This window comes from Strigops habroptila, chromosome 4, assembly GCF_004027225.2.
Source record: "Strigops habroptila isolate Jane chromosome 4, bStrHab1.2.pri, whole genome shotgun sequence".
NCBI lineage: Eukaryota > Metazoa > Chordata > Aves > Psittaciformes > Psittacidae > Strigops > Strigops habroptila.
The window spans coordinates 81,672,733-81,744,821 of record NC_046358.1 but is presented as its reverse complement, the minus strand read 5'-3'; the positions used below and the strand labels follow the sequence as shown (position 1 = coordinate 81,744,821).

General features: G+C 40.2%; 1 protein-coding gene across 3 annotated transcripts; it reads left to right on the top strand.

The window, feature by feature from the left end:
- Window positions 1-22,695: 22,695 nt before the first annotated feature.
- Window positions 22,696-68,743, top strand: CARD11 (caspase recruitment domain family member 11). Of its 3 annotated transcripts, none has more exons than XM_030484555.1 (25): window positions 22,696-22,924; window positions 23,816-23,937; window positions 43,735-43,947; window positions 44,537-44,674; window positions 45,297-45,622; window positions 46,620-46,799; window positions 48,793-48,945; window positions 49,039-49,164; window positions 49,643-49,840; window positions 50,330-50,509; window positions 51,524-51,578; window positions 52,780-52,889; window positions 54,081-54,184; window positions 56,988-57,037; window positions 57,339-57,471; window positions 58,095-58,296; window positions 58,845-58,971; window positions 60,086-60,326; window positions 60,723-60,819; window positions 61,827-61,922; window positions 63,580-63,712; window positions 64,257-64,436; window positions 65,581-65,705; window positions 66,543-66,658; window positions 67,204-68,743. In XM_030484555.1, the coding sequence occupies exons 2-25, from the start codon at window positions 23,925-23,927 to the stop codon at window positions 67,406-67,408; spliced, it is 3,501 nt and encodes a 1,166-aa protein (XP_030340415.1). In that variant the 5' UTR covers window positions 22,696-22,924; window positions 23,816-23,924; the 3' UTR covers window positions 67,409-68,743. The 3 variants fall into 3 exon arrangements, with proteins under 3 accessions (XP_030340415.1, XP_030340416.1, XP_030340414.1); XM_030484556.1 differs by lacking the exon at window positions 22,696-22,924 and adding an exon at window positions 23,425-23,479; XM_030484554.1 differs by lacking the exons at window positions 22,696-22,924; window positions 23,816-23,937 and adding an exon at window positions 31,590-31,800.
- The last annotated feature ends 3,346 nt before the right edge of the window (window positions 68,744-72,089 follow it).

Genomic DNA, 72,089 nt, shown 5'->3' with positions numbered 1-72,089 from the left:
ATCAGGTTACAGCTACTAATTTAAAACTCTTAAAACATTTAGAAAGGATTCTTTGAAATATTAAAATACTTGAAGAAATAAGCCTAGGAAGTGGTGGTTTTACTAATGCACCGTTCCTAGTCTCTCTGATGTTTCTGCCCTCATTAGACATAAGTAGTGTTATGTAGCCAAAGGGGTACTGGTTGAACTAAGACAAGGATCAATAAGGACAAGAACAGTGTCCAAATGATAACAGTTTCCATCTAGCTGCTTCCCTCTTCAATTTCCTTACTGCAAGTAGCCTCTCTAAGAGGGGTAACGGTCCAGCAGTGAAGTGCACTATAAACTTGAGAAAGATGAATGATTCTTGTAATTTCTATCATAAATCTGCCAGGCACAGAAACAGGGTGGAATTCAAACTCTGGTTTAATGATGACCAAAGAGGGAATCTGCAGGGGTGCCACATGTTTGGATTTTGGTGAGTTGACAAAGGGCCCATGGCTTGGATAAGAGGAAAGCTACAAATATCAGTCCCAAAATATATTGGAAAATGTAAGAGCTGAGCAGAAGCAGTTAAGGACTAAATAGGAGCAAGTGTTCCAGAGCCAGAAACACGCATTGCTGAGCATGCTGGTTTACTGGAAAGGTGAGTGATACTGCTTAAGATACGTTGATGAAGCTGAGAATTAGATGAGGTTCAAATCATGATTAGCAAGTTTTAGCAGAGCTCCTGAGGACTAAACACATTTTCTAAAAATACAACATGAGCCATTGTGTGAAAGACATTGGGAGCTTTTTATTCTGAAAGTAAGAAATGTCACCTTTTCCTCTGTTTGTATGAGAAAAGAAAGAACATTAACTAATTGGTATGCAAATAGTGATTGATCCTGACCCAGTTCTTAGCTGTCACTTGTCATCCTCTCAGACAATGGAGCCATTATTCCAGATCACATAGCTAATATTTACAGAACCTGGGATGACAGCAGGAGAGGAGTTCACGTAATGAGCTCTTGCCCTTCCCCACCCCTTGCATTTTAATTAAATGCCTCTTTACAGTTCTGCACCTTTGCTTCCCAAACTTTTCCTGTGGGCCTTTCTCCCTGCATGTGGCCCACAGGACACCTAGTTTAGTATGGACTCAACAGCCCTGTGCTAAAAACATGCTGAATGGTCTAGCCACAGAAAAGCAGCTTTCCAGTGAATAGTCATTGTCACAAAGTGCTGGCATCTGGTTTGTTACAGGACAGCACAGCTGAGAACGTGATGATCTTCCTATGAGAAGATAAGATCTCAGAGACTCAGGGAGAAGATGATTTATGCTATATGAGCTTCATTACTTAATAATGTGCTAATTATTTTGATCACCCCCCTGAGAAATTCTCTAGCAGCATGAAGGTACCTCAGTGGCAAAAGCGATGTGACAGCCTTTTCTTCTTTGAGGTCTGCTAAAGGATATTTTAGTGGATATTGTGATGAAGGAAGTTACATGGACAGAACCAACTCTATTTCTGATGTAAGTGTTCCGCAATCAGCGGACTGAGAGGAAGGATTAATTTTGCCTGCCCTTCCTAAGAGGTGAAATCCCTTCAGCAGTCTCTATCTGAGTGCAGGCACTAGGCAGCTGCACAGATGAATTGCGGCACGAACGCTGCAGCAGCTCTGCAACAGTGCAGGCAGAGCAGGAGCTGCCTGCGCAGAACTCGGGGTTAAGAACTGCCTGGTTTCAACATAGGCATCTCTAAATATGAAATATTGATGTCTCACTTAGGGTGTCTTTCAGCATGGAAGGAAGGAGGATTTACTTCAGTGATACATTTCTGTGGCATATGCCATGGCATTGTTTCGCAGATGCTATCACCACCAACATGTTACAAATATACTCATTTTCAAAGCTCTGTGACTGCTCACAAGAAGCCTGAACCTCTCATAACTATTTAAAGAGATTTGTAGAGGAGAACCATACTCTTATGCTATATTTGGAAGAAATCAGCATTGTGCCACTCCTCCTCTGCATGCTCATTTCAACTTGCAGTACTTTGATGCAACAGTTCCTCCTGGTGGTATTGCTTCTGGACATAGCGTTGCTCGTAGAATCATAGAATAGTTTGGGTTGGAAGGAACCTTCAAATGTAATCTAGTCCAACCTCCCCTGCAATCAACAGGAACATCTTCAACTAGATAAGGTTGCTCAGAACCACATCCAGCCTGGCCTTGAATGTCTTGTGTGTAGCTGAGTTACTGAACCATTGTGCAGGTTTGTGTTGTACTGGTACAGCATCATCTTCTCCTGCATTGCAACACAGTCTTCCAACAGGACAAGTTATGAAAGTGCTTCCTTCTTTGCTATTTATTCCTGTGTGTATACACATGCATGTCTCTGCATGGTTTGTATTTTATATGCTGCAGCTGTACGTGTTGTGCATCTTCAGGCGTTTTTAACAACAGCTTATTAAAGAGTGGTACATAAAGATGACAGTTATATTTGTAACAACATGTGTGTGCAGTGATCGAGTATATAATATTCAAATAATGAGCAAAATGCCTGTAGCATCCAATAGTAGAATAGTTGTTTTTTCTGCACTGTGTTGAAGTGGCAGTGGGAAAATGGTGATGAAGATAAGGATAAAGAGTACTGGCTGTGTGGCATTCCTTGTGCACTGCTTTTGAGGGCTGATAGCAGGCTTGGGTTCAGAATTAGTAGAGACAGTCTATAAATCAGACAAGTGCTTGGAAATTCTGATCTTGTATGTTTGGCCTTTGGGATTTATTTTTGTTTGTTTGTATTTTATTGATTAACACATATTTAATGGCTTGCTGGAATTTACTCTTAGTCTGATGTGGGATGTGGGGACATAGTATAAGGGAGATACCTCCTCCTTTCAAATCCCAGAGTTGCTGGAGGTTAAAACCTTATAAAAAATGTGCCACAAAGGAGTGTTAGCAACAAAGTGACCTCTATTTTCTGATCCCGGTCATCTGACATAGGTCCAGGTTATAAAAGTTGAATGCCTCCTGTCACACAGGTAGGTTGTTATCTATGGACTGGAATGGTTGCTGTTGCTGTCTTACCTGTGATTTCCTTTTCCAAATTTCAAATGCTTTGCTTTAGCAAATGAAAAGTAATTGTTTACACTGAACGTAGGCACTTCTATTGTGTAATATACATGCTAATTTTGTGTATAACTAAGAGAAAATTTTACTCCCACATTTGGAAATCTGAATTCTTTTTGCTTTTGGTCATGATATGCATTCTTAAGAAACACAAGGTTTTGTCTTCCTCTTCTTTCCACTTCTGAGTCCTCTTGCTTGAGAACTCTTTCCTGAGATCAGGAAAGGAAAGTGCTAAGATGTGAGATGTTCTTCTCTTCTGCTTTCAGATATTATTTTACAGTAAACATCCCACCTCATCAGATCAGAGACTCATTACATTCCTACTAAAGGAAATGGGATTTAAGGATATACTCGAATTTAAGAACTTAATTACATTTGCTCAGACATTACTTTAGTAAGCACCATCTATTCTTGAATGAGACAGAAGGATTGTATAGTTAAATACAGTAAATGATACTTTTCAACAGTTTCTAAAGCAGCTACAGAGCTACATTTAGAACTTCAGTAAGACTGAAACATCTGATTCCCTTTGTTGCCTTTGAAATCTGTTCCACTGTGGATAAGGAGCAGTACACACCTTCAATGAATCAAGGATGTAAAGGCAACCTCAGCTGTGTCGTTCTTGCACTATGAGGTGATTAGTTTTACAACCCTTTCTTATGCTAGCTTGGGGAATGGAACATTATTCATTGAATGTTGTGCACATTACAGTTCCAGAAAAAGCCCTCTTAATTCCTGGTATGCCGTTATACACCATTCATCCTGGAGTTGTACTCATTGATTGTAAAATGTAATGTACAGGAATATCAAAAGTCTTCAGAAACACTTGAAGAGGAGCCAGGATCAGTGAAAGTCAAGACTTGAGTATGCTTAGGGTATGTTATCGAGGAGGCAAAGAGTTGCAGTAGATTTACTCGTAACTAGACAGCAATTGTACCAATTTTTTGTCTGAAATCCAATGCAGGTCGGGTTTGAATTAGAGCTGTGATTTATTCTTTGGGTTCTGTTGATTACACAGTTAACAAGAGAAAGGATCCAGTGTTTATTATATAATCAATACTGGATCCCTGTCATCAGAAGCCGCAATGGAATTAGGGCCCTGTATCTCACAGCACATTTCATTATCTGTATGTGTACATATACACACATTATTTTATACTCAGTGTAAAATTAGAAGTGAAATTAAGGCCCAACCTGAAACTGAATTAAATTCCTGTGAAAACAAAACAAAGAATACTTTATTAGAGTTGAATTGTTCGGTATCTGTAGATTCAAACATAGGCTTTGGGAACAACAGCAGCTATGAATGATTGTAATGGTTCCTTGCTTGTAATCTAAAGTGAAAAGAAACAAACACAAAATTACAGTCCTTGAACCAGGCATGGGAAAGTGGAACTTCAGGTAGGAAAGGGTGAGATGGAACCTTGTAGGTTTTGAGTACATCACCTTAGAGGGGGACCGCTCATCCAGTTGTGGACTAGAATAACTGCTGCTATCTAAATGTGTTAATGTGATGTTAATGTCCTGGGATCTAAGTAAGTGTGGTTCCAAGGAACAGTTTCAGCAGTTGCATAGATTGTGAGTAGGGGAACCCAATGTGAGTTTTGCAAGTCTTCCCATGTGCATGACAACCACTCACACTAACTTATGTTCAGTTTATACCATAGTATTCAAGTGAAGGTTTTGGAAATGTTGATTCACAGCTCCCTCTGAGGATGAAGTGCATACTTTGAGACCACATACATTGAGAAACAGATTTTGAATCTGTCAGTGGTTCAGCATTAGGATACCCACTACAGACATTGAAATAGTGTCATTTGATTAAGAAATTTAACTATACAATAGGGGAAAAAAAGGTTTTTCAGTGGGCATTTTTGATTATATAAAAAAGCAGCAGTATGGAACCACTTTGTGCCTTAGCAGATTAGGAATAGTACTATTGGTAATACCTCAGTAGTTGTGAGGATGAAGTATAAGAAGTAGTTTGCTTGGCAGTATGAAAATTTATGCATCAATCATCAGGTGTACAACCAAAACTGCCAATGATCAGCACTCTGATTTTCACAGCTTTTGTCAGTTTTCAGTTACATTTATAATGATGTTTTAACATAGTTTTCCAAAAGTAATAGAATCATAGAGAAGAAATGATACCATATGTCACATAAACCTGGATGTAAAGAGGTACAATACTGCAGTAATGGGACATCCAACCTGCTGGGATACCTCTGTAAATGGAAATTGATTTTTCTCAAGGATTCTTTACTGGGTGAAATAAATTAAATATACATTTAGTTTTACCAGTTTAAAAACCTCTTTGTTAAAATTAGAACAGGGATATAGAGACATGTTCTAATAAATTAAATCAAGATAAATTCTATCTGGCAGCTTGCTGAATACCTCAATTTATGAGGTTTTTTAAAACCTGAAGAATACAATAGGAGCCTCACAGGAAGATAGTCTGTGGATGTCACTGAAACACTTTGACTACTTATAGATTATTTTAGCTTTGATGATGTAACCATGTGTCTAGGCTCTTTATTCTTTCACTTGATGCTTTCAATTTGATAGGATTCTTCTGGTGAATATTTGAGTTGAAGTCTGTTTGGTTTAGGTTAATAGGCCCAAGTGTGACCTTAGAAATAAGACAGTCAACCTCAAACTGCTAGATGGTGTCTGCTCAGACTCTTAAAGTTAATAGATTTTTTAGGACACAGATGAAACTGTTGGACTCTTTTTCCTGATATAATTTACTACATTAATGATAAAAAAAGAGTGAAAAACAGAGTAAAAATGTTAATTTCAAGCACCATTACAGAAATACAATACAGTAAAAGAAAAAAATCAGATAAATGTTCTTCTGCTGTAAACTGATGGTTGTTAAGAGCCCATTGCCCTGAAGCAAGCTATTCTTGCAGCAGCAGCAGACCTAGGTCACTATCATTTGTGAAATGCAGATTACTTATTGGGGATTTCTGTTAATGTTTTACTAGAAAAAGGGGTGATTTAAATAGTGTTTCTTCAATAATGAAGAGTGGTCATCGTTAAGGTGATTGTGTTAATACACCGCTGCCTGTTGCTTTATAGTGGCTAAGGCATTCTTGAATAAATAGAACAGACTGAAGTCTCAATGCAGCTCAACAGTCAGTGTCTTCTCTATCCCACTCTGATGCTGGGCAGCCAGTCTTCCAGCTCCGTTTGCTCTTGTTCATGGTCCTGCTTATGGAGCTCTCGTCTTCAGCCCCTGCCTTTGCTAGCAAAGGGGCTTGAGCTTTGCTTAAAGGGCACTGGTAAGTCCTTGTGTCACATGCCCATGGACTGGCTCTGCCTGTCTGCTGGCGGGGCTGATTCTCTAGCTGAAGATGAAGAGTCGCATATTCTGCTTTATTTGTTACTAGTTCAAATGTTGTTGCATCATTTAACTATGACAATAACATAACTGTGTTTCCCCAAGATCAAAACTGAACTACAATCTCTGACAAAATTAACATGTATAAAAAATTTGCAGTATTCAGATGACCACATCAGATCCTTCTGTAGCTACTTCCCTCTGATAAAAGTAATGTATGAAGTAGAAAGTGGTACCAAATATAAAAGTATTCAAGGTTAAAACTGAGTAGCATTTGTTGAAACACTGGTCCTTTGGGAAGATTTCAGTCTCTGCAGCATAGACTCAGAACAGGTGTCAGAGCTGTTTCTCTGGTGAGAACTTGAAGGCACCTTAACTGATAAAATGTGTTTAAAATCTCAGGTATAACAAGCTTGCTCAGGTTGCGCATATTTCCATCTCAGCCTGGATGTGAGTCCTGTTAATCGTTTGGTTTGCATTACTTGTAAATATCTAAAAATCAGTCAGAAATGTTTTTAAAAACTAGCTGCTGAGTATTGAAGGTATAGTAGGAGAAATGTAATTTGGAGTCATTTTTTTACTTTAAATACAATAACTTCTCCAGTGCTTTTTTTGCATACCAAACAGCCATGGTGACACTTTGGATATATTTCATGCATTCTGACATTTTCACATTTTCAGCCAGATAAACATGCAGTACACAGCAGAAGTGATTGCATTAGCTTCTTAGTTTCTGCACTGCCTATTGTATTAAATAATGGCTTAGAAAAATAAAATAAATCCAGTTCATGCATAAAGATGATTGGAGTAGAATAATAATTATGCGCATAAGTTCAGACCTTGAGTGTAGTATCTTAAGGGAGAAGCCAGAATCCATGTTCAGTAAATGCATGCTCCTTATCCTATTGAACACAAGGGAAATTTATTTCTAGTATCCTGTCCTGCCTATGGAGGTGTGGGCACAGGCATTTCTTGCCGAGGGAGTCAAGTGAGCTCAGCTATTCTTCCATTAGGACTTTCATAGTGGAGGCTCTACAGAAGTTTCTCCCTATGAATTAAAGCAGATGATCTGCTTCCTCCAGTCTCCTTACATCTTCATGGAATCACAGAAGGGTTTGGGTTAGAAGGGACCTTAAAGCTCATCCAGTTCCAACCCCCTGCCATGGGCAGGAACTCCTTCCACTAGACCAGGTTGCTCCAAGCTCCTGTGTCCAGCCTGGCCTTGAACACTGCCAGGGATGGGGCAGCCACAGCTTCTCTGGGCAACCTGTACCAGCGCCTCAGCACCCTCATAGTGAAGACTTTCTTCCTAATGTCTAATCTAAATCTGCCTTCTTTCAGTCTAAGGCCATACCCCCTTGTTCTATCACTACATGCCCTTGTAAATCTTACTTATCTTAACTCGTCAAATACTCGGAGCTTCAGATCTTCTTGCAGAAAGCCACCCATTGCATATCAGAAAAACCCTGCTTACTCTAGAGTACATTTGTACTCATGTCTGCGAGGAATAAATTTTTCTCCAAGTCCTTTTTATGCAAGATTGAGTACACTTGGCAGATTGTAGGGCTCCATGTGCAAATATCCACTCTGGGGAGCAGTGCACTTGTAATTAGTAATTTGCCCAGGTATCAAGGAGCTATTTGTGCTGGGAAACATCATGCATGATAGTAAGTTGTTTTCAGAATTAAAGGGTATGGTACCTAATTTTGCATCCTGTTCATTTTTATAGGTGGTTTTGCTGTGATGAGGTAGGAAGATTAAATCCCCTCATTTCTGTGTAGGAATGCAGGTAAGGGTATACTACAGTTTCACGAGTAGGGAAACTACCAGAAAAGTGCAGGACTTGGGTCTACAAAACACTCCATTTTGTGTTGCAAAAAGCATAGGAATGGAACAGAACAGTGTAGAATAGTATAGAGCAGAACAGAAGCAAAACCTTTGCTTTCTTACCTGCTCCCATCCATTTTAACTTCTAAGAATATGGTTCCTCTTTAAATGGCCAGAAAAAATAGCCCAGAGAAGCCTATAGAAACCTCAGAAGAGATTTAAAACATTCCATCTGTGAAACTGTGATTAAAATATTGACACACAATCAATAAACCTGTAAAACTTTACGAAAGATAATGCTGCAGTAGTTGCAAAATGTTGTGGGATAATTAAGATCGGAATACTATGAATTAATTTAACCATAGTATTATACGTACATGCATAGAGTTTGGAATTTTTGGTAGAATAATAAGAAAAGGCATTTAAGAGAGATGAGCATTCTGCTTTCTCATGGTTCTCCCATAAATTTGTGCTTTCCAACTTTTTGGGCATTCTTCCAGTAAAGCAAGCCCAATGAGCTCTTTCTGCTACAAGAGTCATTGTTGTCAGGGACAGAGCTGTAAAGAGAAACCTGGGTTTATGATGAAATGAATGGAACTGGAAGGGTCCAAGATTGTTCCAGGATTTTATTTTGCCACAGAAGCAGCTATATTTATTCTAAAATAGTTTTAGAGTTTTTAAACTTATATTTATTTTATTAATTTTGAGGAAGTGTTTCAGTGTTTAATATAGGAATTTGGCTATAGGTTTGCATGAGTCCACCCAGAGACATCTCTTTAAAAATGAGGTGAAACAAAAAAGTAGCGGTTTTGACAGTATGGGTCTATATTTCTAACAGTAGTTCTGAGGTGATACGCTGCTTTATCCTTGCCTATATTTCTTGTGAAATGTATCAGTGATGCAATGACAATAGCACAGCAATAAGGGAAGAATGTCTGATCACCACTACCATAACCTAGGTCCCCCAAAAGAGATCTTCACCTCGTGAATCTAAAACTTCAAAAAGAAGTAATGTTAGTTATGTTGCTCACAAAGCAGCACACTGGAAGTCAGGGAGCAGCCAACATAATATTAGTCTCTCAAGGTGTAGGTATTAGCCATAGCTGTATTGAAAATGATTTCTAACTGAAGTGTGATTCTGCATATTTTGTACCCCTATGCAAATGCAAAATGCAGATAAGGTTCTTAGGGACGTTCAGAATAGCATACACTTGGAAAACACAGGATGTGCAATCCACCAACATGGTTGTTAATCTTCTGTATTCTCTATGTTTTTCATTGACCCAGTGATCCCTGCCTTTGTCACCCTAAAGAAAAGACACAACCTCACTAGCATTCACTACCATTTTGGAGACCCACTCTGTGTGGATTGCTGAGTTTTGTGAATTAACAAATGTTCAAAATGAACGCAATAAAAATCAGGGATGCTGCATTGCAAAATGGGCTTTGTTCATTTATTTCTGACATGAATGATTTCATTTTTCTTCTTTATAATCCTTCACAGTGCATTGGTAAATGTGCTGCAACATATTTTGTAAAAGTTATGAAGTCTTTGCAGTAGCAGACCACAGTGCATCCGTCACACCAGTTGGGGTACAGTGGGGAATGACCACTGCAGGGGGGGAAGAGGGAGAGGAAGGTAGGCTTGCTTTTATGTGCTTGTGGTATGGAAACAACTGATGCACAGACTTTGTCATCTGGACATTTTGTTTTTCATTCACACTGTCAAAGACAACTGGCACATCAGGTGCAAATAAGAGCTCATGCTGTGGATTATGCAAGTGTTTTGCTTATGAAAGGAGAGCTGCTGCTTGCCCTCCTAGCCCAAACTATAAAGCACACTCAGTGGCTGAATAAATCAGTGTCACACACGTAGGTAGTAGAAAGAAGCAAGTAATACTAAGGCAGCTGAGACAGTTGCGCTGCTGTTTTTTGGGAAGACTAAATAGAAATAGCAAGTGCCACAAGCGACTGGGCGTATACAGGAATAAGTAGTTTAAAATTGCAAAGCGTGTACGTTTTCTGGTTTCATACCTTCAGATCATTGCCTGCTTTCTGAAGTCGGCATTGGGAAACAAATAAGGACATTTTTGAGGCAAAGTTACCTTAAATAACCCCAAATCTCTTTCATAAGATTTTGCATGGGAACTAAGGAACGGAATATTCCTTTTTTTAAGCAGGAAGAAGACAAAGAATAGGGCACTTGGGAAGGAGAAGAATGTCTCAAAAAGAGGCAAGTGTAATAATTTACAAAAGAAATAAGCAGAAGTATAATATCCTACTCTGGATTGGATGAAATGATGGATTATACTGTTGTTTATAATCTGTGTTCTTTCTCCTTTCTCTCCTGCTTTTGCCTTGCTGTTTCACATTATTGATATACTCAACGTTGGAAACAATGCATAGAAATTAGTGTCTTCTTTATCACTTGATATCAGATATATCAATATAAATATGGAGGTACTATGCAAAGGCAATCAAATTTAGTCTGGATTTATACATATGTAAATGTTTCGCTTCTCAAAAGTACATGCAGCCCTTTGTGCAGCAATCATGCTAATCTCTGATGACTTTGGGGAAGACCAGAAATGATAATGAATAGTGCAGCTTGCATAGGTTCTAGAATCTTAGAATTTATGGAATAATCTTTGCAGGCTACTTCATTCTGATGTCTTTCTTATGAAGGCGCTTTTCTGGGTTAACATGGGATTTAAAACACAAACCTTATTCCTGATCCTGCAGAGACTTATTAATGGTCTTAATTTTATGCACTAATGCTTCAGTAGGACTATTCACAGTATGGAAGGGCGAGAATCTACATGAGACTTTGCAGAATTGAGATCCAGAATGCTAACTTTGTCTTAGTCATCTTCCTTAATTATAATAGTGCACTATTTTCAGGGACAGTTGTTAGCTACCTCAGTTACAGGTAGCTGCAGAGCAGCAGGTTGTGTTTATGCATTGAACCTACAATCTCTGACTTTACAATCCTAGTATCATCCAGTCACTAAACCTACAGTCAATGCTTATTCTTATTTTCTCTTACTCTCTTTTGTATCATGACAGAATTAATTACCCTTTGCTTCTGACCATTCCAGCAGCATAGCTGGGTGCTGCCTCCTCTTCCTCCTTTTCCCTTCCAAGGGACTGCTGAATATTCATTAGAAAAAATGAGAGGTGCTATCACATCCCAAGTTGTCTCCTCCATCAAAATCTCACAGTGGGCTGATCTAAATCCTGTAATCAAAAAGAAGTAGTTGGCCTTTGTAGTGCCCCTTTCTCTGCTCTCAGGGTCGTGCCAGAGGGAATACTTCCTTACTGAGTTATCTTCACAGCATATGGAGACATCCTGAATTCAACTAAAAAGGATGTGTATTCCAAAAACGATGTCTTATTCCAAAACTAAGATCTGCCCAGTGCCTATGCCATGTACACAGGTCCTGAGGGCCCTATCACCCCTCCTCTCTTCAAGGACAGCAAGGTCTCCTGTTATAATTATGCTTTCCTCTAGGCTTGTCACAACAGACATTGCGTTGCTATTGTAAAACTGTTGAGATTTATACAAACAAAAGTAGCTGTCCCTGGTACACTGGTTTATCCAAGTGATGTAAAGCTAAAATGTTACAGATAAGCCTGCAGTGGTTTTGTAGGGTTACCATGTAATGAGCCGATAAACCACACAGTTACTGCATTCTCAGATGTCATTTACTTTCTCCAGGGCAGGGAAAGCCAATCTGGGGTGAGCAGTAACGGTCTCCAGCAACTGTAAAAGCAAAATGAAGTGTGACACTTTTCAACTCAGCAAAAATAAAAGTAAGCTCTCCTTCTCCACTCCTCTGAACATTTGAGTTTTAGCTTCCAGCCAGGGCTGTCAGTTTACACTAGACTCAGCAAAGTGAAAGCCTCTGCTGAAGGCATTATAGCACCATCTGAATCTTTCTCCTCACTTTTTCCTTCTTGTTAATTCATCTTTACTAGGCCTTTATTTACTTCCTATTATACTTGTTTTGTTTCTTATACCTAAGGCATCCACCATGGCTTCCCATACGGAGAAAAGGTTGGACCTTGATTTTTAATGTAATAAGGATCAAGTTGTGCTATGTCTTATAAGGCACTTCTTATTTGCCCGTAGTGAGAATTATCTGTGTCTGTTCTGTAAAATATCAAACCCTGTTTTTACCTGCATGTGTAGGCCAATACTACTGAGCTTTTTTCTTTGGGAAAAATAGTAACTGTTGAGAACCTCAGATGAAGAGCTCATGGAAGTGTACAGTGCTGTTTATAGCAGATGTCTGTTTCTTAGTTTTTGCTGAAAGCAGAACATTACCACTATCTTTAGAAACGTAAACTAGTTCCTGTTTCAAGAAACCAGTACAGAATCTCCCCTATTGTCTGCATATTTCTGCTTTCACCATTACTGATTCTTCTACACCTGCTCAGCAGCCCGTTCTACCAACACTCTGTGCCCAAGGTTTGGTTTTCTGTTCTGTCCTTTCACTTTCATCATCTCAAGTGCTATATTCATGTATGATTTTTTGGATCCCTGCAGGTTCCATATTTAGAGTTTTCCTTTCTTCCTTGCTGTGATTTCTGTTCTCTATGAAGCCATTAAGTGCTGGAGTATTTCTCATGCAAGTCTTAGGCCAGTGGCTGTAATACAGTTTTTGGACCAGAACCATTTATATATGTATGAAATAGTTATAAGATAATTTCACTACCCTTCCTTTTCCATTAGTTATTTTGCTTCCTTGTCTATACAGAGCTTGGAGAGCTATAGCTTTTGGCCAGCAAATCTTCATCTGCTGGCTACTAACGGTTTGTACATTTGTTTCTGCAAGGAGTTTATGAAACCTATGGACCCATCTTTGCTACTCCTCTTGTCTCCAAATTGTGCCTGTTTACTACATTATTGCCTAGTTACTTTGTGTTTCCATACACAGGCTATGTGACTGTGGAAACAGAAACTGTAGACCTTCTGTGTTAAAACATAAATTCAATGGGATTACAACCCTATAATGGAGGATTATCCACCCTCTTTCTCATCTTCTATTTGATTCCAGACAATGGCAATCTGTCTGTTACTGTCATGTGTTAACTCTCTGTTCAGAGAATATTTTTTATATGCTCACTGTTACAGTAGGATATTATTTACCAATGTTAATTTTACTTGGACTACAGCACACTTGAAAGTAAATATGGAACTTTTAAAAGTCAATGGGGATCCTCCAGTGCATAATAGTTTTAACTAAGTTACAAATGTTCGGGAAGTCCGGTCACACATTAAAGTGATGATCAGGAATATCTTGCTGGACAAAGCTGGACTCAGATACAGCCATATACTAAACCACTGTTTGTTTTGGGGGTCTCACAAAAGGGCATTTGCTGATGCCTGTGGAGGGTTTGTGTAGTAGTTTGTTTCATTTCAAAAGCTGCTTACAGTTCTGCCATCTGTCTAATCCACATCTCTGGCAGGCAGAACTGAAGACAGCACTAATGGAAAGGTTTCCAGCTTGTTAGGAATGCAAGCCTTTTTGTTTCCTTCCCATCTTACCCTTCCCACTCCTCTTGTATGCACACGGTCAAGGACCAGGCAAAGACTTCATGTTTTTGTTGTAGCATTGTGCTTCCTCAAAGTGGCCCCTGAGGTGCTTAAGCTCTGCTGGACTCTAACCCCCAATCACATGTATGAAAACAGGTCTGTTTACTTGCTTTGGGCACCCATACTTTTTTCCTTGTTATTTGCTTTTGAATTCATTCCCATATTGGAAAAAATACATACTTAATTTTGAAAGTACTATTGCTGAAATCAGTTCTTACATAAAAAGACAATTCCTAGAACTAAAAGCCATAGAAAAATCAGATTCTGTTTCAACTCTTCCTTCAACTATAACTTTTTATGAGCATCTTGCATCTAGCAGTCACCGGAGTCAGGCTGTGTAAGAACAGAATAGCACAAAGATTTCAGAGAGTGCTTACTAGGAAACCAATTCCCTAATGTGTCACTAGAAGACTGATAGTTTTCAGAGTACCTTAGCTCTCAGCCTTTATGACAACCTATCTCCGTTTTGTTAGTCTCTCAAGACCCAAACCGTAGTATTGTTGTAACACTTTTTCCCTGGGAAGCTAGCACAGCTCGAAGTGTGTTACTGACCCTTCCTGAAGGAAGTTTTCAGTCTTGTTTGTTAAGTGGATGATACTAAAAACCCCAACCTTGAATCACCTATTAGTGAGCTGTTAAATATGGTGAAAGCAAATATACTCGCACACGCACACACACATTCATTTTTCATGATCAGAGAAATACAACCACCTGTGGTATAAGACATGCATGACTTCTGTTCAGAAGAAAGGAAGGCAACTCTGTAAGAATAGGTATGTAATTAGTAAAAGACTGCATGATGGTATATTTTGAGAAAGAACTATTTCATTGTGGATAAATCTCCAGGATTCATATGAGTAACAGTTAAGTTCCTCGATTATATCGGACTAGAGAAAGAGCTCAATAGATCTAGGATAGAATATAGAATACAGTTTGTTTCATCATGTAAGGATAAGAATTTGATGCTGTAGTTGCAAGGGGAATATGCAGTTCCTTAAATCCTAGCATAAAATGGTAGTTCCCTCTTTTTATCATAGAATCATAGAATAGTTAGGGTTGGAAAGGACCTTAAGATCATCTAGTTCCAACCCCCCTGCCATGGGCAGGGACACCTCACACTAAACCATGTTGTCCAAGGCTCTGTCCAACCTGGCCTTGAACACCGCCAGGGATGGAGCATTCACAACTTCCCTGGGCAACCCATTCCAGCACCTCACCACCCTCACTGTAAAGAACTTCTTCCTTATATCCAATCTAAACTTCCCCTGTTTAAGTTTGAAGCCATTACCCCTTGTCCTATCACTACAGTCCCTGATGAAGAGTCCCTCCCCAGCATCCTTATAGGCCCCCTTCAGATACTGGAAGGCTGCTATGAGGTCTCCACGCAGCCTTCTCTTCTCCAGGCTGAACAGCCCCAACTTTTTGTCAGTGCTCTTAGGATTATTACTTCTTTGTCTCACTGAAAGCCTAATGTGGTCACTCGGGTTTCTTAAAATTCACAGGTTTAACTCACTGGAAGTTTAAGCCTAAAAGTTTCTAAGCAGTTTTTCCTATTTTGGTGAGCAAAAATAGGATAAATGCATGATTTGATTACTTTTCAGGAATAGACAATATTGTTTCTTTGTTTCATCCAAAACTTTCCAGACTCTTAAAGTCTAAAGCGTTATGCAGTGCTGTAAATTTTAGACAAATACTTTTTTCAGATTAAACTCTTATATGAAGGGGCTGTGCCTATCTCTATGTCCTTTCCCTCCTATATACAAAACATAACATAGGCTTACTTGTGTGAATGAATGGGGGTCAGTAAGCTCAGAAGTGGTCTTGTGTGTTTTACACATGATTTTTGTGTAATTTACACATTGAACCAAGTAATTAGTATTATGTCTCATAAAATCAGGCTTTAGTTTTATTAGTGATCATTAGCTATTAATGTAATAAATTTAAGCAATTATTACAGTCATGGCAATTGGAATCTACAAAAACCTAGACTTGGCCTATGTATGCTTAATTTAATTTCTGTTACTTATTTTGATATGTGGTATCTGCATTCTATTACATCACGTGCATCAGAAGTAACTCAATGACAAGTGAATTACTGTTTATTAAAAAGTTTGTGGCCTGTAATGTGTGTGGGTGTATAAGCGTTGGAATGAAATGAAATAAAATTCCTATATAGAGATGTGAAAGTATTTCATATTCTAACAGAGAGTTGTCATGCAGTGAGCAAGCATAGCTTCCAGAATTCAGTACCATTGTTTCAAAGAGAAATATTAAAAATTCAAAGCCAGGTATTCATTTATGAATCAATAAATAGCAGTCATATAGTTTTATGGCTATGTTTAATCTCACATATGTAAAATCTTCAGTGATATATGACTGCTATTTATATGCATCTTAAGAGCTCTTCCACAAGAAGGCTTAGTGTCCTTCCCATGGGAGCTGCACAGTTAAAAGGAAAATGAACATGAGAGCTTGGAATAGCAAATACATCCAAAGATGAAAACATAATTTATATGTAACAAGTCAGAGAGAAATCACACACACTGATCCAGTATAACATGAAGATTTTCATAAGCTCAGAGCTGTGCTGTAAGCCATGCAGGCCAGTTCAGTCTAACAAGTTAAACACCACTCAAGAATTCTCCACTACCTGCTGCTCCTGTCCTCTTTTCCAGTGCTACACTGCTCCTGCTTCAGTAGGCATTCCTGCGTTTTGTTTGGAACACATTATATGTTCATAACCTGCTTCCGAAACCTCTGCTTGCAAAAATGATCCTTGCTGGTTTGGGAGAAGATCCGTTCATGTGATGTCGGCTAAATCTTGTTCAAGTTAAAAATAAAACAATAAGGAGAAATAAGGCATCACAAAAAGGTGATATCTCAGTCTGACCTCCGGTCTCTGGTAACTTTTCCATCGAATTACTCACTTAGCCCAAGTTGGTTTTGACAAATTTCAAAAAGCCCTGTTTCAGAACCTTGTCCATGTCTCCTCTATAACAAACCAGTTCATGTTTCTGCAGTGGTTTCTTTGCAGAAGAGATGTGTTTCCTTAAGGATGGGTTCAGCATTTAACTTTGGGAAGATACAGTTCCTGTTCTCTGGCAGAGATAGATCTTTGAGTCAACATAGGAATTCTTGGTTTTCTAACATTTACTAATGATATGTTCACGTGGGGTTTTTCACGTTCTGGTTTTGACACATCTCATTTATATAACAGTTTCAAGCACAAAAATGTGGTGGTTCTTTTTACGGATCAGGAGAGTGAAGCACTGTTAGATTCTGTGAATTGCAGAGGATGTCTGTATGAATCACAAAGGATGTCCTTGTAAGACCTGTGATGAAAGTTACAAAGTCTTTAGCTACCAGGTCTGTGCTGTGTTCACTGGATATTTAAGCTATGGAAAATGTCCCCTTACCATTCAAACTATGTGGATTAATATATAACGCTTGGTTTAGATATTGCATTATTTATATTATTAATTAACCTTAATATTACTTTTTCGGAGTATATTGTTTCACTAAGCACTTGGCACAAGTTTTCCTCCTGATCTTTTAAAGGAGCTGCACAGAATAAAAAGGGAGAAGATGTTGAAGAGTACAAGGCATTAAACCTTTGTGGTTGTTTTCAATTTGTCTCTATTAAAAATATGCATGTATTGTTAATTAAAATAAGTGTTGACCTCTAAATAAAGAAGACAAGAAACTTTTCAGTTTAAAACAAACAAGCAAGAATAAGTAACTTGCCCTTCTTGCATCTACTACATTTCAGATTTGATAGAATATCCTTCACATTCCAGATGTGTTAAATCCTTCACAGTCTAATAATCAGAATACATCTTGACAATGCTACTGTCATGCAAATGGGGAAAGATGACCTTGTGTTTACAACAAAAGATGACATATGGGACTGATTAATATATTTAGAATTTTTTTTAATGAAAGTTGTTAAACTAAAATTGGGGTTTTTTTCAGTATATTTATTACTGCAATGATCTGAACTCGAAGGTTTTTTTTGCAATAACAGTGACTAAATTCCCCCCCTCCCCCTTTATTTTAACAAAAGATGTTATTTTATGTGTTTGCCTTAATTTTTTAACATTTGCCAGGTTTTTTTTGAAGAATCCAGATGATATTTTTAAAAAAATTGAACTATGTGAAAAAAACCCTGTATTTTGGCACTTTTAAGGGGAATAAATATTCCTTTCTTATCTGCCCCATACTTCATCTCATCATCTGTTGAGTATGGATATGAATATCTTAACTGATTGGTTGTTGTGAAACTAAATCATTTGTCTGGAAAGTTTAAAGATCCTTGGATTTTAAGCCCTAAGGACGTGTAATTAAGAGCATAAGGAGCAACATAAGGAGCTGAGTTATGGCTCATACCCAGTTTTTATGAATAATGTATGTGTAATGGAAAGAGAATGGTTGGAGTAGTCACTAAAGTAATTCTGACTTTTCTGGAAAGAGCATCACAGAGTCTGGAGCTTCCTTCCCTTTGTCTGAGGGAAAGGCAGAATAGATCTGGGTCCCTTCCAACCCAAACCCTTCTATGATTCTATGAGCAGTATGAAGACAGGCTGAGAAAGTTGGGGCGGTTCAGCCTGAGGAAGAGGAGGCTGTGTGGAGACCTCAGAGCAGCCTTCCAGTATCTGAAAGGGACCTACAAGCATGCTGGAGAGGAACTCATCATTAGGGACTGCAGCAATAGGACAAGGGGTGATGGGTTCAAACTTAAACAGGGGAAGTTCAGGTTAGATATAAGGAAGAAGTTCTTTACTGTGAGGGTGGTGAGGTGCTGGCACAGGTTGCCCAGAGAAGTGGTAAATGCTCCATCCCTGGCAGTGTTCAAGGCCAGGTTGGACAGAGCCTTGGGTGACATGGTTTAGTGCGAGGTATCCCTGCCCATGGCAGGGGGGTTGGAACTAGATGATCTTAAGGTCCTTTCCAACCCTTACTATTCTATGATTCTATGATTTTTTGCTTCGATGGAGGGCTGGTCTTTTGGCAAGGCACTATCCTGTGGATTGTGAGCCCAGCTTCTGGAATGGAATTGAACCTAACTTTTCCATAAAAAGGAGGGTGAATATGCTAACAGCTGACACAGACATAAAAATCCCGTCACACTGTCAAACTCGACAGAGACCATACATTTTTGTGCAAAAATACGTAAGCCCCAACACTGTCAAATGAAAGAGAGAATTTTATACTACCTGTTCGCCACTGATATATGTTTGGCTGTCATCTTATTTCATAGTTCAGGCAATTGAAACACTGTTTAAATGTGTATTATAAACCTATAGATGAGAACATTTTCCCACTGGATTTAAACCATTACCCCCAAAGGTGTTAAAGAAACCCTGCTGTGTGTCAACTTTCCAAGATCAAGGGGCTTATGCACAGGCTGGTAAATTGAATAGGGAAATACTTCTGTTCTGGAAGTCAGATCTCCAGAGAAAAATTATAAATTGTGAGCATCTATAAGTAAGAGTGATAGTCTCTAAGGATAGTTGAGCAAGGCTGATAATATGAAATATGTAAAACGTGGAAAATCTTTAATACTTCTGTTTCTTTGCTCTAAAGAGTTGGAGGGGTTGCGTTAACAATTTATATGGTGCTACTGTGCCCGAGCACACAAGAGAAATGCAATATATTCATTCTCAAATCACTAGTTTGTGAAATGCATTTCTGATATCTAGGGATTTTCAGGACTGTTACACTGATAAGAAGTCAAGGGCAGTCTCCTCATGGGTTGGGATGGCTCTCAAGGGAGAAGAAGGGGATAGAAGAAAAGGAACAGCAGATTGAGCTGGACAGTTTAGTGTTTCTTTGCTTCCAAATGCTGGGGTTTTGGGTTGTTTTTTTTCTAGCTCTTCAGTCTGCACCTATTTAAACCTGTCTAGCAGCTTCAGTTCTGAGTTATAGCCTGCCCTCCTGAATCGACTCTGTAAAAAGGCTTTCTGTAGGAAGTCATGGCCGACAAGGAGAACCTTCCACTGGATTAATTTTATGTAATTCCTACGGGACAGACAGAAAGAGCAGCTTTCCCTATAGACCCCAGTAACAATGTTATGGTATGAAAGTCCCTGTGAGCAATACTTAGGAGATGAGCAGTGATGTGGAGGAATATCAAAGATGCCAAGTCTTCTGCACTGTTGGATCCCCCTAATAGAATGACAGAATAACCTTGAAATTTTGCTGGTTTTTTAATGCAAGGATCCTAAAATAAAAGCCTGGAGAAAGGGAAAGTTCAGCACCATTAAAGGGCTGAAGATGCACTTTACCATCAGGGCTCGGATCATGCAGAATTGGAGCAATTGGAAGGAACTAAAAACTATGCTCTCCTTTTCTGAAGTCTCTTTGAAAGAGGGAGACAGCAAACATTCCAGGTGTGTCCTGCCATGTCCAGACCTTCATGTGAGCGGAGTTCCTCTGCAGGCAGAGGTGCAATATATTGTTTCCTGTACCAGGTTTAATGAAAGAAGACTGAGAAGCCGTAACAAAAAGTATTGTTACCCCTTAACTGGGCAACTAGCTAAACTGAAAGTTCCAGTGGAGTTTTTTGCTTATAAGAAAAGAAATAGATGGCAGAGACAGGTATGTCTTTGAGGCAATTCAGTTTTCTTACCAAAAAACAAAGGGAGGACTTTTCCTTTTTTTTCCTTTTTTTTCTTTTTTTCCTCTGCTTCCCTCAGAAGCAGAATTGGGTCAAAAATAACAAAAGACAGTTTAATCAAACTTCCACATATTCATTTTTTTCAGCCAGACTGCTTAGGAAAGTTCTTTTTGGACTTTTTCTCAATACCATGTTTCTATTGCTTATTTTAGATATCCTTCCAGTTTTCACCTTTGTATATAAGTCTCCATGGTTGCTGCTCTCTGAGACATACATAATTCTACTAGGCAAGGTCCTAGACCCTACAGTTGGTCAGAAAACCTTCTGATTCAACTTCTGCAGCTTTTTGCCTATATTTTAGTGAGGCATCTGGATTTCCTTGAATCTTCTCATTGCCTAACAGAACATGATTATTTTCTACACTTACATTGTCTAAAAACCATCACTTTAGTCTTCTAGCCTCAAGGAACTGTAACTTCAGCCATAACATTTTTATAGCTTTAGAGAATTGTTTAAACTGAAAACCGGGATTAAATTTGTATATTCTTATGAAGGAAGTTGATACTCAGTTACATGTGGCTTTGTGATTGATGACTGCATCCCACTCAGTTAATCTCAGTTTGCCAGTAAAGTCTTTATGATTAGGAGAATTTTAGGCCCTTTGAGTTTCAGTGACCTATTCCTCTAAAGCTGCTCAGGCTTCACTGGGTAATTGCTTCATCTCTGGGGCATCGCTTTAGGCCCAGGGAAATATGGAATCTTCTTTAAAACAGTTATTGCACTTTCTGAAAGCTGTTTGTAGGCTACAACATTAAGCAAAACAATAGCAGCAACAGGAGCAAATAGATATCTAACACCTTGCTTGGCTCTGGAAGGCAGTTTTATAGTTTCCCATCTGATATCCTATTTGCTGAGGAAGTCAAGGACAGAAGGAGAAAGCTCTAAAGAGATCTGGTGAATTTTGGCTTGAATTTGTAGCATGTTTTTCCTTTCAGGTTAGGAACCATGTGTGGAAGATCTGTGGTTTTTAAATTGAAGTGAAACCACAAAGCCTCCTGCCAGCAGGGTTAATTTTTCTGGTTGTGCTTAAAATGGTTCCTCAGTTGCATTCATAAATCAGCTTCCTCTGTCAAAGCAGTAGAAATAACTTGTGTTGGTTTTGATGGAATAATTGTAGGTCACGATTCTTATAGCTGTATTTCACTCCAAAGTATCGCTGGTTTTCCCCCACTTAGAAACTGCAGAACCTCACCCGTGCAACTGTCTCATGTATAGATTTTTGGCTGCTCAGAGCACAAAGCTTTCCTGCACCTTGTCATGTGCAGCTCCAAGTTCACTCAAAAGTGAATTTTGGTAACGTTGCACAAGAATGCAAGTAGCACATAACAGTATAGTCCTCACTGGAACTTAGGGGTGTAGTATGTTCTGCCGTTGCGTAGTTGGAGACAGAAATTCCTGCCTTCCTTAGTATTTGAGCTCTTGATTTAAAGAATTGAAATCCCTGCAGAATCCCTTTCATTATTGTCCTTATGGATAAACTTAGCTCTCACCAAGTCCAGGTGCAAATACACGAAATTAGAGAACGATAAGGGAGAAATTAAAGCAGAGCTGCCTGACACGTTTTGCTCTCTGGAATATATTCTGCTCCCTCGTGATTTTCATGGTGTTCAAGTTGTCAGTTTGGTAAGAACACTTTTGAGTGTTATTGTAATGACACTTTGGGGCATGTAATTTCTCCCTTACATTTCTTCTTTTCACTTTAGCATCTCACTTCCTCCATTCTCTTGTCTTTGACACCGCTGTATCCTTTGATAGTTTTTCCACTGTACTTTTGTATTACTTTCCATTCGTTGCGTTTTCCTTTATTCTCTAACAACTACTTTTTCCTTTCTCATTCTCTCACTCCATTACTATCATTTTTCCCTTCCCACATTCCTAAATTATCTATTGTAGGTCACTTATGTTTATTATTCCTAGTGCTTCTGCTTTTATTTCTGTTAGTTGCTCTTGTGAGATAAAATCATACCCATGCACATATAAACATATATACATATATAGAGTCACCCTCACAAACACGCATCCCTGTTATACACATGTAACTCTTCCTTCAAGGCGTCTTTCCTTTGATTCTCATCTACTCAGGACCTATGGCTAACTCCACTGAGGCTTCACTTGAGCGCATCTACCCAGTGCAAAGAGTAAAGCCTGAGGAGCAACTGAGCCTTGTTTTGCCCCTGGAGGTTGAATGGGCAGAAAAAGAACCAGCACATCAAGCGATACGGGCTGAAGATCCCTGAGCAAGATGGCAACAGCACTGAAAGATGTTTCTAGCAGTGGTGGTGACTCCTGGTCCTGTAGGACTGGGAGAACAATAATAGAAAGGTCTGACTGACTTTGCTCTCATGGGCTTGCCTATGGAAGGAGGCTTGTAGTTGCAGCCTAGCAGGTAAATGTCCTCAGCCTGCTCCATCCATGGTTGGATTTGCATGTGTGGCCGTAAGCCTGGAGTCAAGTATTAAAGCAATAGAAGATACTGCGCCTTCTTCATGTCAGCAGAGACTCCCTTTGGAAAATATATTGTTTAAAGTATCATTCAACTGTAAAATAATCTAATGTTCGCATAAAGTAAATGTTGTTGACTCCTCTTCTAGCGAAAGCAGCTATTAATAAAATAGATGCTTTCTTGAAAAGTTTTTGAAACCTTGGAAAAACCCAGAACTCCTTTTGCCTGGAATTAAAACTCTGTTTTCTTCAGTCCTTTCTATTTTCTTTCCTGCCTGCTTTCTAGCCAGCATGTGCCCTGCAAAGCACGGGCTGCTGCTTTGTGGTTGGAGAGGCGCAGCATGGGTAAGACTGGCATTTGGCATGTCCCCTTTTGCCCGAGGGAAGCATAAACTAAAAGTCTGGAGAACTGGGAGCGAGGCAGCCTACTCATTATCTGAGCCAGCCATTTGTGCTGCTGCCAGCTCTGCCCGCTGCTCTTCCTGGGGAAGGAGCAAAGGTGCCTCTTTATTTGCTTACCACGATACTTCAGAGCTCTGCTGTCACCTGCATGCAGAGTCATTTGCAAACAGGCTGTATCGCTGGGGAGCAGAAATGTGTTTTTTTTAAACCCTAAGCAGATTTATAGTCTGGTTTCCTGTCAGATCTTTGCATTTTCCTTCTCTGCCCCTCCCAGCCTCTGACACACTTTTTCTTACTTTCTGTGTTGCTCTTTGCTCATTCCGACACCGATGAACTAGCTTCCTTCATTCCTGATTCTCCCTAAACTTTTGGCACTTTAGGGGCCAAGGGTTATTTTTCTCCTTGTGTTTCCTTTACTTTTCAACATCTGCAGAGCACAAATAACCTCTCCAAGACTCCCGGGGAGACACTGACTATTGCATGGAGGCGACGTAGCAAGAGCTTCAGCCTGGGGCAGCTGCAGCAAGGCAACACGGTCACTCATGAGCACCCAAGGTAAGGAAAGCAGCTGACAGGTCACCTCCACCTCACTGCTGGCTGGGACAGCACTTGACTCCAATCACTACAAGTTCCACTTTCACCCTTTTTGTGTTCATTGTCAAGAGCATGTTTCTTCTGTGCCTTCGTTGCCTTCAGCAGGTCTCGTTGTACTTTGCGTGCGCCGATACTTGGAGCTCAGGGTTTGATGAGGTGAACAGGCTGTAGCTGGAGGTGCAAACGTGTTCTTAAGAAAGTGTTGAATGGGAAGGAGAGTTGAAGCAGAGGTCTGGAGAGGGGAGGTGAAGGGACTGATCATCAGCACTGATCTTCAGGGCATTTCTGGTTCTACCCATTTTGTGTTATGCCCTAGCCTTTTCTTTAAATGTTTTCACTGGGGATTTATGCTTTCTGTTAACTAATAAAATCTTTTTTTTTTTCTCTTCTAATTGTTGTTCTCACTTCCTTTGTTCTTTTCTCAACCCTAATGTACCTCTTATTATCTTTTTCACCATCTTTTTATGCCTGTTTTTCAAGCATATTTTCTGTGTGACAAATGTTTCCCTTGTTCGTTCCTTTCCTTTCCCTCCGCCTTCTCTCTCTTGCCTGTGCAATAGACTGTACATCCTCCCCCATGTTCTGCATCTTTCCTTCCCCTCTGTCAGTTCCTTCTCTGTGTTGTGTTCCTCTTTCTTTCCTATTGCTCCTCTAGCTTCTCACACGCACTCCTGCTTCCTGCGCCGTCCGCTTTCTCATGTACACAGCATACATTGCTGGCCTTCAGAGTTAATTTTGCACACACAGTGGTGTTGCCTCTCCAATGGATTGTCCTTGCACACGCATGCTGCTCTCCTGTCTGTGCCTTTCATGTACATGTGCAGGATTTGCATATTTACAGATTTGGGGATGCATCCCGAAATACAAGACTTTTATACTTGCACGGCTTTCTTCTATACTTACTCATTCACAACAAATAACCACTATCATCCTGTCTCTCTGTTTCTTTCTGTCTCACACAGAATTTTCTAACACCTATAACACACCGTAGCTTCCTCTCCACTCACACATACAGCCTGCCCTGACTTTGTATATTCTGTTCCTTCTCTTTCTATCATCCCACTCCTTCCTAAGTTCTTACCGCAACTCTCCACCAGGTTTCTCTTATCTGTGTTTATCTTGATGGTGCATTCATATTGGGAGGAACTACTGATGCAGATGGTCTTAATCTCCGCTGTCTTAGCATCGCCACTGAGTACCTGCAGGGGAACTAGAGGAAGTATTGCAGTCTCTCAGCTCCCTTTCCTTCGCAGAACATGCGAGCTGCAGCAGAGGAAGAGCTTAGTGATGGTACTGCAAGTAGATGAAAAAACAGGAGAGCACAATCTAAAATGTCTTTGGAAAACCACAAAAATAGTTCTAGTTGATGATAAGCCTTTTTACTAACCTTAAGTTTTAAATCCTGCTCCACAGCAGAACTTCTGGTGTGACACTGGCATAGTTTTTGTCCTTTTGATTCCTATGGGATTCCGCATCTCAGAGGTAGAGGTTCTCAGCTCTAACGGTATAGTGGGAGAGTAACGTTGCTTGTAGGATCTGGAAACAGGTCATTTCTTTAATTCCAGATATATTGGTGAGTCACCAAGATCAAGCACGGCTAAAAACTGTATCCAAGGACAATGTCTGGTATTATTCCTTGCTTAAGTTTGTCTGGTATTATTCCTTGCTTAAGATATGACAAATAAGTACATTTTTTTGATGAAGCCTTTTATCCTCACCTTCCCAAGCAGGACTCTTGAGAGTGAGGATTTATTTCTGGGGATGTTCTGATATGAGCTTTTGGGAACTGAATAAGGAACTCTTATTAAACTCAGCTGAATTAATAAGAGAATTATTAGTGGAGAATTCTCTTTAGCGATCTCTTCTGCTCTCTCAAATTGTCCATCTCCTTGTGAGTGAAAGGAGCTTAAATTTCATCTTTGCAATTATAATATATCCTTCCTGGTTCAGAGCTGGCAAACTGTGGCCTTTGAGCTGTGAGCATTCTGTTCTGAATACAGAAGCAGGTACCTTAAAATATCTTTGTCTTTTGGATCTTGGGATCAGTCCACAAGCCTAGAACAATAAGATGAGACATATTCATTTTACACATACAGGTCTAATATGACTCTTTCCTTCTCTGTTACAACTCATCTTGTGATGTGTAAAATACTTGTGCTCCTTTTAGTCATTCTGCAAAACTTGTATGATGATTTTGTGCCTTTTTTTTTTCAGCATTCTGTGCCCCCATTACTGGTCCTTTTTGTAAGACCTTGATATCTCCCAGAAATAAATTGACTGAGACAGCATCACTTCTTTCACAACATCTCTTCTTTCTCTCTGTCTTTCTCTCCTTTTCCTTTTTCATCCTGATAGTTTGTGTATGTTGAGTTAAAAAAGGGCATTGTCAAAGTTGCGTTGTGACAGTTGCAAGGGGACCTGGAGCCAGAAATTCTTTTGTGTGTGTGTGTGTGTATCTAGTTTCTCGAGTCATATGTCTGGCAGAGGAGAAATTTCAGCTGGAAAGAGAGTGGAAACTTTCCACCTTACCCAGCAAATTGCCAACCCCAGAACATAAATTCAGAAACATGTTTGATTCCTTGGTCTTACGCAAGTAGTTACTTCCAATTAGCTTTAACTCTGAATTAAGGGGAAAATAAGCCTTCAACATGGGTGAAAAGAGGACCATCTGACTGCACCTATCTGTTAAAGGCAATTTGAACCTTCTATAGCAGGATGCATCCCACATAAGTGGGATATGCTGAAGAAATCTTAATGCTATATGCCAAATGACCTTGGTTTATATACAGTTACTTGGTGAAATTTTTCATCATCCATATGGAATGATTGCTCACAGAGGATGAAATTTATAGAGATCCTGATTTCTCCTAGTGTTATGCCTATATTACTGAGAGAGAACAAGCTACCCACTTTTTTGCACGTCTCCACTCTTTGATATTGAAATGTAGGTTTCATGAAATACAAATGTTTCTGTTAAATGGGATCATTAAGGTTGTGTAACTGACATGGAATTAGACCCATGGCTGTTTCCTTTGTAAATAGCCTCCATAGCAATCTAAACTTAAAAGCAACAAGGAATATGGGACCAGGCCTCATGACTTTCAAACTGGAAGGTAAACCCATAAATCTCACAAAGTCGGTGAGATTTAGCTGGGTTTTGCCACTGATAACAGTGGCATGTCTGTACGAATTGCATTCTCAGAACTCTGTCCACTTGGCTGAGAATACATGATCTGCCATGAATCTGCAATTCCTTTCTCAGAACAAATGATGGAGTTTTCTCAGGTGTACATGTGATAAGATTCTCCATCTCTTCCCTTCCCCCAAACTCTCTCTTAAGCGCTGCCTTCACCCTCTAGTCTGGGTCAGTTATTTAATGGCAATGAACATTTTCAGTAAGGTAACCTTTCTGCTTGTGATTTGTTCAAGGACTCTGGAATTATAATGGTTGCTGTCAAATGTATGTAATTGGTCTCTGTGGCACACAGCCAATAAGTGATAAAAGCTACTTTCTCTCTACTTCTTTCTTCTGTATTCTTTCCCTGTATTACCCTCTCACTTTCGCTCCTCAGGCGAAAGGAGACTATGGTTCCAGTCTGTTTAAAGTGCAACTTGACTAAACAGCAGATCTTCCATATGCCCCCTCATAGTGTGTCCCAGTGGTGGGCATTGCTCCTTGGCTGGAGGTTTTCACACTGACTTCAGTTAAACATAAAGGTCTTTCCTGAACTTTGATTTTAACACTCCTCTTCCTTCATAATCTTCTCCCAAATATTTGGGCTTTAGGAATGGTGACAGCTTGTGAGTACCATGAGCTCACATGCTCAGTGATCTACAAGGGGTGTACTTAACGTTTTACCAGCAGGTAAGGCCTCTGTACTTTTTTATATGAAAGGCAAACACACAGGGTTTTTTTCGCACAGCTCATAAAAGTGTATTACTAATAGAACCAAAATTTGGCAACATGTTGTACATTGTCTGCTATTGCTGCTGAACATAGAGTAAAGGGAATAGTCATGTTATGTTAGTCCTGCAAACCCTATTTTATCATCAGTGCTGGATGGGGCAATTCTTTCTAATGCTGTCTCACCTCTGTGAGTCTCTTTAGCAACTCAAGAGGAAAGAGAAATTTGTCAAATCTCACTGGAAATCTAGCAGAAATGTCAAATGAAATGCTGTAACATTCTGGTTTTGTCAAAAGGATAAATGTATAGACAGCTGTGTATGTCATATTATTTGTAGTAATTGTTGCCTCAGTGAATTTGTCTGTGTAAAGTAACACTGTGTAGTGTTAGCAGACACGTTTGTTCTGGTCTCTGAGGCCAGTTTGGCCTTACGCAAAGATACTTATTATTTGTCCAGGTCTGGTAGTCAACCCTGAGGCTTTTGTAGTTCAGGGGAGAAATACGGCTTCAGTGTAAGCAATGAAAGGATTCCCACTGGCCTCCTGAGCACTGGTTGTTTGCTCGCAAATTTTCCTCAGATTGTAATTGAGGCACTGAAGAGTAAATTTAACATGAGGTTTCTGTTTAAAATGGGATAAGGATTTTTTTCCATTTGAATGCAAAAAAAGCTGTATGCCAGCAGTACATGCGTGGTTATCATTAGCACTTAATGGATTGTTTCCACTTCATTTTTTTTACAGTTCTATATGTGTATAAACATTTCTAATCTAGCTGTGCCCATACTTGAAATCAGTATGAGTATGCTTAATAGGTTGTTACACATGTTTAATATATTTAAGCACAAAAGTTAAGTTCCTCCAGGGTTTAAAACACAAATAAAGAAACATTTCAGATGTTTCCCTCTGTGAATTCTGAGCAAACTGGGAAAACACCCAAAGGTTGCTTCAGCTGTTTTTCAAAAGGTTGCACCGAATATACTTCATTTCTAAATTACAGTGCACTGATTATCACATTTATAAGACCATTTGAAGGCTTTTGGCTTTTAACATCTCAATTAAAATACCAGTGACATACACCATTCCCTGACAAAACTGGTCTGTTACATGAAGTCTGTGTTTAAAAGCATGCTTCCTCCCTGGCTGCAATTTTGCATGAATCCTCTCCAGAGTATACTGGTGCATCGCAGTCTTTTCCAAGAACAAGCCACAGCGTCCATCCAACAGCTGCTGCCTCCATCTCTATTCCTTGGCTTTTTCTGAATCATGGAATCATTTAGGTTGGAAAAGACCCTTAATATCATCGAATCCAACTGTTAACCTAGCTCTGCCAAGTCCAACACTAACCCATGTCCCTGAGCACCGCATCAAGGTAGTTGCCATTCCATATGTTTTTCATAGTTTATAATGATGTAGTTAGAGAGATCATCAGACTCATTTCACTAATGACTTAAACTGACTGAAAATACATAATTCCATAAACATTTTCCACCTTTTTTTCTATTGCAGAGCTGATTTTCCCGTTAAAAAAACAAGCTTAAGATAAGATTCTTCACTGCTAATCTTCGTTCACAGTTCTTGCCAAAACAAGTCAGAATAAGTCTTAATGTTTAATTGTTTAAGATTTTGGGTGTGTTTGATCCTTCCAGTAGCATATTCCAGTATTTCCAGTTACATGTTTTTCAGGAAGATCAAAGACTAACATGTTTTATTGTAGAAGGTTTAATTTCATTCTGTCTTTTATTCTCTCATTTTTGCAATTTATGGCATGGAAGATATCAATATGGTATGAGACAAAAAATATTTAAACTTTTATGTTAGGACAGAAAGGAGTATGTTTTTCTTCTGCTTCAGGTGTTAGAAAGAAGTGAAGAAGCATTAGATTTCCTGTAAGGCTGGAAACACCGAATCATTTGGGGTTTCAATCTGTCATCTGAAGGAAAAGTGATACTTGAGCATTTTCATATGGAATGTTACACTACAGACTGGTGTCTTTGTGACTTGCCCATATCCATAGTGAGAGCAGTACCCAGGCTGTTTTGCTGCAGTAAATGCTCTTGACAGCAGCACTGTCACTGAATCACTGAACAGCCGGGGTTGCACACTTGGGAGAGCAGTGTCTGGCTCAAAATTTACTTCAGATGTCATGTGAGAGTATGGTCTCAGGAAGGTCTGAGCTTTTTCACCCGCAAAGAACAATTGGGAAATGCTAGACCTAAGACAGAAATTAATCAGAATTTGAATGCCACTTTGAAGGCTGTGAATTTAAGGACAAGCTCCTGAACTTAAGGACAGGCTCCTGATACATCGTAGAACTTTCTGCAATGCAGAAAAATGCAAACTCATTGCAATTGCATCATTGTGACATGATAATAGTGCATAAATTCAAAGCTATTTGAGCAGGACATATTGGTTGCAAACCTATTAAGTAGCTAATGCCATCAGCACAGACCTAAGTCTGCATAAAGGGACTGGAGCAGTGAAGATAAATTGAACATTCAGCTACTGTGAGGAAAGAACATGACAAAAGGCAGGGGGTGGTTTGTTTCTGTTATTCTGGTCCTCACAGGACATCCCAAGTCCTCTGTGCTTTCAGTCTGACCTGTTTGCCTGACTTGCCTCATCTGTCATATTCAATATCTTCTTCCTTCTTCATCTCTGATTCTGATTACCATTCCATGTACAGTAGTTTCATCAGGTGAGCGAAGATAACTGATAAACTTCTCTGTATACAGCATACTTTAGAACTGAAGGTATCCGTCACCTGTGCTTTGTGACTGGTCCTAAGGGAAATGAAGCAATGCGTCAAGCACAGCAAATGAAAGAAAGAAAAAGCCAGAGGGAAGGCAGAGATAGGTCATTTTGCTTTAGCAAGGTTTCTAGACCTCACTGACAATGTCATATTTTCACCTGGGTCATTCTTCCACTTCTTTTCTTTTGCGGAGAATGCTTAACACATACAGCTGGCTGTAGTAGTACAGGTTGTTCAGGTGGGTGTGCTGTGTTTCGGACAATGTGGTCCAAAATTGACCCTCTGATCCTGCATGTAGAGCTGCTGTAAATAGTTGGATCAGAGCATCAGACTCTGTGGGCTGTGCGATGCCACATCTTGGCATTCTGTATTAATGTTCTACACATCTAGAAGTGGGTTACTTACACAATCCTCCATCCCTCACGTGGATATGTATCGTTTACCCGCTCTGCTGATCCTTAAAGCTGGTATGAAGATACTGCTGTACTCATTGGCAGCTGTCCTGAAAATGGAGCAGAACTTTTGAGTTTGCATTTGAGCATTATGAGATTGTCAAGAGAAAATTAGTCTGACAGCATCCAAGAAAGCTTTGCTGTCCCCAGATTGCTCCTGCCTTAGTACATTGCTTGATATATAACTTCTGCTTGCCATTACTGGTAATGAAGAGCTGGTTTTGTCACTTAGCAAAGCAGTAAGCTTTTTTAATGCCGTGACCATATTCTTGAACGTTTCCAGCTTTCAAGTCACTTCAGGGAATGTACAAGAATTAAAAAGTTGCCCACCCATAGGTAACCAGGACCAGCACAATAAAGCCCTTTTTACCCTAGAGAATGTTGTCATTGAGAGCAGCCAAAGGGCATGCCTGCACACAGAGTTACCCCAGAAGCTTATCTAGCAATCCAGGATTTACTAATAATTACTTGCTCTCAGGACAGGTCCTGTAAATACTTCCTCCCACACTAACTTGCTATGAACAATTTCAGCGTAAGTACATGAAGAAAGTACGGGTTTGTGGTTACTGTAGTTCATCAGCCCTTTCAGAGCTCTCCCACGGTACTTGCCCACTTCTCACCGAGTCCTCTCTTCTGTGATGTTCTGCATTTTGTGTTCCCTCACCGAGGCACCTCAAGGAGCAACAGTAGAAGAATGCCCGTCCCTGCCTTCACCTCAGGTAACCATCTGCATTGCTGTGCAGGGAGATGTACTCATGTAACCCTTTCAAACAGGCATGGGTGGGCAAAGACAGGTCAAGAGCTCCTGTCCTCTCAAGAACTCTGGAGACATGGTAGGGGTGGCTCACAGTAGACACGATTTCACCCAGCAATGCTAACATCAGTGCTGATGTTAGCCTAGGACATACCTCCTAGGAATGCTGGTAATGAAAAGGCTGGATATATTTTTTATTTTAAAGAGGCTTTTTAAATTCTCCGTATGCTTCTTTTAAAAAAATTCCTTTTATCTTTCTGATGTTTGCAGTACCCTGGAGAATAATACAAGGCCTTTTCTCAGGTGATGAGTGTATTGCTTTTATAGGATTTGAAACACTTACTGACCGGGGTAGCTTATGACAAAGTAGGATTTTGAAGTCAGATCCAACTCGCTCTATCTTGCTTCTGTTTCTCATCCAGAGTGAACCTTGTCTGTTGTTAGTTTGTACTTCACATATATCATGCTAGAGTAATTACTGCTGCAGAAGACAGAAGGGCATTGCCATCAAAGAAGGAAACCTGTAAACACAGCGCATGATTCTTAAAAGATCTGAAACCTGAGTGGAAGAAAGCGGGAGTTAAACTGGCTCCTGCATAACAGTTGTTTTATGCTTGACGTTCCATCCCTGTGCCTAATTCCTCGCCTCATCTTCCATGGTGACTTCGTTAGCAATGAGATGCTAATTAAATTTCATATTTATGATTAGAAAATAAAATCATTGGACCTGTTTTAAATAGGTTTTTATGAGTTTGGGCTCTGTTAGCTGAGTCAGCAGTATAGATTCTGCAAAGCTGAACTTACCAGCTTTGGGGAAAAAAGATAAATAGAGGAAATAATGATGGAAGGAGAGTCTAATCTAAAACCTCATATGGTTTCGACACTGTATTAAATTTTGAGCTTAAGAAAAATAGTTTTGTTTTTGTTCCTCATAGAAAGAAATTTTGTCAGTTATGTAGAAAGAACCTTTCTTTGATTATTTCTCAGAGGGTTCAAAGCTTAAAATTTCATTTAAGTCTTAAAATCTCAATTGGAGTTGGAGACAATATGCTGAAAAGAGATTGATGCATCAGCGGTGTTTACCATGACCTGTTAGCTAGCGGAATATTTATTTCATGGATTCAGAAGGGTTAGAATTAATACAGGTAAGCGCTAGCACACAGCATCTGCGCTCTTCCCTGTGGGATGTGTACCGCTGGAGACTTTGTACAATACTGGAGAATCAGGACCACTTAAATACTGCTGCCAGCCAGATTTATAGGTGCTATATAGAGCAGTTTCCTATTCATGTAAAAATTAGCACCTCACAAAACTTTAAAAGCCCATTTTTCAAATCCTTAGCATTTGAAGAATGCTGCAGTTGCAAAAAGCTTTTTGAAAGAGCTCAGCTTCAAGTTAAGTGTGTGAGAAAGACCTGATTTTTAAAAGTGCTTAACACTCAGCAGCTGTTATTCATAACACACACTGAGGCAAGTCTTGCAACAAGCTGGCCATTTATTTTGATGCCTAAATGCTACCTACACCCTTTGAAAATCTGACTCTAATTTCAAGTTGTGCCCTTGAGTAAGAATGAGAAATAGGGGAAATCGATCCTCAGGTGTGGGAGCCATTTACTAGTGCTTTTATTGCATGTAACCTCACTTCGTACACAAATAGAACACTGCATTTAAAACAAAGGCTCTTCATATTCTGCAAATGCTTTCGTTGTTACCTTGTGATACTTTATGCTATGAGGTAATGGGGATAGCACATATGGAATTGTTATGCTTCAAGGTATAAGTTAGGAGAATAAAATTTAACTTCCACAGACTTTTAGTCGATTCTCACCCTTTGTACACTCAAATTCCCCTGAAGATCAGGATTTTGGTGTGTATAATCCTGCAAATCTTGCTTTCGTAATATTGTTTGTAGAGGCTGTTTTAACAGCAGCTGCCCTTGCTTAAAGACTGGGATGCTCACAGATGGAGCGTTGCAGTCTTGATGCTAATTCTGGCATCGCTTTAGAGTTGCTGTTTTCACAAATATTTATTTCCACAGTCAGCAGAGAATTCAGTAAAATTCTCATGCTTCTCCTTATGTTGACTCATTCTCAAGAACATACACAGGCAAAGATGGATAGTCAGATTTCTTGCTATGTTAGTACTTTGCTGCTTTGGTCTTTTCATAACCGTGAGGTGAACTGACCAGAGTTTCCTTATGAGACCAGAGTTTAGTCTCTTCCAATGCTTAGTTAGTTCTTCTGGGATAAATTTTTCACATGAAAGCTTTACAGCATTTTATTGCCTATCATCAGAGCAATGGACGTAGTTATGGAGCAAGCAATGGAAGATGCTTAGTTCCTCATTGCAGTTCTTTGAAGGTGGGAATAATAGAATTGCCGAGTATTTGGTATTTCTTCCCCAAGACAGAGATTGCTTTACTGCTCTTAATTGCAGGCATTACAGTGAGATTTCTTTGGTGACATAGAATTGTTAATGAAATCCAGCTGTATTATCTGCAGGACAGGACAACCAGTTTGAGGTGCTCCTCAGGTCTTCCCTGCTCCATCCAGAGCATGCAGCTCCCTGTGGCTGCGAGGACACTTCCTCTAAGACTTTCTTCTGTAGTGGTATCATATTTGAAAGTTACCCACAACTTCTGCTCAGAAGAAAAGGGAAGTAAGGCAGCCCCCAGCACCTTTCTATGTACTATATATAAACAGCAAGTTTGAGAGAGAGGATGGTGGGTGTATGTTTCCGGAGCTACGTGACACAGTCCCGTGACACTGGTACAAGAAGAGAGAGGACACGGAGCAGAAGAAGAGGAGGTGACCAGAAATCATAAGTGGGAAAAATTATTCATAAAACAAGTACAACCATTTCCATGTGAAAGGAGAATTCTAATTTCCAGCAGTAAAATAGCGAGCTCCTTCTGATTCCTGGCGAGGTTTTGCCCTTCCTACAGCAGGCTGCTTGTGGTCTATTGTAGACTTTCTCTTGTCAAATGGCATCCTCTGTGTGTTTTGTGCTCTGCTGGCTGAGACATGCATGCAGCTTTAAGCAAGCTTACAAGGACAGAGGATGTCAATGAGCAGAACATCAAGGACTATGGCAGTCTGCAACTAGGAGTGAAGCTTACTTCTTCCAGTGACTTTGAGGCAAAAAGACTACAGGTATTGGCTGTGTAAGTCATGCACATCATTCTTCAAGCCACAGTCAAGCTAGCATGTGCAAGATAGCAGTCTATTCTTTAAAATTAGAGTCTCTTTTAAAGTAATAGTTACAGAGAGGTCACAAAGTGAGTAAGGTATAGGTATCTGTTCTATCTATGTGAAGTTGTGCATTTAAAATGAACAAAATGTATATGTGAATTACAGCAATCATCACCCTTGGGAGACTGGATAGTGTTTGATCCAACAGAATATATTGTTAGCAATTAAGAGCTAAACATGAATGGGTAAGTCTTCACAGAGCTAGGTGGGGAGCTATTATACCTTTCCATAGTGCATTTAAGATATTTAACTGAATCATTAAATCACCACAGCGAATTACAGTGACATTATCTGACAGTATTCAAGACCAGAGTGTAACCTTTTCAGTTGTAAGAATGGCCTGCACATTTACTGACAGTTGTTGCTAAATTTGGAGATTGTTGAACTAGAGTGGAGTCCTCCCATCCTTTCACTGTTTTGGGGATGAGAGTATCACCTACAGAGAATCATTATCTGCCTGCATGGAAGATGTTCTTCTCTCTGTGTGTTTTGTTATTTTTTTTTAAACTCATGTAACTTAAGTTTGTAGAAAGTAGAAAGTGTCAATTTTTAAAATAGACCAAGTAGCAGTTTTGTATGGCAGAGCTACACTTCTTTCTCTTTTCCCATTTTATGTGACTTGTATTAATAGAAGTGTTAAAAACACCGATGAGAGTCAGGCTTTCTGTGCAAAGGTTATGGGAGTTTCATATGTAGGTGTCAGCTAATGAATCTTTGTCCTCGCCAGGTTCTTACGTAGTTCAGTCTCTGTAAATCCCTTATGAACACTGGCCCTCTGTGCCAAAGAATGTGCTGGGATTTGTAATGTGAGCACACATTTAGTGGGACCTAACCTATGGTCGTCAAATCCATTTACATGTTTAAGCAACTTGAATTTTGAATTCAGGGCTCCTCATAATCACACAGAACTATACACTTGCCCCCAGCTGTGCCTTCTCGTCCTCAGCTAGTGAGAATCTCCATCAATTGTAAAAACAGAGTGAGTCAGTCTCAAGGAAAAGTTAACCTGGGCGCTAGTAATGGCTTTTGAAGCATTTGTTGGGCCAGCATTCTCATGAGCCCTCAGCAGCATGAGGGTGACAGCTGCTTTTCTAGATCTTGGCTTTTAACGCACATTAGTTGAAAGGAAATGCTCATGTCAGTAGCTAATGCTGCACTCAAGAAAAAGAGGCTGGCTATATAAACATATTTGTACTGTGTTAGCACAGTGATTTCTGTTGTCCTCCTCATCATCATGCGTAACAGGATGGAGGATGTGTAGATTAAAGCATTTATTAAATGTCAGGCTTTCAGCTCTCCACTGCTACTTCACAAATCCTTTAAAACAGATGCATTAAACTCCTGTGGTAAATTATTTATTTAAATTATCGTGCCATTAGCTTGATTTGCATGCTCAGAACTAACACTAATTTCTAATGTGTCAAGATCTGTGGCAGGGCCTTCCCTGTTTATCCCTTTGTTTGCTTTACACCCCACATTTCTTCCTTTTGCTTTTGCTAAGGTCTTTCCTGTTCTCGACTCTATCTCGCTTCTGTTCCTCACTTTAATTATGTGAGTTCCCCTTTCTTTAACTTTCTTTTTCTTTTTCTGTTCCCTTTTTATAGTTCATTTGCCCTTGACCTCACTGGTTTTCATCCCCAAGTCTCGTCCTTCTCTCTCCTTTTTAGCTTTTTTTCTCCAACTCTCATTGCTCACCTCTCTCATTTATTTACTTTCACACATAATTTAATAATGGTAGGACTAACAATTTCTGAAATCCGGGTATCAGATTCTTAAACAATATGGGAAAACAGAATAATATTGATCTAATCACCTGTGGAGACATTGCCAGGTGAAGGGTACAGATCTTTCTCCATTGACCCTAGAGGGAACCTAAACTACTAGTAGTGGCTAGAAACCAATCTTTAGAGGGCATTCCAAGGTAGAAGTATAAAATGGTGGAATGAAGTTTTGACCAGACCATTTTCCATTTGCTAGAGAGGATCTAGATTCCTAAGTGAAACCAGATGCCTAATTCAAACTGGTGAGATGAATCCAGCCTCTCAATTTGCTCCTCTATCAGTTGTGCTTAGATGTTGTGTTACTGAAGGAGCTAGAAGTGCCTTCACTGTGTGTAGAAAATAGTGACACACAATAAAATGAGTCTTGCCAAAACAGTATTTAAGCTATTTGTAGAATAGGATTTTTCCATTTTCTTTGTTTATCATTGGTAATATATGTTCTACAACCCAGTGTGATTGGATGTTGCATGTTTGAGGTAACACGGTCTGCTGTCGGTTTGCTATTGAGACAAAGTTAGTCATTTCCTTCCTGTGTGATAAGATAATAAGAGCTCTGAAGTTCTAAAGCTGGCAGATTTGAGGAAGAGGAAGATGTAGACTTCACTAGATGGAGTGCATAGTGGGAAAGCATAGATCTCAACCTTTTATAAAGTATAGATCGTTACAGGATCCTAATAAGTATTACTGCACTGATTACAGTCTTTTGCAGCACTATTTAATTGGGCAAAACAATGTTTTTAATGTGTAAATAGTTTTTTCCTCTAGAAGGTGATCGGTATTTTACAGAATTTCATGTGCAATTTCAAAAGCAGACAAAACCTAAACGGAATAAGTGTGGAATTCAGCGCAAGGATTGTTCAGCTCTAAGCAGTATTATCTGGCAGTTTGAAAAGCTTGTGTCTCTGTTGCATACAGTGTTTTCTGGTTTAGATGACACTAAGCAAACCATTGGGTGTACCAACTGAGAGTACTAGTGATTGATCTGTTCTTTATGCATGCCTTACACATTCCTTTTTTCTGAGATGGAGTTTTATATGGATCTGTTGATAGGAGGGTAAACAAAAGCAAAGGAAGAGATAATTGAAGAGAGTTCTTATAGTATTAATTCTTCTGGCTGCCTTCTATTAGCACAGGAATAGCGACTAGAGCCAAATCTCTGATATATTTTGTTGCATTCTCTTTCTTTCATAGGACAGAGATACGGAATAAGAGTAACATGATAGAATTCTTCATTTCTTTCTCTCTCACTTGGTTGTTGAGTTAATAGTTATGAAAATGAGAGGAACTTTCTTTCCCTCTTCTGCTTATAGAAGCAAGATGTATATGCCTCCAGAGCTATTTGAAACCAGTTAGGGAGTTTGTTTTGGTTAACTCTGTCTCTTTTCTTCTCTGAAAATAGGAGTAGTATTTATGACTATGGCTATCATCTGGCTTCACTGAAGTCCTAGCTTTACCTCACTGAAGCCTTGCAAATCTGCTTGTGTTTTGGGGGATTTTGTAGGTTGTGTGTAAAAGGAAGATTGACTTAATGGAATTGAACAGAATACTTTTGAGCGAAAATAATCCCATTTTGTGTTTAAAGCTTCCTGCTCTTCTGTTACTTTGGTATCTCTAATTCTGTATTTTTCCTTTATACTTTGTTGAAATTGTGGCATTCAGTAAGTTGAATCTTTCATATAAAGAGGGAGTTCTGATACACACAGGATGGTTCTTTCATATATGACCCCTGTGACCTAAACCAATAACCCAGTCCAGTCTGTTCCACACTGCTCCTGGATTCAAAGTATTCTAAGGCCTGCAAAATCTGAAGTAAAAAACCTGCACTAATAATAAAAGCTTTTCTAGGATCTTTCCATCTTGATGGTTCCAGGTGCTTTGAGGTCTCAAAGTAATGAGTCCTACCTTGTCATAAAAGTACTTCTAACTAGCCTTGTTTTCAGGTGGGGACACTGAGGAAGAAAGAATGAATATAAACTTCAAATTCTTAAAGCCAGATGAAGACACTGTCTCCTTTCCTTTGGGAGTCCAGATTTAGCAACTGTATGGAAAAAAATTGCAAGTATAGGCAAGCAAGTGTAGTCATCTTTAATCAACGTTTAAGTCTTTTAAAAGTGGTTTTCAGTACTATAGAACATCCAGCAGTGCAGCCAACATAATGGGAAACAGCTGGTATTCAGCATTTCAGAAAGCCAGGAGTACAAATAGAGATCTCTTGTCCTTAAGCAAAGGAACAGAATTTCCTTATCAGACTTTAAACTGTGACTTTCCTCTAAAATTAAAGATATCTCTAAATCCCTTTGTGCTCTGGCAGTTCTCTGGTACTGCAAATCTGCACATATCCATACAAGCAGCTTTTGAGAAAATCACCCCGTTGTTATACGTTATCATGGGAGGTGCTATATGAACTTGAGGGAGAAAGCATATTGCCCCATGAAGTCTAGAGATATGCTTAGAAAGAGGATGTAAGACAATACCCTCAAAATGTTGAGGATAATTATATACACAGTGCTATCTTCATCTTCATTTTGCTTTATTATCACCTTTTCAAGTGTGATAACTGGTATGTAATCCTTTCCTGGTTTATAAACACATATGCAGTATTTAAGATAAACTCTGTTCTTATTAGCTTATAAATTGCACAAACATTTTGTGTGTTGCGGTTTCTTTTTATATACTGCCGGTCTGTGAACATCTGTGACAAATGCAGAAGTCCAAAGCATTAAAAATACATCACCTCTTCCAAAATACACTTCCTCCTGCTTCTCAGTATGAAGACAATACCCTTTTTTCCTATTTCACAAAGGAGATACAAAGAAATCAGAAAACCTAGCTGCAGCTTGCATTCACCATCTATTACATGGTGACTTCTCAGTGTCGACAGGCTGACAAGCATTCAGAGCAAGGGGATGCAAATAATAAAGCAGCTGAAGGGTTAATTCCTGCACCATCATGAAATGAATCACAAAACCTGAAGCTTTAGCTGTGACCTGATGATGAGCACTTGATAGAACCCCTGGTTCTGAAGCCTGCAGGCTTTTTCCCTTGATCAGTGGAGAGTGTCACTGGCATATGAAAGTGTGGAGTCTGAGTGAGAACAGAGAACAGCTTTAACTGCAAGGTGATTTGTGCAGTTGAAAAATATAACAAAAAAATCTAGCAAACACACAGAAAGATTCATTTGTGTGTTACAGCCCAGAGAGGGATGTAGTCCCTGAGAGAGAAAAGCTGATGAGGGGAGTAGAGTGTTTCTTTTAATGTAAAAAGGGATTCTCTCTTTTATTTGTCTGCATCTACAGAGATCTTTGAAATAGATGGAACTCACTGAGATTATTACTGAATTAAGATCTCCTGCAGTTAAAAGCTATTTTGTATACTAACTACTGAAAGGAGCAGTAGGAGAGCAATTTATTAACTGCTGTGGTGATTCTTATTTCTTCTTGGTTAATATCTGTTGAAGTCAGTCCAAGTCTGTGACTTCACACCTGTGATTTGTAATGGATGCCATGGTATTCCTATGACATATCACAACTTCTGAATGTGTTAGGTTACAACTCCTGGTGCTGGAAGCAGAAACTAGATAATTTTAATAATTGTAATAAAGATCAGATTAAGCGATTACACATTTGAAAACACGTTAAATCTGTAATATTTGATTTTGTAAGTGAAAAGAACTTTTCTGCAATAGCATCACAGGAAGGAAGGACAGAAACAGGGAATAAGGTCTTTTAAATACTGCTGCTGAAAGTCTTTTAGAATTAGAGCCACTAATACAATACCTTTATTGGTTTCCCACTGTTTCAGTTGGCACGTCTGGTTTTTGACCAGACACCAAAATGTCAACCAATCACAAGCATTTTATTTCCAATTCAACATCATATTAAATATTAAATCACAGGAATCGTTGCTCACTAAGGAGGGTGCTGTACTAGTATCAGCTGCCCATTGCTGTTGTCTCTGGAATAGCTCCACAAGACAGTGGAGTTACTTGGGGCTTATACTCTTAGTCTGTTCCTAAGGGCTTGCTCCTGATAATAGACGGTGTTTAACAGGACTTTGCTACAAGAAAGCACCTTTTAAAATTCTTAGCCACTCATGCAATATACTTATTACTTTCCCATTAAACGCTTTGTCCCCAAAATAACAGTATGGATGTATTAAGCCGATACATGAGCGACTATCTGATAAAGGTATTTTTAATGTCAGGTAAAAAAACCCTGTATCCATGTTGAGAATTACGCTGATGAGTGAGCTCTTTGTTGAATCATTTAATGGAGAAATGCCTTACTAATGTCCTGAGGGAGTTGCTGGCAGTGTGTAATAATTTCTGGTTCAGTGCAGCAGATTACAAGATATCTTGCATTTTATGGAATTCAGGCAAGTGCTTCTTTTGCACATCTGTGAGCTTCCTGGTACACTCCCCCAAATTAAAGGGCCTGCAACACACCTTTCTTTAGATGCAATAGATAGCTGTGGCTGTAAGATGACTACAGGACTGGATGACCCTCCGCTTTACTGCTTTCTACTCCCAAAAGTTCAGCTTCTCCAATTATCTAGTGTTTGTTAAATTCATCTTTGAAGTGAAATACAGTTATCTCCAGAATAAGTGGTGGAGACTAAGGTTCATGAGAATGTATGTGTACTTCAGATGAAGCTATTTCACCTTTAGCATTCCTCCCACTGCTACCTATTTTATAGAGCTGTTTCTATTTGTTTAGCTTTATACTGTTCATTACTGCAGTGTCATCTTTACCACATGTAAATGCTGGCATTCAGTAAGAATTTCATCCAGCTTCTGAGGAGTTTTTAAGAACAGAGACATTTTCCCATAACTGTAGTCATGTCCCCATGATTCCGGACCCCATGGAGCAGACTTGGTCTTCCTTTCCCCCTGAGGACTGTTGTCCCTCCCGTCCCATTTAATATCAGCCACTGGAGTAATAAAATAGATTCATAGAATCATAGAATGGCTTTGGTTGGAAAAGACCTTAAGATCATCTAGTTCCAGCCCCCTGCCGTGGGCAGGGACGCCTCACACTAGACCGTGTCACCCAAGGCTCTGTCCAGCCTGGCCTTGAACACTGCCAGGGATGGAGCATTTACCACTTTGGGCAACCTGTTCCAATGTCTCACCACCCTCCCAGTAAAGAACTTCTTCCTTATATCTAACCTGAACTTCCCCTGCTTAAGTTTAAACCAATTGCCCCTTGTGCTATCGCTACAGTCCCTGATGGAAAGTCCCCCTCTAGCACCCTTGTAGTCGCCCTTCAGATATTGGAATGCTGCTCTGAGGTCTCCATGCAGCCTTCTCTTCTCCAGACTGAATCTACATGCCAGCAGCAGAGCAAATGCTAAATAAGTGGTTCCTAAGATGTGAAACTACAATGAACTTTGGGAGAACTACTGGAATACAGGAGAAGAACAAAACCCCTGGCAGTACTTCCTTAAGCTGTGCATAGTATGAGGAACCCATTCAGGTTTTTCCTCTTAGAGATACTGAACCCCAGCCTAAGAACTTGGACAATTTGGGAAGGCCTTTGAAAGCATCAAGCGAAGAATACTCATTTTTGTAGGACTGTTCTGTATGTCATTATGATAGAACACTGACAAACACATTATTTAGCAGATTAGCACTTTTGGGTTTAGTTTTCAAAATGAGGAGTTAATCGCCCATGGATATGCAGATTAATGGCTGATTTTGCCTAGGGATGTTCAATGTAATTCAGGCTGCTTTGCAGTTCCTGAAGTTGGAAGCTGAAGAATTTATGCCATAACAGAGAGAACTCTTCTGGTTAAAGAAAAACAACATGTTGCTTTTAAGGTCTTTAGTTACTGATTACCAGCAAAGTCTCATAAAACACAGCTCTCGTCTCATATGACCTAAGAACTGCACATTCTTCCTATGCTGTGGTCTCTGATGGTGTAAAATACTTCTTGAAATAGAAGCTTATCTTCCTTGTGCCACCTGGATCACAAGATCTTGAGAAAGCTAGAATACTCATTGCAAAAGTTAACATTTATTATAAGATTGAGAAGGAAAGATTTTTACAAGGTTTCTTAACTTTAGGACAAGTTTAACTTGACTTTAACTCGTCCTTAACTTTAGGACGAGTTTTCTCACCTCATTGTTGCCTGCCTCGTAACCTTTTCTAATGAGGTGGTTACAAATTAGGAGTTGGCAGGAAATTGCTTAGCAAGCACTCAGAAATCATGTGATAATATTTGCATGAGTCAAGAACATTTTCAGACTTCAGTGGTACAATGCTTATACTTACTCATGCAGAGAAAGGCAAGGTCCAAACTCACAGGTTACTTGCATTCATACCCACGCATCGGTCAATGCATACACATTGCAGAAGGCAGAGATACGTAAGTGCGGTGCAGTCATTTATGTGTGTTGGTTCATCACAGATATGCAGGTAAAAATCCAGGTTCAGATCAGTACAGCTGAGAGGAACAACAGAGGTGAGAATGAAAGCCTTAGTTGCCTACAGCAAGTATTTGTCTTTGCTCTGAGCTCTGCATGTTCATACCCTTTCTTGCACTGCAACGTGTCCTTTACCAGTGCTTCTATTATGAAGAGGGATTCTCTGGCTTGTAGAGACTTTCATGGAGTTAGCTGAGCTACAGATTCATCACTAGAGAGCAATATGCAATAGTTCACAGACTCAAGATAGCACTTCTCTGAACTGTCACTTCCCAGATGAGCTGCGGACAGGCTGCACTTGAGTTCAAACAGTTTCAATACAAGGCAAATCCAGCATTAGTCAGAAGTGATTCTGAGCTCATCCTATGTGACATGGAAGCACAAAGATACAGGATAGAAGCTGTCCTGCTTGATGTTTATTTGCCGGTTGTTTCCCTTGTTAAGGAGGAGAGCCAGAGATGGATGACTGCCTGGAGACACTGAAAGATGAGGAAGAAGCTTTGTGGGAGAACGTAGAATGCAACCGGCACATGCTGAGCCGCTACATCAATCCAGCCAAGCTGACCCCCTACTTACGGCAGTGCAAAGTCATCGACGAGCAAGATGAGGATGAGGTGCTTAACTCACTTATGCTGCCCTCCAAAATTAACCGAGCAGGTAATTGTTTTGTGAATGGCTATATCTGCATCCCGATCGGAACAATATTCTTTTGCCAAGTCCGGAGGGAGCCTGTATCCAATTGCAGATTATCAAATGGAAAACCTGTATCTCATTTACAGGAGGCTTAATGTAAAGAGGGGGAATCTGCTGCTGCTCTTTTGATAACAATGACTCCTTCCAGTGCTGTGCATACTGGAGCTCACAGGGTTCATATTCCCATCAAAGCCTTGGCAAATGTGTCAGTTAGCACAAGCAGCAGCCATTTCAAGAGTGGGTTTTCAGCTGTCTTGCCGTGCCTCATGATTTGTCACTAAGAGTCTGCTATCCTGGAATTCCAGCACTGCCTGGGAAAGGCTGCACTGAGAGACCAATTTGCCCACACTCCTAGAGCATAACAATCAGCACAAGCATAAAGAATACGTGGCATTGCTTTATGAGTTCAGATGAACTCAATTAATCAGCCAGCATTTTCCCAGCACATTGCTGTGGCAGAGATGAACCTTAAGCAGGTCTGACATCAGGGGTACGGTACTTGCCTATGCTGCTCCTCATGCTGCTACGTCACCTCTCTGCTCTCTCTGCTTAGGCCGACTGCTCGATATTCTCCACACCAAGGGCCAAAGGGGCTATGTAGTTTTCTTGGAGAGCCTAGAGTTTTATTATCCTGAACTCTACAAACTGGTGACAGGGAAAGAACCTACACGGAGATTTTCCACTATTGTTGGTGAGTAAAATCAATCCTAAAGGAGCCTATTGAATAAGGACTGTCTTGAAGACTGGCTTTAATTTTTCAGGCAAGAAATAAAAAACTAATCTTGCAGTAGCATTCTGCAGTTTTTCAGTTCCCTTCAATGCAAAATGTGCTAGCCACAGGTAATATATAATGAAAGGAACATTTCAGTTGTCTGAATGAAGTTGAAGAGCTTCAAATTGAATGCTAGGCATTACAAGAAATCTCAAGAGAAGAAACATTAGAACAGCGGGCTAAATTACACTGGACCTACAAATGTGTAGCAAATTTGAAGCATCCAGATTAATGGCACTGGTATAGATTTGTTTGACAAAGTTTGTGCTATTTCCACAGGCCTGTTAGCTCAGCCAAAACAAGACAAATGTAAAGGCTTCATATGCTATCCAGACAAGCTGTATGTGTGTATATTGTAATTCTGGTAATAGCGTGCTGTGTAATATTTGTGCTGTTGCTGGTTAGATACACAAATGTGTGTGTATTTGTGTATATTCTGCCCCTCTGTACATATTCTGGGACATTTGTTTCTTACACAGTTCTGTTAATCCTACTTAAAGTTACTTTATTAGACACTGAAAAGCTGTTCAAACATTTTCAGTGGAGGAGGGACATGAAGGCCTTACCCACTTCCTAATGAATGAGATCATTAAGCTTCAGCAGCAAGTGAAGACAAAAGATGTGCAGCGCTGTGAACTGTTGGCCAAGTCTCGCCAGTTGGAGGATGAGCGAAAGCAGCTCAAACTGAACAAGATAGAGCTGCTGACCTTCCAGGAGAGATACAACAAGATGAAGGAGGAGAGGAACAACTACAATGATGAGCTGGTCAAGGTGAAAGATGAGAACTACAATCTGGCCATGAGATATGCCCAGCTGAGTGACGAGAAGAGCATGGCTGTGATAAGGAGCCGAGACCTCCAGTTAGAGGTGAGATAAATGCTCTGGGCTGCTTTAATCAGGAGCAGCAGTGGAGGATGCTGGTGGCATCCAGCAAAATGAGACCTTCTCTGACAGTAGCAAGGTGTAGAGCTCTCATGTGCTTTGCTTATCCAGATAATTAGAGGCATCGCTGTACAGAAATGCCGACTGCAGTAATGTGTATTAATGGCAGATAATTACATACTTGGAATAGATGAACAGAACATAAGTAAACCCAAAATTTTAAAAACATAATTGTTTGCTAAAAACATAATTTTAGCTTTTCAGGTTCAATAATATCTTGGGGCAGTTATCCAGGTTTGCACTACTGCTGCTGGTGTTTTATTCAGAAAGGCTCACATAGAGCATTGGAACAGCTTGAGGCCAGTTAGGAAATACAGAGAAATGCTTCAAGTGCCATAAAATTCATGCTTGTGTGTGTGTGTTGCAGATGAGATGGAGTAAACAACTACCCACAGTGGATCTGGACACTGGGGTTTATTTTTGAACCAATTATATCAGACATTTTGCCCCGCTTTGTTTTTCACACAGTTGTTTAATTTTTGGGAACCCCTCTTTCCTATCCAGAACTCAAAGCCCCTGTTTTTCCTAATCCAAATAGTTCATATGCAAAAGCACAGTGTGTGGTCAGCCTCCCAAGTGTTAATCTGTTTCGTATCTCTATTTATTGGAGGATTTAGGATGTGCCACTCTTTTTTAGTCCAGATGTTATAAAAATTTACAACCAGCCCATACCAGTTGTAGCTAGCTAATAGCAGGCTTCTGCTTGAGTTCAACAGTTCAGTTGTGGACATTCAATACCATGCACATTCATCCAATTATCTGCTGCTCCCTATTAGTATTCACATTTTAAGCTATTTTTTCCACCTAGGGCAGTATGTTTTCACCTAGAAGTGAGAGTGTTTTCAGAGCAGTAAATATCAGAGCTAGGAATGATTTCTTTCCTTTCCTCTCTCTCCTTTTCACTGCTCTCTGGCTGCCCTAGATTGACCAGCTGAAGCATCGCTTGAACAAGGTGGAAGAAGAATGCAAGCTGGAGAGGAACCAGTCTTTGAAGCTGAAAAATGACATTGAAAACCGACCCAAAAAGGAACAGGTTTTGGAGCTGGAGCGGGAAAATGAGATGATGAAGACTAAAATCCAGGAGTTACAGTCCATCATTCAGGTATAAAAGCAGATTGCTATGTTTAAAATTCCAGCCACATCAGCATACCCTTGCTGCTTACCCAGACACTGATTCAGCAGGCTTCAACCACTTCCTGCCCCCAGGCATCCCTACACTTTCTTTCTGTACTGTCTCACATACCCTGCATCTCCTCTCCTGTCTTGCTGGCTGCCATCCAGGAGCTATGTCTGGAGGAGACAGAGAAGAAGCTGGTGGTGACAGCTTCTATGTAAGGGACAGGGATTTGAGTATATACAGGGAAACTGGTGACTGTTGACAAGAGGAAGTGGCAATGGTCTCTCCTCACCTCAAACTCACACATACTTTTGCTACAGGGCTAGGAAGCATTGGGTGAAACCTCTACCTGCAAAGCTGCAATAAGCATAAGTGCAAAGTTTGGAAAAACAGCAGGTTGGCTGTATAGCTCCCAGCTGTCCATAGTACTCCTTGTACATACATGAGGAGTTCTACTGAAAAAACAAAGTTGTCATCTCATAAATCAAGCTGTACATGAGAGATTGGTTCTTTCAAGGTGCAGAGTGCACCTGTTTAATTGCTGAGCATTCAACTCCCTGTTTTAGCCCTGCTGTGGTTCTTTGTACTGGTCTGTCACTGTGTTAAATAGCCTGACAGTGGCTCTGTGCACCCTGGTTTAGGTTATTGCCGTATCTGTGCTAAAAAGTCTTAATGAAGGAGAGGGTAATAAAGGTTTATGTACTTGGGTGCTCACTAGTTACTGGAACGCCTTCTACGACACTGCTGTAACCAGCACAGGGATCTTAACTAACCTTTGTTTGGGCAGATAGGGAGAAAGGATGATATGCAGCAAATTTAGCACTGTGTTACTCTGTAAAGAGCTTAGCCAAATATTGGGAGGTATGTAAGAGTGCTCAGCACTTTGCTGGAAAAGGTTTGTGGCATTTTAAAATTACACTTAAAAATTATCAATCAAATGCATTGATTGATATAACTGTAGCCTTTAGCAGTGCCTAACAATTCCTATTTCTAACAGAAACCCAATTCAAAGACTGAAAAAGGGTATAGTATAGAAGATTCTAGTAGTTCTGGTCCACATAAAATCTCTTATATTAATCAAAATGGTCTTATAGCATCTAAGGAAACAGAGAAATAATAATGAAATAGCTAAAACCAGGATTGAAGTTGAAGTTGTAGTTGAAGATGTCCCTGCTCGTTGCAGCGGAGTTGGACTAGGTGACCTTTGAAAGGACCTTTCCAACCCAAACTATTCTTTGTTTCTATGTGATTCTCCTCAGTGAAAGCACAAATCAACTAAGGCAGTTTGGTTTAGAAATACTTGGGTGTACTTAGACATATTGTGTAACCAAGATGTCACTGAAATCTCCAACTTACTGTCGGTATTTTAAAAACAAATGTGCATATTACTTGCATTTTATGCCTTTTCCATCTTCCATTTATGATTAATTTTGGAAGGCAATTTATTTGATGCAACCTGCTCTGGTAATCTTGTTAATACTAAATCTGAAAGAAAACATACTGCAGGACACTATAGAAAATGAAGCAGTGGTAGAAGCTACTCCAAGCAGCTTAATATTCTCTGAGCACAGCCCTGCAAAGCCTATGCGTGCTCTCAAAATCCCCCTGAATGTTTTCTTAGGCCCTGCTCTTTGGCAAAGGGTGATTTTTGTGCTCAGTGAGAGCTGATTAATAGAGAAGAGTTTTGAATGCAGGGCTTGGAGTGAAGAATTGTCACTGCATTCAAAATGGATCAAATTATAGCCAGCACAATAAAACAGTTCCTTCATCAGACTATTCTGACAGCAAGACAACCTTTATTCATCTCTTCTGACACCATTTTAAAACATGAACAAATATCCGTCTCTTCTCCTGCTTTCCCATTGCCATACCATGTGCATTTTCTATTCTTCTTGCTTGTTACTGTCTTTGTTACTTTTCTCCCTGTGATCCTGTTTTCTCTTTCCCTGGTCAGTCTCTTAAAAACATTTTTCCTCAGGCTGACAAGCGGAGTTTGCCAGATTCAGACAAAGCCATTCTGGATATTCTGGAACACGACCGTAAGGAAGCACTAGAAGATCGTCATGAGTTGGTCAACAAGATCTTTAATCTCCAAGAAGAGATTCGTCATGTGGAAGACTTGAGAGACAAGGTGAGAAATGGAAGGATAGAAAGATGGAATATCTCAGGCTAGTGCCCAAAAGACCTCTGAGAGCAATGGAAGTTAACAGTGTGTCATTTCCAGTATCTTGAAGAGAAGGAAGATTTGGAGTTAAAGTGTTCAACACTAGGAAAAGACTGTGAGATGTACAAGCACCGAATGAACACTGTGATGATACAGCTAGAAGAGGTGGAAAAGGAACGAGACCAGGTACCTAACAGTTAAAGTGGGGAAAATTAGTAGCAAAAGCCTGTATCTTATGTGTCACTTTGGGGAATTGTGGGTTATTGGACCCAAAATACCATTTAAAAAATCAGCAGTTACAAGAAATTGCTACTTGTTGGAATTTGCATTACAGTAATTAAACATAGGATAATACTGGGTTGTTTCTGCTGTGTAGCATTTGGCAAGCAAGGCCAAGATCTTAACAACAGCTTCTGCAGGCTTTGTATTATAGTGTCAAGTCATCTGGTTTGCACCCTGGAGTATTTTGCCACCACCCAAGAGGGAGCTGGAAATGAAGCACCCTCATCATCAAGATTTTTAATGGTACTACTGTGACACATCCTGGTCCTAACTGCTGTGTTAAGTGGTGAATGGTTACCAGTTCTGAAGTCCCTGTTCCAAACACCTTATGAAGAAAATCCACAGGAGAAGGTGCAAAAGAGGTTTCTTCTCTCCATTGCAGGCATTCCGCTCGCGTGATGAGGCTCAGACACAGTATTCACATTGTCTGATTGAAAAAGATAAATACAGGAAGCAGATTCGAGAGCTGGAGGAGAGAAATGATGAACTCCGAATTGAAGTGGTTCGGAAAGAAGCTTGTATTGTTAACCTGGAGTGCAAGCTCCGGCGGCTCTCTAAGGACAATAACTTTCTTGACCAGGTAGGACTGAGGCAGACAGACATGAGGTCTTTATTCAAGACTTGCTCTTAAAAGCATTCTGGTGTGGAAGGGAGAGGGGACTTCCTTAATGCCCTCCATGAGTTACTTGAACAAAATAACCTCCTTCTGCTAAATGTCAATGGTGTGAGTTCTCCAGTACAATGGGGTTCAAGTTGTTTGTGTCATGTATGTAGCTTACCAAAGGCTGGAATTCCATAACTTGATTTTAAGTGGGAGGAGAAGAAATGGAGAAAGACAATTAATTCCTTAATTGTAGAAACTACAAATACTTTTGAGGAATGTGCCCCAGTGAACAGAAATCCCCACAGATGGCAATCTAGATTACTGATTTGGGTCTGGAGCCATGTTCTGCGTGACCTTCTGATGCACTGGAGTCAGAGGAAGTTCAGTCGGATTACTCTAAAGGGAGGTCATAAGAAGTTGTACCAAACTGGTCTCAAAAGTAAAGTGTTTCCTTCTGATCTTCAGAGTTTACCACGGAATCTACCCATCACCGTTATCTCCCAGACCTTTGGGACTCCTGGCCCAAAAGCCAATGGTCAGGAAGCAGATGACTCCTCCACTTCTGAAGACTCTCCAGAAGACAACAAATTCTTCTTGCCTGATCAAGCTCGACTCAAGAGAAGATTGAATCTAAAGGGAATCCAGGTGTGTCTGAATATAAGGCTGTAATGATATAGCGCAGGGACTGTTTGAACTGAGAGACGTAATACATGTTGCCGTCATGCCTCTGGAAGCACTGCGCTGTAAAGATAAGAATAGATTTGTAGATGATAGTGAGTTATCAGGTTTTGCCCTGTGGTGATTTGCATCTTGAGGAGCAGATATAATCATGCTTCACAGACCATTTTCTGCCCCTTCTCCCTGTTTTGTGTATTCTCCTTGCTCCTGCTGCTTATTCACATTCTTGGAGCGTTGTCAATAAATTGATTCTTTGCCTCCTTAACAGTAGTGGAAAAAAAAAAAAATGAAGTCCAGCACACAAGTACCTGAAGGTAGATAAAGAAGCATTGGTGGGAAAGCTCCCATCAGCTGGAAGGAATAATAGAAAGAAATGGACACAATCTAGAGCAAAATTAACTGCCTAATTTAGAATTGAATTATAGCAATTTCCTCGCACTTAAGAGTAAGGGGTAGCATGAGTTAGGTCCACAATTTCCCTGACCAGCTACATTCATACAGCTATTATCTGGTATACTCATTAACTGGAAAAAAATACACAATCTAACATTTGGGGGGTTGAGGTTCTTTCCTTTCCTCTGTGTTTGAATTCTCCCTGCCCTTCATAACTTTTCTGAGCTCTGACTGTCATTATTATTTATGGCAATAGAGCTGCATTTTTCACATTGCACACTCCAAAAGGATGCCTGTGTTGTGTTAACAGCTGCCTGAAACCAGTCCCAAGGCACCCACTTCACCTTTTGTCTCTTTGCTCCCTCAGCAGAATCTGGAAATTGCAATGTATTTGGGCCAGACTTAAAAGTAGTTCAGTAGCTAACTCTTGTTCACTGCAGTGGCATTTAGATACCAAATTGTCTTCTAAATTTTGGGTCCTGTTTAAAGGATGGCAAATATTTTGCAGCAAAACAGTGAAAAAAGGGGGTGAAAATATCTGTGGCAAATATTCTGCATTTATGCTTGGTTTTGTCCTTTTTCTTTTAGATAAATCCAAGAGCTAAATCCCCTGTCAGCATGAACAAAACATCAGAGTTTCAAGGTCAGAAAGAGCACCCATGTCCTCATTCCTTTTCTGTTGCTTTGTCTCATTCACTTAATCTCTTTAAGTTGGTTTAACAAATGTGCCAACCAGGGAACTTCTTAACTAAGTCCAAGTCAGTAAAATAGACAGTTTCTGTCATAGTTAACAATGTCGTTATTTAAAGTAGTCAAGTGTTCTACCTGAACGTCCTCTACATCCAAAGATACCTCCACAGACGCACAATATTACATCCCATAGACTACCTAAATTTTCTGTTTACTCAGTTTTCCTTTTAGTTTACAAAAACTTTAGTCCCCTGTACTAAAAGTCGTTATACTGTTGTCTTTCTGCTGTTGGGAAAATCCTTCAAGCTGAAAAGACCCTCATCTAGTGATCATCTAATAATTCCTTTGTCCTTTGGCAAAAAGGAATGACTTTTAAATGTAAAGCATTGCAGAGGTTAAGGGAAGGGGGTGATCCACCCATCAGCCAGCTGCCAAGTTACCAGATCTGTTGTTGTATACTCATGTTTGAGCTACTCCCAATTCCTCTTGTTTATGTAACACTGTTCTCAAACCAAACACCATCTGAGGCAGCACTTCCTTTATTTGTTATGTGCAGCAGCATGCTTGCTGGTGTACAGAATATGATGGGAAACTGCTGCAAGATATTGCATGTTAAACAGTATGTTCAGTGTCCGGTAACGTACAACATTAGTATATATTAGAGGTGCAGAGGAAGGGAAGGAGACTACAAAGTCATTCACACTGTGTTACCTGGGGCTGCTGAGGGCTCTCAAGCTTCTCAGTCCCTGTTGTAATTCTTTTGCTGTAAAAAAAGCATAATTCAGCGAGCCAACCTTCTTGCAGGCTACCAGATGATGAAGTTATAAATAAAAAGCCCTTCTTTAATTTGTCAAATAGTATTCAAAGATCTAACAAAAACCTACAGGACAGAGTTGAAAGAAAATGCTGGCAAGAGGCTGTGCAGAGTAGGGTGTGTTTCTGTTCCTTGTTGGGAAGCTGATGGGGAAGTAAAGGCAGCCACAGCTGCAGGGCACAGTGTGCTTGCTGGAGCTTCTGCCCGGTACAAGGAGGGGGAAACAAGATAAGCTGCAATGGAAAGAGAACTCAAGTGTTGTTGCAAATCTGTGAAAGAGTCTGTGTTGAAATTGATCTGAGATAATTTTCTCTGTATTTCTCTCTGTTGGTGAGCGCAGCAGTGAGAGCACAGGAGGAAGATGGGGCTGATGCCAGCAATGGCCGCACGGACACGAGTTCCTCTGTTTCCATCAGTAACTCCATCAGCAGCTGTGAAGTCAGCAAGATTGTAAGGAGCCTTCGGATGCCCCTTGCCTGTCTATGACCGCCTCCCCTCATGTGGTTCGGAGCTTTCACAACCCAGTATTAGCATTTCACTAGCATCCCAGCTGTGATCACGTTCAAGGCCCTTGTCAGAGGCTCCCTTAATCCTTTTACCAGCATTTTGTTCGAACCGTGTTATTAGCCTTTTCCCAAATCCCACAATTGGTTTATGTTTATTTAAAGATATTTCAAAGGTATTTATGACCTCTCGCTGTCTCTTCATGGCATTTCACATTTACTGTTAGAAGGAAGAGATTTTCTTTAAAAGCTGCTTTGAAATTTGTTTAAGAAACTTTTCAGGGTGGGTTTTTTTTTCAGTTCTCTAATGCTTTTCCTGTCTATAAGTAGCAGTGAGTGAGAAAAGGGGTGCACATCACAGTTGGAAATTTTTGCATACTATAGCCAAATCATTTCTGCCCTGCTTGCTGTATCCCCGTAATCTCCCAAGGTAGTTATTCCATTATACATATGTGAGCACTGACACAGCAGGACAAGCAGACAGAGAGAGTGCTCTTGCAGAGTGTTAATAACAAAGAACAAAACACCTTTCTAGAGGACCGTGAATAATGCTGCCCCAGGAAATTAAAGTTATACCCAAGAATAGCCAGGAAAAAACTCCCTGCAACTCGTAATAAGATTAGCTGGGTTAGAAATATTCTCTGGAATATCTCTTGGATGTTTACATGATTTGTGCTATCTATCCTCTAGTACAATTCAGAGTTTAGTTTCCAGTGTACTAGATTAATAATTTAATGTATGGAGATCTATATGTTTCTTCCTCATTCTTACTATTTTTCTATATAAGTATACATACATTCAGCTTCTCATCCTCTTCCTCCTATATGTCAGCTGTCTAACATAGACCACAGATCAAGGGTAAAATTAAAATTACTTGGTAAATCAGCCAGTCATGTGGTCACAGACAAAGGTACTGTGCCAGCACACAGGCTGTGCACATTGCTAAAATGCTGGAATATATGAATAGGAATGCTCTTGTAAGTACCATTCTGTGCATCTAGAATCAGTTTTTCTTACAGTTGTGTGTGCTTCCGGGTGCAGAGTACCACTGGCAAGCTAGCAGGCTAATGCTGCTGCAGGTTAGAAATGATAGCACTTTGAAGACACACAACCTTTCTGTTGCTTTCTCTTTTTAAAGCAAACCCTGAGGAACCGCAATGACAGTATCATGTCTACCACTCCTGAGCCTCCGGGAAATGATTCAATAGTCCGACGTGTCAAAGAGGACACCCCTCACTGCAGGTAGGTGGCCGTGCTGGTGAAATATACACCCGGAACCTGTTGTCACAAGGAGGAGGTAAAAAGAGCTGTAGAACATAAAATCATAGAATGGTTTGGTTGGAAAGGACCTTAAAGCTCATCCAGTTCCAACCCCCTGCCATGGGCAGGGACGCCTTCCACTAGACCATGTTGCTCAAAGCCCCGTCCAACCCGGACTTGAACGTTGCCAGGGATGGGGCATGTCCTTGTGTCTGTCTCTAACTAGAAAGCTGCTCTTAGGCAGCAGGACTAAGTTGCTAAGCTTCTCTGCCCTTCATCCCTCGTTTTGTCCAAAACACGCAGGAGTTCTGGTGGTTCACCTGGGATGAATGACCACTGCTACACTGACTTTTTTAATGTACGTAATAAGAAACAGTACTGAAATGACAGTCACAAATGCTATTGGAGAATGTGCTCTACCTTTGTAGACTGATATGGCTTCACTTCTTGCTTCTCAGCCCCATGCTGCTTGTGTATGTGCCCCTGTCCTTTCTCCTTCTCCCAAAGCCCCGTCCTTCTGCTCTGTAAGCTGCCAAAATAGAGCAGAGCTGCTTGAATGTCTGTGCAGAATGCGGGAGGAAGTGGAGGAGGGAGGTGGATTTTGTCAGGCTCGAGGCTCTGTATCTAAGCATAGCAATGAGGGGAAAGACATGCATTGCCCTCTGCTTCACCTCCTGCTGCAGCTTCCACTTCTGGTCAGGCCATGGCCCTGTGGACTTCCCCTGCGAGGGAAATCGGATCAGCAGGCAAATAGGAAGTTTGTGGCAGGAAGGAGAGACCCTGCCTGCTTCACAGTCCTCTACATACACTGACCCCTTTCCTGAAAGGTTTAGAGCAATGCAATACTTGGACACACTGTTTTGATGCCAGTAGCATCAGCATTTGTATCGGAAATATCAGAAGATACAAATACATTCCCTAAAGGTCCAAAGCAGAAGGAGGAAAGAACAAAGCCCAAGCAAACCAATTTAGAAGAAAGCAATAGATGTGGAGGGTTTAGATCTTTATTAGATCAATTTTTTTTGGACCTAATCTTTATTAGAACTTTACTTAGATTTCTAGTGCTTTTCAAAACAAACTCATCTTTGGCAGACTGCCACTTTTGCCTCTCTTTCTCTGTGTAAAGCTTTGCGAGACATCTTCCCACTGAGGGCATCCTCAGCTAGTTCTCCCACGTAATTTTCTAGCCTGCTGAGGGAGTTTATTCTCATCTCCCTTAGCTTCTCCTGTATTGTTCTCCAAGCCCCTTTTTTAAGTGTGTTGCGTTAATTCAAGTTGGAGAAAAACGGTTGTTTTATTAATGAATGTTTCAGGTGTTTAACTTGAAAAGCCTTTGGCATGCCTAAACATTGAAATATTTGCAGTGTATTACAGAATGCAGTAAAGATTATATGGATACTATTCGTCTTGCGGGCTTATTTCACTACAGCTCTCACTGTATCCTGTTCTGTTTGTTAAGGCATTGGAAGACTGAAAATTTTCCTCATATTATACTCTTTGCCACTGGCATGTGAAAGAAGGAGCTATCCAGGAGCAGGGTCTGAATGTGGCCTTACTTTGCTGAGCTAATAATCAGTAAAGTCAAGTATCTCAAGAGTATGCCCTGAAGTTCACCGTAGTTTATAATTTTATATTAACCTGCTAAGGCTTTTTAACTTGTTTGTGAAGATAAGCCAAAATAATTGCTATTTGCATGCCACAGTGCAGGTTCCACAGTCCATCTGATCTTAATTTGTGTGGAAAAAGTGAGATTGAGATCATAATTTAATGCAGGGAAAGGTATATTATTTCCCTGCTTATGTGTGGTATAAAAATAGCTGATTCTCCCCAGACTGGCTGCAGAAATTCACCCTTCACCTGAAGCCAACTATGAGAAATATCAGCTCCACAGGAGACCTACAAATCATTCCGAATGGGAAAAACAAGCTGTTACTTAAACAGCTTTGCAACCAAAGCATGTGCTTTAATGAACTCCTAGTGAGGTAGACAGCTCACTCACTTGGCTGGCCATCCTCAGTACCCCCTCAAGAGCAAAATGTTGGTGGATTTAACTGTTTGTTTTTAAGGTCAACCAATCTAGTTACCCTTAACAGGAAAGGTGGTGTCCGTGGGAGCTGGGCTGGACCAGAGCTGTGGCATAAGAGTTTCGATGTAAAAGCTTGCCATTCTGTTACTGTAGGTATCTGAGTAACCATGCGAGGTACCATTAAGCCGTTATAAAATGCTTCAAGTACTTGAAATCAAGCAGGTAAATTACTCCTTTACTACTGCACATCAGACACTTGCCTTGCATTCACTCTGTCCATCAGTAAGCTTCTGACATTTTTGATCTGTCATGGAAAAAAACCATGCTGCAATATATATACAGCAGACACATTGCAACCATTTATCTCAGTGCTGAAGCAGGTGTGGTGTAAGTCACGCATATGAGACCATCAGTCAGCAGCTTCCCTTTGCCTTCAGCAAAATCTTCATTCCCCCGCTGCTGTTAGCAATTCTTCCTTCTGAACCTTCTTGCTGCTTCACATGTTTCCCGTGTTGGCGACACATATTGTGTCTTCCAGACACCTTCCTACATCTTCCTTGGGCTCACAAATAGGTTACTTGCTTATTTTCTTGCAGCTGCACCATTCTCTGAATCAATATGTCCAACATCCTTCTTTTTCACAGAAAAAGTTCCTCCTTCAGAACTTAATGAAATCTGCTGAAGCTGGAAATCTGCTGAAAGCTGGGAAGTGAACAGCTTTCTCTCTTCCATTATCTCATGCTTTGTTTTTAATTCCAGCCTGGTTGAAGAGGACGACAGCTTTGGATACGACGCTTTGGAGCTGGACGGTAAGCAAGAGGTTGTGTAAAGTTTGACTCAGAGATCTATGTGATTAGCTCACCATCTACAGATACTGTCAGATAATCAACTTCTGGTCTAAAAAAGATGGGACACATAGTCTGAGACAAAAATCAAGTCAAAGAATCAGAACAAGAAAACAAAGTGGTGAGAATGAGAAAGTTCCTGAAGAACTAAGTGAGAGAAGGAATTTCCTCCTTCAGCTTTGGCTGGGATCAAACATTCATTTTGCCCTTGTCCGTCGTTGTGACTCTATCTAGGACTCATTTTCATTCTTGTTACTCTTTTCAGATGACAGTCATGACAGGCAGTCACATGGAGCTCCTTCGGTGCACTCTTCCTCTTCTTCTCATCAGTCAGAAGGCCTGGATGCCTATGAGCTTGAGCATGTCAACTCCATATTTAGAAAGTTCTCTCTGGAAAGGTATTTGAGATGCCAGTTTACCTACCTTAGACAGAGACTTAGACAGATGGGGAAAAGCTGCTATGGTAGATACAGATCCTCTGTATCTATTACTGACTGAAGATATAATGGCAGGACTATGATGTGACAAGTTGTTATTTGATACAAAAATCTCATGATACTGTACTAAGTAGTCTTTATATTGGCAGCAGTATAAGTTCTGTTCCTATGTTGGAAGCAGTCAACTTCTTTATATTGGCAGCAGTATAACATTATTTTGGAGCCCTTTCATATCCTGTAAACCAGTCACGGTCATTCTAAAATTTCAAAATCTTCAAGCCAGACAAAATGTTCAAGAGGCTTAAGTTTATCCTTGTGCTCTTGTCATCTTGCTGCCACAAGTTGCTGGGTACCGTTATACAGCTGAGTTATTCAGTCATGTCAGAGCACTTGAAGCTATCCAGATGCTCTTCTCTAGAATTTATGCAGTAATGAGAGGGATTTCTTTTAGAGTCCTTAAATCCTAGTGCTTGATAACACTAAAAGTTTATTTGTATGTCTCTCATTTATCATGCATGCATCTAACTCTGGAGTGGTAGCTAAAAGCTGAGATAACTGACTGTTACTTCCTCTCATGAACACAGACCTTTTCGTCCCTCTGTCACATCAGTTGGTCGCATTAGAAACTCCTGCCATACCGTCCAGCGTGTAACACTGAATGGAGACAACCTCAATTCAGAAATCACTCTGGTTGGGGGCAATGATAAAGGGAGCTTTATTAGCTCTGTTAAGACAGGATCACTTGCAGAGAAAGCAGGCCTTCGGGAGGGACACCAAATCCTACTGGTAAGCATAAAGTAATCAACAGTATTAGATGTCTGTCCACCTACGTGCATGCACACTCATGCAGTACTTTGTTTCTTCTTTCATCTTATATTAATGACAAAGCATATGACTCATGCAGAAGAAAATCTGCTATTGACTGAGAACATATGGGATGATAGTATTTACAGTCATCCAACACATACACTTTTGCAATTTACAGTAGCTCTGCATGGAAGAGATTAAAGCAACTGATGCTTTCTTTAACGCTTTATTGTATAGTACAGCCTCTTTAAAAAGACATAAGCAGGTGCTTCTGCTACATTGCTCTTTGGTTAGTTTTCTCTCCATTGCCAATGTTCCCAAACCATTTTCCTATTAAAATGCCTCCAAGGGGTAAAACCCCCTACATTTTCTATTTCTGCACAATTTATTACTGGGCAGCCTGGGATTGTCGAATCTGTATCCTGATAGCAAAGTATCAGAAAAAGATTATGACACTTAAAAAAAAATTGTATAATTGACTCAGAGATTGAACCTGCACTGGAGAGTAATATTTCTTTTATATCTAGTTGGAGGGCTGCATTAAAGGGGAAAATCAGAGTGTTCCCTTGGATACTTGCACAAAGGAAGAAGTTCACTGGACAATTCAGAGGTGCAGTGGTCCAGTAACACTCCAGTATAAATCAAATCACGAAGGTAAGACCAAAAGTGTTTCTCATCTGCAATAGTCCCAGGTCTATTATACTAACTTGTCTGGATGAGAATGACAGAACCAGAATGTGCTTTGTATTGGTATAAAACTGAAGCATGCCCACTGGTGTTAATTATAGCTACTCTATGTAACTGCTCCAGCTTTTAGCTTTGTGACTGAGAACAAAAAAAGCCCATATGCTTGTCACTACAGGACTCAAGAATTTCCATGGTGGGCCAATAATGACATGACTCACAAAACACACTCAAGCTTATTTTTATATACTTTTTTCTGTAACACAGTGTGGTGAGCTGAATGATCTTTATCCCGCTGAAGTCGATTTAGCATTTACCTGGTGGAGTTGCCCTGTTTATTACCTTTGTAGCTTTATCTTTAGCAGCTGGAGTTCATGTGGGCTGAATAGGATTTGATTTTAGTGTTCATGGCCTGTAATGATAATTTCAGGTTATGGATCAAAAATTACATTCCTAAATCCATTTTTTACTGGTGTATATACATTTGCAGGGTTTGTTTTTTATTATTATTTTAATGCTGGTTAGAGAATTTCAGCTCCATAGATCACACAGGAAGTGATGTCTTTGATTTTCTTTGATGTTTTCAAAGCTGGGAAACACTATTGCATTTTTGAGCACCAGTCAACTGCAGATAAAGCATGTTATTGATTATGGGAGTGCCGATTATAGCTAATAATAATATAGGGAATACCTTGTCATTAAACTTGGTGGCAGAGCTCAAGCTGTACTTACAGGATGAAACTATAGCTGTGTATGCATCTTTGATGAGAAGTTTTCTGTTTCACAGGTCTTGTGGAGGACTGAAAATGGAGTTACATAAAAGTGCATTATAATGAGAAAATTGTCACAGATTCTGATAGCAGCAGCATGAGCTGTTTCTAAATCAATGCCCCATTAGTGTCTTGTAGGTGCAGGTCCATAACCTTGTAGTAACCAGTGGAACTAGCACTCTGGAAGTATAAACCCTGTCTCAGGGGAGCTTCAGAAGTTTGTGCTGTGTGCTTCTTCCAGAGGATGCCCAGGGATGCAGCAATAACTGAGGGTTGACCATTAGTGATCATGCTTCACCCCTTCGCTGCTGCAGGTTACAGGAAACTGCTGTCGGAGCTGGAAGAAGGGCTGATCACATCGGGGGACTCATTTCATATCCGCTTGAACCTGAACATCTCCAGCCAGCTGGACTGCTGTTCCCTGTCAGTGAAATGTGATGAGATTGTTCATATTCTTGACACCATGTACCAGGGGAGGTGTGAGTGGCTCTGTGCCAGAGTTGATCTGTTCACCGACAGGGACCTGGAGATGGGGACCATTCCCAGCTACAGCAGGTCAGTGTAATGCTGAGTGACCATGGCTGAGAGCAGCGGTTCTGTAAACAGGGAAATTAATAACTGCTGTAAGGAAAGAGGTATATGTCTTAATTTTTTGAGATAAGGGCTGGTGATGCTAAACTGTAATATGAGCTATAAAGCTTTAGACAGGAGACTCCAGATGTTACCTGAAAGAATAATGTGGGTTTCTCAAAAAGTATCATAGGAAAATATGCCGTGGAGAGTCTTTAATCCTTAACCGTACTGCAGTCCTGCTTATTATTGTGTTACTGTGTGGTTCAGTCAGTCCTCACTGCTATTTCTGGTTAATCTTTTCTGTAGGACCCATTGCAATCCAGCTTTCTTCTGAATGGTTTCAAAGATATCTTGATCTATGCAATTCCTCTCTTTCAGAGCCCAGCAACTTCTTTTGGTGAAGCTGCAGAGGTTGATGCACAGAGGAAGCAGAGATGAGACAGAAAGCTCACTTAACACCCTTTGGGCACTCCGGGTAAGTAGCTACAAACAAGGTCTTTTACAACCTGATACTCCAACGCTACTTGTTGTTCATTATGTTAATTTTACACAAAGTCCTGTTTCCACTCTATGTAGGTTTTGATTTTGTCAGGCAATGGGCACCTTATATTTGCTTTAAACAGTATTATCCCTGGCAAAGGACCTAGTGCTGGCACACTATTAACCCTTCCAGCTATGAGGGAGTACACTTTAAAAGTTTAATATCTATTCTGTGTTATAGTTAATCCTTTTCATTCTTCTCTGCCTGTAAGCCTCTAATGCATCTTCATATCCACATGAGGAAGAAGCTGTATCCTTGAAGTCAATAATCAGAATTATTTCTCTCCTACTGTGAACAAGCATCTAATCCACAGAGTTATCATTGTACCATATTAGATAGACCTGTCTCTTCCAACCTACATGGTATGGAGAGAAGTGGGATTATCAGGTCTTCACACAGAACAGCCCTGCTGATTTCTCCTTTTCCCTCAGTGAAAGTAAATTGAGTTTTCTTTCTTTAGACCCAAGAATTCCATCTTTACATAATTAAAAACTGACTTCCTGGTGTATTAGTTACCATAAGTTACTTTCAGATCTTGGGAGACAAACATTTGCAGACACTGTAATCAGTGCTTGTATTTCAGTCAAGGTTAAGTGTCACACATTCCTTCTGTACCCTAGTCCCCAGGGACCAAACGGACAGAGATGCTAGTTAAAGCAGAAGCTTTGCATGTTATTTCTTGGTGCAGAAATTACCTCTTTCTTCAGCTGTGGAGAGCAGTCTCCTGTGAAGGAAGGAGCATGGAAGAGTGGTAACAGAAGCGGTGTTACTCAGTGTAGGCGATGCTATGTCTACAGTTTGCTTAGAACATCGTATTTGGGATAGATATCAATCGATCACTATCCCTTTTATTGGAAATCTTAAATGTTCTGTTTCTTGAATGAGATTAAAGAAGAAAAAAGAGGGAGGGAAAGAAAAATTCCTGTGTTATTTTTCACCAGAATACATTGCAGCCAGAGGAGCCTGCCCCACAGAGCGACCCAAAAGCCAGCCCTCGCCTCTCCAGAGCAAGCTTTCTTCTGGGCCAAATATTACAGGTAATAAAGACCAAATCCTCAGTGCAATGTCTGAAATAGTGGATCTGAGCAGCAGATCATACAAGCAAAGAATTATGGAATGGTTTGGGTTGGAAAGGACCTTAAGGTCATCTAGTTCCAACCCCCCTGCCATGGGCAGGGACACGTCACACTAGACCATGTTGCCCAAGGCTCTGTCTAACCTGGCCTTGAACACTGTCAGGGATGGAGCATTTACCACTTCTCTGGGCAACCTGTTCCAGTGCCTCACCACTCTACAGTAAAGAACTTCTTCCTTGTATCTAACCTGAACTTCCCTTGTTTAAGTTTAAACCGATTACCCCTTGTCCTATCACTACAGTCCCTGATGAAGAGTCCCTCCCCGGCATCCTTGTAGCCCCCTTCAGACACTGGAAGCTGCTCTGAGGTCTCCACGCAGCTTCTCCAGGCTGAACAGCCCCAACTTTCTCAGCCTGTCTCCATACAGGAGGTGCTCCAGCGCCCTGTTCTTCCTCGTGGCCTCCTCTGGACTCGCTCCAACAGCTCCATGTCCTTCTTATGTTGAGGATACCAGAACTGCACAAAGTGCTCCAAGTGGGGTCTCACGAGAGCAGAGTAAAAGGGCAGGATCACCTCCTTTGACCTCCTGGTCACGCTTCTTTTGGTGCAGCCCAGGATATGGCTGGCGTTCTGGGCTGCAAGCGCACACTGCTGGCTCATGCTCAGTTTCTCGTTCAGGTTTCTCATGTTCTCATGTTTCTCGTGTTCTTCATGTTCAGTTTCTCATGTTCAGATATTCTCAGGCAATCCTGATTTCCCCAGAAACCCCACCTCAGGTATAGAGGTTGTATCAGGATTTACTCCTATCAAAAAGAGATTTAATATATGAAAAAGATTAATGGATTGTGTTTTCTAACTGCTTTTGTGATGTGCAGTGTTTAAGTGCATGCCTTCCATTACTGACATAGCTGGATGAATCAAACATATCTGCCATCAGAGGCTGAAATGTGTTTTGCTTGAACCACAAGGAAAAATCCATTGGGCTAGACCAAATCCTCAAGGCTCTGTGAGATAAAGTTCCATCAGAAAATAGTCCTTTAATTGTAGGTCAGTGACTCAGCATGACAGAGACTGTGTGGGTGAAAGATAAAGTCTTATGAAGGAAGATGGTTGTGAAGGTTAGCAAATATAGGAGGAGGAATTTATATTTGGGTAGAGGAATAGTTGGGTGGATGAGAAATGAAAGCATGCACCCTATTTCTCAGTGTGAAAATGTGCCATTGGGGAGGTTTTAGGTCTCTCTGGAACAGCAAAGAAGAGGCAGAGTTTTGCGTATAACCTGTGATACATATGTGCGAATACTCAGAGTGGGTATGTTACTCTGCTGTGGATACATCAGTGCTTGCACTGGTGGTAGCAGGGAGTTCTGTGAGTTAAAAAACATGCCATTTAAGAGCAGAGAACAAAATAAGAAGCCCCAAAGGGGATTAACAAAGGCTCTGAATCAGATCTATGATATTTAAAGAGTCTTAGAATTCAGTCAACAGATCCATGGGAGTCTTGGCTTCAATAGATGTAGGTAATTCAGATCTCATAGATAAAAAGTTGGGCTGATGAACACGTGGGAGAATGAATAATGTAAGAAATGAGGGTCAAATCTCTTTGTTCACCTTTTCAGTTTGTCAGTAGGTCTGAAAACAAATACAAGCGTATGAATAGCAATGAGCGAGTCCGTATCGTCACTGGCTGGCCCTCTGGTCTGGCACGGACCTCATCTGAAGCAAAGAAGGTGTTGCCTGAGAAACTGGAAGGTATGGATATAAAATAGTAATAGCTTTTACACACATGGCGCTGATATAAAGGCTAGCATAAGAGCATGGCTATGAAAAACATATAGATCTTTCCTATTATTAGCATCTGTGGCCCACTCTGTGCAAAAATTCAACAGCATTTGTGACCAAAACTGATCTTGCTAAAAGTGGAGCTTGGAGCATTAAGCCTTCATGAGCAAGTTTAGGACACTGAAACTTTCTGTTTGGTTGGCAGTTCTTCCTAGGTGCTTTCTTGCTCTTTGTCTAAAAGCATTTAACTCAAATAAGTCAACCTAATAAGCAGAAAGATTCTCTAAACAAGTTGAACTATGAAATAATCTCTTGAAAGCAAAAGGTACTTGAATTATTTAGTATTAGGTTGGACATCATACTACTGTATATACAGTAAAGACAACCCTGGTAAAAGAGAAAGGAGGATCAGTATGACTAAGCATGTCATTTCTGCTTCATGTGTTTTTCCTTCTTTTTCTCCAAATACTGACGGAGGGAAAACCAGAGGATAAATGTCTTGTTCTTTACTCAGATTTGGATTCCGAAAATGAAATCAATAAGAGGCTCAGTCTGATCCCTTATAGCTTGGTGAGACCAATCCACTGTGAGCGCAGGCGCCCTGTACTTTTCACCCCTACCATGCTTGCTAAGACCTTGGTGCAGAAGCTTCTCAACTCTGGAGGTGCCCTGGAATTCAACATATGCAAGCCAGGTAATGGGATAAAAGAGGACCATGACTGTTAACCTTCAGTGTTAGAAATATGAACATATGTATGTGCACACACATAGGGGCATGCACATGTAATAGCTGCTTGAGGTACTTTAAGTCACATCAGGGTGATGTGTAGCTGTAAATCCTGCTTTTTGAGAATATCTGAGATATTTGAATGTTTTTGAGACAGCCAGTGCACATGGTTATGAGATTCTGTGTCTGTGAATATTATCCATGTGTATGCTGTGTGGTTGCTAGGATGCCCCTCAGAGACTGAAATGCTGTGAGTGCTCTTTCTGTTTGCATACTGTTTGCATACTGCATATCTAGGCAATGTGAAATTTTGATTAATTTGTTTCTAGTATTTGCTATTATGAGGAATATCTTCCCTAGAGCGACTTTACGTTTCTATCTCATTCAAGGCTGTGAAGATTGTGCATTTGATCTACTCGAAAAACTGCTTTTCTTCCATGCTAAGTATTTACCATTAAAGCAATATGCAGTACTGTGATTGCTGTAGGGCAGGATTGTACACAACACAGCATTAAACATAGCTGACGTTTCATTTTTACACTAATGCTGAATACCCACCGCATAGTATTGCAGTCTTGCAGTTACCCAGACAAACTGAAAAGTTAAGTATTGTAATAAATATCTGCTGTCTTGCAATATAAAACAAAAGCTCTGATGTAGAGCTGCAATTCACAAGGGGGCCAGTACCACACATTGCAACCTAAGCCAAATTTTTTCGTAACTTTAAACACAAATGTTGGAACACTAAATCCTTGGGTTTGGAGCCTATACCGAAGAGACTTTCTTTTTTTAGCACTTCTCAACATCATCCAGCCCTGAAATGTTCCTAAATAACATTAGGCATGGGAATTGTATTTACTGTTTTAATTTAATGCCTTCATAGTGTTGTAGTAATTGCCCAAGGACTCGCTGGTGCAGGATATAGCTGGGATGCTCAGCTGTGATCAGATTAGGCTTTAATTGAATTCAACAGAAGAAATGAGGCAGCTGCTAAGACAATTCATTGCTCTTCTTTCCCTGAATCATCCTTACACTCTATGTGAAACACTACAGGATAGTTTCCTAGGTGTTCTGGTGTTGTCATCCTGATTTTGTCCTCGCCTCTTTCCAGATATTGTAACAAAGGAAGAGTTTTTAAGGAAGCAAAGAACAGAGACTATCATCTTCAGCAGAGAAAAGAATCTGAACACATATGAATGTATCGTACCTGCCAATATTGAGGCTGTCACTGCCAAGGTGCTTAGAGTACTCTGTACCCCCTCAGTAGGCTGTCTGTGATGCTCTCTGCAATGTATGTTTTCTTCTTGAATAAGAGACTGACCAATTCACATTGCATGTTCTCTCTCTTGCCCACCTTCAATCTCAGATTTGTATTTATCCGCCCAGATGGATTTTATTTGTGCTCTTGCTTTTCCTTTTCTTTTTCATCCTCAGCCACATCCTTTTATATTCTCACCCATTCCCTGTGATGATGCACATTGATGCAGCAAAATATCCTTTCATTTTCTATGCTTTATCCCTTATTCATTTCCTTTTCATATCATAAGTATATATGAATGTGTGAAAGAGTAAGAGATACAAGGGCCTGGACAAAAGAAGGGATAGCCTGAAACTCAGGCACAAGGCTGTACAGTACAAAGATAACAATGTCAAAGACAGAGATCTTATACGAAGTAGAGTGCATTTGATGCACAGCATGGAAAAAGGAGAATTAAAGTGATGGTTTTTTCTCTCACAACCAGTTGCAGTAGATGTTTTCTCTGAATAAAGGGCAAGTATGTGTGTTTGTGTATCTATGCAAAACTGGTATTTGATCATACTCTTCATCTCTAGATCAATCCATTTCTATTTTAAACCTTTTCAGAAAGCTGTTAAGCTCAGCTGTTATTTGACTAGTTTTAAACCTGTAGGAGGACTTTGGACTTTAAATGTATATTTGATTAAAAGGTTCTAAATCAGTACAGTGGTAAATGAAGAGCTTTTCAGCTGACCCCGTAAGGTATGGATACCTTTATCTCGAGATTCCACAGCAGTGAATGTTCCTTTGTGACACTGTTATGACTTTGTTTTTAGAACAAGCATTGTCTCCTGGAAGCTGGAATAAGCTGCACAAAGGATTTAATCAAAGCCAGGATATATCCTATTGTTCTTTTTATCAGAGTCTCAGAGAAAAACATCAAGAGGTTCAGGTAACATATCAAACCTTTTGCATATTTGATATTCTGTCTTATTCAGTGAATAATTCTCGAGTCCAATAATGTTCTTACTGAGAGAAGTAAAGAACCTCTTCTCTCTTCATCTGGTGCTTCTGTGTGCACTATTTTGTCCCATGATTCCTCCCTGAAATCTTACAACCTGAGAAAGTAGGAATTCCCCAAATCAAGCATTCTTTTGCTGCCACTGATAGCAATGAGCACTGTGGGAGGATAAGACTGAAGACTATGTGATTTTCTCCATGCTCAGCACTCCCACAGCAGTTCTCAAGGTAATGCTAGCTGGAAGAGGAAAGGTCATAAACACTTGCACTCTCCCTACATTCACTCCTTATAAATTGTTTCCCCATAGCAAATATTTTTCCTTGGGGGTAGAGTGGGGGTAAGTGGAGTAACTGTATTCTGCACTGCTTTTATTGCTTGTATAGTCAATAGGAAATAAATTCTTGATGGGACATCAGAGACTACAGGATTAACTTAAAATCTAAGACATTTATTTTTGGTCTGTTCATGTGATACAGGAAACTATTGCCAAAGCCAGAGACTGAAGATGAGTTTTTACGTATGTGCCGTCTGAAGGAGAAAGAACTGGAAGCTCTGCCATGTCTTTATGCCTCTGTAGAGGCCGATGCATGGAGCAGTATTGAAGACCTCATCCGAACAATAAAAGACAGGATCGGAGAAGAGCAGCGCAAAACCATTTGGATAGATGAAGATCAGCTATAAAAACCAATAAGAAAAATGGAGCTCTTTGGTGACAAAAGGACATATCCAGGTGGAGCAGGGGCTCACAGAATTCTCTGGTTAGGTGCCCAGTGCTCACTCCTGTTTCACCCCTACTGGCTGGGGACTTCCTGCTGGTGGAATGCATCTATGGAATAGAACTGGAGCTGTGTTGAATAGCCAATGTCTCAGATGCTGGGGATCTCTAGGATGTGGGTCAAACCACAGCCCCACCACAGCTTCTGACTCACCAGCATCTCTTAAGGAACAGCAGCTGTTTAACATGTGAGAAGGACAAAGATCTTGAGAGGGAGCTTGGGGTAATTTATTATGTTAAAACTGTGGATCTCATTTGGCTCACTGAAAACTTCTGATGAGACCAGATAAGTGGAATCTAAGAGGAATAAATTAAAACATGGGGATTGGGCTGAAGGATATGGAATTGAGATGTGCCCCACACACACCCTGTGGTGAGATTCTGAGCATACCCAATCAAGGAAGATGAAGGCAGGTTGGTAGCAACAGCAACACTACCACTGGTGGCCACAGCAGGTCTGTAGCCTGTGTCTCCATAACCACTTTAATCAGAAGAGAATAAAATACCTATTATTCCTGGCATTAATTAAAACGACAGTTTTCCCTTCCTTTTTAAACCCTGGTTTTATATTTAACAGTTTTGCAGGTTTCCTTTGTAGTCCTGGCACTTACAGGAAGATAGACTCCACTGTCCCAGTGGCACATCAGATATTCCCAGATCTGCCAATGTTTCATTTAGTTGATTCCTGCCTCTGCACTATACTCATTTGTACATCTCTCAATTTTAAACATTTACTGGGGGAAAATACCACAGTGCCTTCTCCAGACAACAGGTTTCTCTGTTTCACCACTGAAATCTATATTTCTCTACAACATCATCTCCTGCCAACATGCCTGCTCTCAACAGGAGGGACTGTTCTGAGAAGAAGAAAAGGAGAATTTCATAAGCCAATAATTGCTGTGAGCCACTCAGTCCTTGACCTCTCTGCCATGATTGACAGCAAGGAGACCAGCACGCATCACACTGTGCTATGGCCAAGTAGGATAATATTTTCAGAAGTGTGGATGTGACTTAGAAGACCACATTCCATTTTCAAAAGCACTTAACTCCTCAGAGAGTTGAAGTTCCACTGATAATGAGCACGACTTAGACTCCTAAATCTCTTCAGTCTTTCAAATTTTTTCCTCTATGCATTAGACACTGTATTGAGACTGCCAAATTGATTCAATAAAACTGACCAGATGATAATGACTTGCACGATTGCTGATCTGAAATGCAATAAAAATTGACCTACAGATGAAGCATTGTACATCCCATTATCCTTAGATTCTGTATTCCTTGCCATTCCCCTCCCTTTTAAGATGCATTTAAAAACAAATTTACCTTTGCTTCTGTGTTCATCCCCAGTCCCCCATCTTGGTGCTGCAGGTTGGAATACAGCAGCTGGCAATAAAAACACAAACGGCATCCAAGCAAAACATCTGGCCTGGTTGCCCTCACTAGATTAACTGCTACGTTGTGTTTGCAATGAGCTTCTGATGCTGTGAGTGTCTCTCAGGTCGGTTGGGTCAGTTCACATTGGCTTGTGTGACTGTGCTTTTCTGCTCTTTTATGCACATCATTTTTTTAACTAATGGTATCTTCTAGAAGTCATGTCACTTTACATCTAATTTCTGCTGCTGTGTTTCTCAAATTATTAATGTTTGAAAGACTGTTCATAGCTAGCATTTCTCAGAGAATAGCTCTTTACCTGCCCAATGCCATCTGTTTGGACTGTGCAAGCAGGGGACACCACTATTTGCAATTTCTTTACAAAGTACAGGCTGCATACACAATTTGCAACTCCCTCCAGGGCAAAGAATAACAACCAGTTGGGGTATATATAGAACAAAATGGATGATTCTTCAGAGATCCTGTGTAGCTCAAGCAGAAATAAGAAATTATCTGCTGGAAAAGCTAAACCTTCCAGGAGTGTTTTGCATTTATTCCTCTTGTCCTGATAAATGCAACCTTGTGTAACAGCTGCCTGTGGTTTGTTACTGCCCCTCTTGTGATAGTTCCTGAGTCCACAGCTGAGCATGGGCAGGTCTGTAAGAACAATTCTCATCTGCTTCAGCAAGAAGTTCAGCCAGGTCAGCATCGGGTCCCTTCAGAGCAACCAGCTGACTGCTCACCACCCAGAACTCGTAGGATGTCCATGTCCCACTGGCTGTGCCACAGGGATCAGGAACATCTGGTGGAATGGCTGGAACAGATGGCTCGTGGGGCAGGGGGATATCTCAGGCTGCCATGGTTGTTTCTGCAATGATCTTCTTTGACCATAGCTTTATTTTTGAGCCCTCTTTACACAGATAACAGCTGTGGATGTGATTTATCTCACTTAACTTTAGACATAGGAAAGGTATGTGCCAAAGTCTAAAGGAGGTTCCCTTTGCAGTAAATGGAGATACACCTCTAAAGACCTACTTGTCTAACTTAGGTAGATGCCTATCTAAGGATGAGAAGAATTGCCCTCTGAACTGGGTGTTGTTTTGGTTTTTAAAGGACTATAGAAAGAAACTAGAGAATTAGCCTGGCCTTTAGCATTTAGCTTTTAGATCTGTAATTTAGGACAGCTAAACCACCTTATGGGAAAAGTGGAACAAGAGATTGAGACAGAGAACAGGAGAGATCTAATTATTTCTATGAAACAAGAGAGGAATGAATACATGGAACAGACTGTTCTTCTTGGTATCTGAGTACATCTCCCATAAATTCCTAGCTCTGCAGATACTATAAGGCATTGTGGTTGCCTGCTCATGTGATGCAAAGCAATGAGACTCCATTCAGTGAAGTTCACTGACAGAGCTGTGTGCTGTGGTCTGCATGATCCTCATCTCTCTGACTCAGTGGACAAGGACTGAAAACTATATTCCCCCTTGACTTCTGGATGTGAGCTCAAAGAACAAATCTATAGCTGGAGTATGAATTGCGGGACTGCAACAAAGCAAAAGCAGCCATTATCATTTACACTACCAAAGGAGGTGCTTCTGATCTACATCCAAATGCTGTCCATCTAAACTGGAAGAAATTAACCTTTGCATCTTTTGAAATACATTCAAATCTACAGGCTTGAAAAGAGGCCATGAATTTCCCTAACTGTCAGAGAGTTGGAATCGGTGCAGATTGCAAGTCCTGAACTGACAGATTTGCAGTGCAAACTTGGAACTTGGGCTGCAGATCATTGCAGTATTTCTCATTCTGCTAAGTCTCACTGTGAGGTATTGCCTTAGGTACCAACCACTTCCCTCCTCACATCCAATAGGTACAAACCTGGCCGCCTCATCACATATCGAAATGTCTACATGGGCATAGCCAGCTTCAGCAGTGATTCTATGGTTGAAAAAGTGGAAGCAATGATGAAGAAAACAAAATGGCAATTAGCAATGTTGTAAATGTGGTAAACAGTATCACAACTCAAGCCAAAGCAGACTCTCAGCCTGCTCTCATCAAAGTGTGAAGGTGTGGTAAGTTTTACGTTGGATTATTCTTTGGGTGCTTTTGTATTGTTAGGCAGCACTTGGTGTAAGATTTGTGATCAATGATGATGTGCAGATACCTCTGAAATTCAGATAAATTCTCTCACTCATTCTAATAAAGAGAACAATTCCATCTGCAGACCCAAGTTTGAACTGGTTGCCATCCTTGGGCACCAGAGTTCAGACCAAGCTGCCTGACACACACAGCTGGATCGCAGTCCTGGATCTCTGTCTCAGGTAAGCAACATTTATCAATCGATCCATGTTAAAATCAGATCACTCAAGGTTTTTAACTGAAGTCAGCAATTTGTATTTTAAGTTAGAAAGCAGTTAAAATCCAGGCCATTGCCCTGTATTAGCTTTGCTACTTCTCTCAAAAAGGTGTAAAGCATCAGCTAATAACTACGTTTCAGAATGTATTATTGGAAAACTACTACTTCTCTCCTTTAAGAGCTCACAAGAGCCTGCTGAAAAATTTTCGGATGTAAATTGTACTTTGGAAAATGTCATTGAAAAATTGGCCACTAGAAAATGCAATTGGAAAAATTTTCAATGGAATATTTTTAAGTTAGAAAATGTGTTTTCATCCCAATCAATTGCCTACAGAAACGTTCCCATTCTAACACTTCATTTTTAATACATTTAAAGTGTTTCAATAATACTGAAGCAATCCTTTTCAATATTTCACATACTTACAATGTTTCACCTAAAACGATTCTTTGTTTTAATTTTTTATTTTTATAGTTGAATTCTTTTTTTTAAAGTCTGCATTTAAACATTTGATTTGATTGAAACACTTGTTGAAGAAAATTTAGTATTTGATGTTTATGTACTACAAAATAATGGAAGTAATGGCTCACAGCTATCAGAGGTGGTATAATGCCTATGATCACCAGGAAAGAAATCAAACTGAATCTTGCTTTGCATTGTGTTTAACTCCGCTGCTAAAATGATGTATTGTGTAAGTCAGTATCATGCAGTTCAGCACCTTGGGGAATTGTTGCAGGTAAAAATTTCATGCAAACTTTATTACCCAGAATTTGATATTCCTTTGAATGAGAATTCTGGCTGGAGGCTAAGCTGTCAATCGGTCTGTCTGCAGCACCGACAGCTCTGGCAGCACAATTTG

Excerpts from the sequence above, each read along its gene's own strand:
- CARD11 (XM_030484554.1), top strand. The coding sequence starts at position 31,776 with ATGCCCGTCCCTGCCTTCACCTCAG. Across the intron at positions 49,165-49,642 it reads TGGAAAAGGAACGAGACCAG|GCATTCCGCTCGCGTGATGA; the intron begins GTACCTAACAGT and ends TCTCCATTGCAG. Across the intron at positions 58,972-60,085 it reads GTATAAATCAAATCACGAAG|GTTACAGGAAACTGCTGTCG; the intron begins GTAAGACCAAAA and ends TCGCTGCTGCAG.